The sequence below is a fragment of the Lonchura striata genome, chromosome 1, assembly GCF_050655825.1.
Source record: "Lonchura striata isolate lonStrDom1 chromosome 1, ASM5065582v1, whole genome shotgun sequence".
Classification (NCBI taxonomy): Eukaryota; Metazoa; Chordata; class Aves; order Passeriformes; family Estrildidae; genus Lonchura; species Lonchura striata.
This window is the reverse complement of record NC_140703.1, coordinates 101,639,352-101,700,299: the sequence shown is the minus strand read 5'-3', so window position 1 is coordinate 101,700,299 and position 60,948 is coordinate 101,639,352. Positions and strand designations below refer to the sequence as shown.

General features: G+C 42.4%; 3 protein-coding genes across 6 annotated transcripts in view; all 3 read left to right on the top strand.

The window, feature by feature from the left end:
• Positions 1-1,146: 1,146 nt before the first annotated feature.
• On the top strand, positions 1,147-10,296 carry PIGA (phosphatidylinositol glycan anchor biosynthesis class A). The gene is made up of 6 exons (XM_021532345.3): positions 1,147-1,203; positions 1,440-2,098; positions 2,636-2,768; positions 3,825-3,957; positions 5,128-5,334; positions 6,889-10,296. The coding sequence occupies exons 1-6, from the start codon at positions 1,163-1,165 to the stop codon at positions 7,150-7,152; spliced, it is 1,437 nt and encodes a 478-aa protein (XP_021388020.1). The 5' UTR covers positions 1,147-1,162; the 3' UTR covers positions 7,153-10,296.
• Positions 10,297-13,737: 3,441 nt separating this feature from the next.
• ASB11 (ankyrin repeat and SOCS box containing 11) lies at positions 13,738-26,745 on the top strand. Of its 4 annotated transcripts, none has more exons than XM_085585000.1 (7): positions 13,739-13,986; positions 20,022-20,129; positions 20,452-20,504; positions 21,628-21,778; positions 21,988-22,122; positions 23,029-23,220; positions 26,167-26,745. In XM_085585000.1, the coding sequence occupies exons 1-7, from the start codon at positions 13,809-13,811 to the stop codon at positions 26,289-26,291; spliced, it is 942 nt and encodes a 313-aa protein (XP_085441126.1). In that variant the 5' UTR covers positions 13,739-13,808; the 3' UTR covers positions 26,292-26,745. The 4 variants fall into 4 exon arrangements, with proteins under 4 accessions (XP_085441136.1, XP_085441126.1, XP_021388021.1 ...); XM_021532346.4 differs by lacking the exon at positions 20,452-20,504 and adding an exon at positions 16,962-17,041 and having other exon boundaries at positions 13,742-13,986; XM_021532347.4 differs by lacking the exons at positions 13,739-13,986; positions 20,452-20,504 and adding exons at positions 14,001-15,342; positions 16,962-17,041.
• Positions 26,746-39,958: 13,213 nt separating this feature from the next.
• ASB9 (ankyrin repeat and SOCS box containing 9) overlaps positions 39,959-60,948 on the top strand; it is a 21,716-nt gene continuing 726 nt past the window's right edge. The window contains exons 1-8 of the mRNA XM_077781616.2: positions 39,959-40,276; positions 44,884-44,963; positions 45,941-46,048; positions 46,966-47,116; positions 47,685-47,819; positions 49,176-49,367; positions 52,442-52,608; positions 53,783-60,948. The exon at positions 53,783-60,948 is cut by the window's right edge and continues 726 nt beyond it. Coding sequence (XP_077637742.2) covers positions 40,183-40,276; positions 44,884-44,963; positions 45,941-46,048; positions 46,966-47,116; positions 47,685-47,819; positions 49,176-49,367; positions 52,442-52,566 — 885 coding nt within the window. The 5' untranslated portion in view covers positions 39,959-40,182 and the 3' untranslated portion in view covers positions 52,567-52,608; positions 53,783-60,948. The remainder of the gene's footprint in view (positions 40,277-44,883; positions 44,964-45,940; positions 46,049-46,965; positions 47,117-47,684; positions 47,820-49,175; positions 49,368-52,441; positions 52,609-53,782) is intronic.

Sequence of the window (60,948 nt, the reverse complement as noted above, 5' to 3'; positions counted from 1 at the left end):
TGGCAAGAAGAAGAACTGCCAAACATAATTTTGGGAATATACAGGAAAGGCATGAACACCCTTCTTGGCAGCCAGCAGCAGCCAGGACAGTGTTGGAGCTGCAGAAAAGGCTGATGGTGAGGCTCCTCACGAAGACCAGGAATACATAGCCAAGTGATGCCAACCAGCTCCTTTCCCAGTGTTCAAGCTCCCGGACCATCTATTAAAAACATATTTTTAAAATTAATTTTCATTTAGAGACAGCAAGCTTTCAGCACTTTTGGCAGAAAAGTCTAGAACATTTCGGGAGCTCCAGATGCAACTGAGCCTAACACACCAGAAGAGCTTCTTCACTGGGGGCAGAGCAAAGCCTTTGGAATTTTGAGGCAATCCCATCCCTAATACGACATTTATGTCACATTTTCCGTAGCTCCGTAATACACCTTTTTGACAACAACCCTCCGGAACGAGCATCCCACTACAGCAAGGACCTCGCTGCTGCATTAGCGCCGTGCCCTCGGTGTCCGGCCCCGGGAACGGGCGGGACACCGGGACAGAGGGCTGGGGCGGGATCCCGGGATAGGGAGCTGGGGCGGGCCGGGAGCGGGACGGGATGCCGGGATAGGAAGCGGGACGGGATGCCGGGAGCGGGGCGGGATCCCGGGATAGGAAGCGGGACGGGATGCCGGGAGTCGGGCGGGATCCCGGGATAGGAAGCGGGGCGGGATGCCGGGAGCGGGGCGGGATCGCGGGATAGGAAGCGGGGCGGGATGCCGGGAGCGGGGCGGGATCGCGGGATAGGAAGCGGGGCGGGATGCCGGGAGCGGGGCGGGATCGCGGGATAGGAAGCGGGGCGGGATGCCGGGAGCGGGGCGGGATCCCGGTATAGGAAGCGGGGCGGGATGCCGGGAGCCGGGCGGGATGCCGGGAGCGGGGCGGGATGCCGGGGTAGGAGCTGGGCGGGATGCCGGGAGCCGGGCGGGATGCCGGGAGCGGGGCGGGATCGCGGGATAGGAAGCGGGGCGGGATCGCGGGATAGGAAGCGGGGCGGGATGCCGGGAGCGGGGCGGGATCGCGGGCGCGCCGCAGCCAATCTCCGTCCTGCGCAGCGATTGGCGCTGGTTTTCCCGCGTGACGCCGCGCCGGGCGGCGATTGGCCGCGGCGGAGAGCGGCGATGGGGCCATGGCGCCGGGCAGCACGCAGGGAGCGCCGGCCGCCGGCAGGTGGGTGCGGGCACGGGAGCGGGTCCGGGAGCGGGCACGGATATGGGTCCGGGTACGGGTACGGGTACGGGTACGCGTCCGGGTACGGGTACGTGCGCGGCTCCCCCGGCGCGGCCGCGCGGGCTCTGCGCTCCTCGGGGGCCCGCCCCGCCCTGCGTGCGCTGGAGCCGCGGGCGCTGAGGGGGCCGGGCCGCCGCGGGCGAGTGACGGCGCCTTGTGGCTCCTTCCCCCCGCAGGAGCGGGCCCGGGATGCAGGGCGGAGGCCCGGCGGCGCACAGCGTGTGCATGGTGTCGGACTTCTTCTACCCCAACATGGGGGGCGTGGAGAGCCACGTGTACCAGCTGTCACAGTGCCTCATCGAGCGCGGCCACAAGGTCCTGGTGGTCACCCACGCCTACGGCCACCGCAAGGGCGTCCGCTACCTCACCAGCGGGCTGAAAGTCTACTACCTGCCCCTGAAGGTGATGTACAACCAGTCCACGGCCACGACGCTCTTCCACAGCCTGCCCTTGCTCAGGTACATCTTCGTGCGGGAGCGGGTGACCATCGTGCACGCCCACAGCTCCTTCTCGGCCATGGCCCACGACGCCCTGTTCCACGCCAAGACCATGGGGCTGCGGACCGTCTTCACTGACCACTCCCTCTTTGGCTTCGCGGACGTCAGCTCGGTGCTGACCAACAAGCTGCTGACGGTGTCCCTGTGCGACACCAACCACATCATCTGCGTCTCCTACACCAGCAAGGAGAACACGGTGTTGCGAGCAGCCTTGGACCCTCGGATAGTCTCTGTCATCCCCAACGCTGTCGATCCCACCGACTTCACTCCAGACCCCTCGAGGAGGGATGACAGTACAATAACAATCGTTGTTGTCAGCAGACTTGTTTACAGAAAAGGTAATAGGGGGTCAAATGTAAGCTTAGTTTGGTTTCCTTACTTTGGAGAGGTCTTGGTCAGGTGTCACTTAGGCAGTATCTGTGGTATGGATGGAATTTTCACTGGGAGTGGCGAGGTGGCTGTTGCAAACTTAAGAAGAAGACATGTACATTTGTTTTTGTACGTGTTGGCTTCAGAAATGTGTTTCCTTTGTAATACTGAAGAGACCAAAAACTGCAGTTTGTAAAATGGAAGGTTTGGCTCATATTGGACATAAGATTTAGAGCCTAATCTAAATATTCTGTTAGAAATGTTTTAATTGTTTTTTATTTAATCAAGTGACAGCAGCTTAAGTGATTTTGTTTCCATTTTCTTCTTGTACGAGGTCTCAAGTTGTCGGGTTTTTTTCATATTTCTGTGTACAGCAGTTTAACTGTCTTCAGGAGACTTTTTTTCCACTTCTTCTACTCCTGAATAGAGTTGTAGATGTGGGCTACATCATGAGAAGTTCTGAAATCAAATGCAATAATGGCTTGCCCTAAATTTCCTACTCTTAGGTATTGATCTGCTTAGTGGTATAATTCCTGAGCTCTGTCAGAAATATCCGGAGTTACATTTCTTAGTTGGAGGAGAAGGACCAAAACGAATCATACTGGAAGAAGTCCGGGAAAGATACCAGCTACATGACAGGTTTGTTCTGTGGTTATCCATGACCCTTCAAGGTACTTCAGGGGTGGGGACCTGCCTGCCTCCTTCCCTCAGATAAACCCCAAATCTTGAGACTGGAGGCCTAAAGGCAAGGCAGATAAACCAGACACTGAAGACTTTGAGAGCTGGACTATGATCCAGCAAGTTAATTGATTTTTCTATGAATAAGCCCTGAATGAGCCTTCACTCAGGTCATAGAAAGGTGACTTAGATTTAAGTTGATCATGCCCCTCTGTGCAACCATGATGCTTGGATATCATTTGGCATAGATGTTAACATCTCGTTTGTGCCATTGCATGTGATGATGACTGCTAGTAATTTATTATTTCAGTATGAAGTTCTTCAGTATAGTGCTTGTCTCTTATGTTTTCTTGTGGTACTACAAACTTATTACCTGGTGCTACCATGTTACCAGAATGTTGCCATTTATGTATTTCTCTTGGGTTTTCTTGATCACGAACAGTTTCATATTCTCAATTGTTTGTTTACTTTTCTAGGTTTTTTATTGCCTGTTTTGTGCTTTAGTCAGTGATTTCCCCAATTAAAATTGTCAGTATCATTCTCATTTTACCCTTTATTGTTTTCCAATGTCTCTTAAAGATGATGGGTCCTGATGATTGTATCTTAAAAACTTTTTCCCTTATCAGACTCAGAATGGTCAGACCTCACATAGAAAAGTCAGATAATATATTTGACAAATCTTAGTTATTAACTGAAGGAAGCCATATTTTCTTGCAGAACTAGAAGGCTCAGTATGAGTGTTCTGGAGGCAAATGTCATTAAAACACCAACTTCTCCCACCAACTTTATTTTCAGAAGTTTCTTTCAGTGTGACAATAAAAAAGCAGGGTCTTCTATTTCTCTGTTGCTGGAAAAAATTAGATAACACTAAACTGAGGTGCCCATCTTTGTTCTGTCACTATATAAGTATGAACCATTGATACCTTTTTCAGAGTATGTGGCATTGTTATGGTCCAAATCTAGTGTTTATCTCTGATGGTTTTTTTTGGTTTGTTTTTTTTTTCCTCTTGTTTGCAGGGTGCGTCTTCTAGGAGGCTTGGAACACCAGGAGGTCAGAAATGTCCTGGTCCAGGGGCACATTTTTCTCAACACTTCCCTCACTGAGGCCTTTTGTATGGCTATTGTGGAGGCAGCAAGCTGTGGTTTACAGGTAAAAAAAAAAAAAATGGCAGTATTTAGAAAACATGTATCCATTTTAAACAAATTTCACAATGAAATAATATGGGCTTATCACATTTAATTTCATCTGAGGCTCTGTCTTGGCAGAGGTAAGCAAATGTTATGCCCATTTACAGATCACCTGGAAGCTGAGACAGAAGGGTTAACTCCAAGAAGAATTTTGTGTGGAATTGGGAATAACATGTAGATCTGCTCTCAGTTCTCTGAACTAGCCAGACTGCTTCTCCAAAATACTATTTTGTATGTACTCTTTTAAAGAGTTTTGGGGTAGTTGATGTTCACAAAGTATTTGACAATACTTTGAAAGGAGCTGCAGAAAAATTGCTTTCCTGTGTAGGAATTCAAGATAAGTTGGGAGAGAGAGAGAGCAGTAAAAGCTGTAACTAATTTATAACTCAGATTGACAGCTAAAAAATAAGTTTAGTCAATAGCCATAAAGAGTTAAGAGTTTGACAATAATATAATAAGGAAACCTTATTAAGAAGACAGACTAATAAGAGTACCTTATTTACAGTAAGTATAGAAAATGTGAGCAACTTCAGTATTTTCTTTACTTCAGTATCCTTTGACAACAGTTACTACCTAGTTGTAGTTATTCTCTTGCCATCTCTTCTCTAGAGGTCAGGAAGTTCTGCAGTTTCTTATTGCCCAATGTTTAGAGATGATTGCATAATCTAAGTCTTAGTAATTTCTGATTTTCCTTTAAAACTAATAATTCAAATTAACATGAATAAATTTTTGCATGTTTTCAGTAACCTAGGAAACTGAAATTTTAAGTATGTGGTAAAATTATCCTCTGCAAATAGAGGTAACAGTTTTTTTGAGATACTGTGGAGGAAATGTCCAAAATTACACAAGTTTAGTTGGGTACTGTGGCAAACACCTTCAGGAAAGGTGTCTCATATCCACTCATTAGACCAAGTCTTCTGTTTTACCATGGCACCAAAGGATCATTCTTGACAGTGTTGAAGGTAATCTGCTATGCTTTGTCTTCTCTGGGGTTTACACTTTTAGTTCACATACAGGTCAAGTTCCCAAACCATGGTATTTTCCTATTCTTTTAAACAATGTAATAGCATTGCCATTGCACAGGTTCATTTTTTATGTTGCATTTGTGCTGTTTCTTTTGTTTGTTTCAAAGGTGGTGAGTACAAGAGTTGGTGGGATTCCAGAGGTACTTCCAGAAAATCTCATCATTTTGTGTGAGCCTTCTGTGAAATCTTTGTGTGATGGACTAGAAAAAGCTATTGCCCAGCTCAGATCAGGAACTCTGCCATCTCCAGAAACTGTTCATAAAAAAGTGAAGACATTTTATACATGGAGGAACGTAGCAGAGAGAACTGAGAAAGTATGTATAATCACTTCTTTTAAATTCTCTGATGGTAAATTTCTGAAACAGTTCTTGTTTTGAAATGTTACTATACACATTCACTGTGTAATATTCCAGTGTATTTTTTCAGCATGTTTTCTGTCAAACATGATTTTAAAAGGTTTAGAAAATGCCTTTTTTTCCCCCTAAATACATTCCCGGATAGGTGTTTCTTTTCTATTTGCATTTTCTAACATGCCATAATTGCTGGTAAATATTTTGAAGAAAAGGCTAGATCATTAGCTAGGTTTCTACTCTTTATTTGTTCAAGTCTTCATATGAAGTAACTTTTCTGGCATAACTGGAAAATGTGCTGCATAAGGTGTATGACAAGGTAAGAACAATTCATGACAAAGCTTTGCCATGTGCTAACGAGCAGTTTAAAATTATGAGAGGTGGTTCAATGCTGGAAGGCTGAACACAGCTGAGTTTACATAAACTGGTTGTAATGAAAATTTATTTTCATAGTTCTGAAATTGTATTTCATAATTAGAACTGCACTACAGTAGAAAAACTCTGCCTTTAGTGAAGAATGTTTGCTGCAGTAATGTTTCAAACACCTATGGAGCTGTGTCACTTCTGACTTCACCTTCTGTGTTTTAGGAAGGAGAGAGTAGCTGAACCCCATGCCTCTTACTTAGGTTGTACTGCACTCAACTGTGTATCTCTCACAAGCCTCCTTGAAGTGCCATGTACAACCAATTTATTATTTTCAAGTGGTATTGGTATCATTCATTTTATGATTTTGTAACTGCAAGCAACATCTAAAAAAGCCAACCTCCTTCATCAAGAAAGATGATCATAGAATTGGTAGAAACATGTGTAGATCTTAAATTGTACAGAAGACAGCTGTTGGTTAGCAAACAGAAGACAGCTGTTGGTTAGCAAATAAAGTTACCTATAGAATGGAGTCTGCAACATTCTTAAGGAAAAAACTGTCCTTCAAGCCTTTTTATAGTGGTTTGTAGTTGGCTGTGGTTGACATATAATCACTAGTAACATGTATTTACTTTGTGCAGTAATTGAACTACTCTTTCTTTAAACAAAAATCAGGAGCCTATTAGGATTTGATTCATTGTTCAAATACAGAGATTTGGAATAGTGCCAAACTCACCTATGAGTTCATCCGGTTTTGTGTTTAAAATATAGTAATTGCATGTTCAAGCTTTTCCTGGGACTGATGTGAATATGAGATTAGAACCCATTCAATCAATTAAAACCCCCAACCCTTTCTGTATAATATTACATGAGAAACAAATTATGTAGACTTCCTAGTTAATGAATTACTTTTGAAGAGTGTACAAGAAGAGAATGTTTCATATTTCTGTTTAAATAAATGAATGAATTATCTAGAACAAGACTCATAAATCAACACTTAGTATCTGCAGAGCTTCTTTGGGGGATAATATTTGCCCCATCTGGTAGATAAGAATAGATCATTTATTTTGGGCAGTGATGACAAAGTACAGCCCGATTTTTGAGGTAAAATCAATGTGTTTTTAAGATGTTACTTTCTGTCTCCTCTCCATTTAGGTGTATGACAGAGTTGCTGATGAAGTGGTTTTACCAATGAAGGAGCGACTTGACAGACTAATGACTCACTGTGGTCCAGTGACTGGGTGTATTTTTGCTTTTTTTGCGGTTCTGAACTTCCTTCTCTTGGCGTTCCTGAGGTGGATGACTCCAGATTCCATTATTGATGTTGCAATAGATGCTACAGGACCTAAGGGTGCATGGACTAAACAGTATTTTTTTGGGAAAAAAAGAAGAGTTAAAGAAGAACTTGCAGATTCCTAAATTGCTCAAGGGGAGAGGGAAGAATGTGTCAGTCACGAAAGGTTTTAATGCTTGCTGACAGAGACATTACTCTTAAAACTCTTTAGTTTCTTTCTGAAGTTCTTGGAAAGAAACTTAGTTCAATGTGCTACCTCAGTTTAGGATGATGTTCTTAGTTCAGTTTTGGATTCATGCATATGGGCATCTCTTTTGCACTGAAAGCTGGGAGGAGAACATGTGTTTTTATATACTTCAGAAGCCTTGGAAACAAAAATACATTATTTTTCTTGATAACTTGAACATTGCAGAAAGGGGCTTATTGTGTTTGGGAAAGCAAAACACAATTTTTACCTTACTGTAGTTCCTTCTAATCCCTGATATTTACTGTGATTTTTATTTTAAGACCTCTTTCAAAAATAATTAAAAGCTTGACAAAAATACATCTTCTTTTTCTCCTAAGATGAAAATGGCACTTGAAATTAGTCATAAAGTCCATTACCATGTAAATTTCAGAGATTTAGTTCTAGCAGTTGTCCCAGTGACAGTGTTTTGCCTGGGTAGTAGTATTATTTTGAAGTTGTTCCCTAGTCAGAGTTGCACATCCTGTTGCTAAATCAACATTCCATAACGATTTTCTGATACTTTTGGAGGTGCTAAATTTGTCCTGTTCTCTTAAATGTACGAAAGCGATGTAAAGCTTATAGTGGTTTTGGGTTTTGTTTTTATTTTTTGGTACGTGGGCAAAGAAATAGTATTAATTAGAGATAATACAGCCTTTAGAAACATCTCAGGCCTGAAAACTTCCAGCAGTCTGTGCCAAAGTGAGAAGTAACACACGTGTGAGAGAGCAAAAACTGAAGGGCTTAACAAGCACACTTGTGCTTACTTGCTCTCTCCCACCTGCCCATCCCTTTCCCCCCCACACTTCTTTCTCCTTCCCCTTACTTAAGACCAAAGTGGCATTTCAGTCCATCTCTGGGAGGGACAGTGTTCAGGGTGAGTGATTTCTCATCCACATCAGAGACACTGGCTGGCAGGTGCTGCATGTGAAACCTTGGGAAGGTACTCCTTAAATGGAAATAACAATGGCTGTGCTTTTCATGGAGAGACTGAGAGAAGGAACAGCTGTGAGGAGTCTTGAGTGATGTGTACATGGGGCAGGAGGCAGCTCAGCATTGTGCCAATGTGTGTGAGGAGTTTATTTCATTTGTGTCAACCATCTCTAAAATTGCCACTTGTCTGATGCACTGGCTTAGTTTCTTTTTCAAGCATCACTAATGATGATAAGCTTACTATTTTATGACTCTGTAGTATTGTGTGCTGTTGAACACTATTAATATTAAAACTGTGCAATATGAAAACCTGTTTCCAAACCCTTGAAGGGTAGTATTTAACACACTACTTCTGCCAAATTCATGTTGTTTGGGTAGAGGTGTAATTACACGAGCATTTTATAATTTCATTGAACGTATTTTCATGAAACACAAAGATAATGTAAATAATTGCCATATATAAAGTCTATTTTCTTTTACTAGAATTTTTAGCCTTTGATATATAACACACAGTGTGTAATATTACAATTTGAGTTTTTCAAACTCTTCATTAAAAGTGGAAGTCATCTAAAATGGTGCCACACGGTTTAAGGATAAATGGGAGGAATTAAGCTAATATTCTACTTTTCTAAGTTACTCTTTTTTTATATTGTTCAAGCATTCAAATTTCTAACAGCCTTTTGAAAATACTGATTGCCACTCCAGGGAAATGTTATATGTGTACATACATGTGTGTGTGTCTGTATTTTTAGTAATATTTTGTTTGTTCTCTTTAAGTTTTGTTTGGTTTCCTGCAACATCTGCAAACACAAATCAAAAGGATTGCATGTATCTATTCAAAATAAGTTTTCTTTTGTGGAACATTGTGTACTTGTGAGTAACATAATAAAACCTTCTTAGAGTCTTGTTTACAAGATAAATGTTAAGTTTATCTAGAGGTTTATTTACCTTTCCATATAGAATGGATACATTTCATTAATATGTGGGAGCATATAATTAGAAAATACAAAACTACAAACCATAATGCTGCTTTTCACTACTAATTATTGGAATTCTTATGGGAATGTTTTTTAATAATCATCTATCTGTACAAGCTGCCACAGAAACTTAACCCATAACTGGTTTCTCAGATAACACCACTTGTATTATGCAGAACTCTGTGAGAATTATTTGCTCACTGGCCTTGTGCAGTGGAGTAAAGGGTGATGCCCCAGAAACAGTTACAATTTTACAAAATATCAGTGGGTGACATGAAAAAGGTTAAATAAAATAAGCAGAATACTACAAAAAAAAATTACTGAGTTAATGAGTGTGGTTAGAAACTAATAAAATAACTTGTTAAAAAATTGAAATGTTTCAGTTGTGCTTGCAGGTAACATTTGATTGTTGTGACATACCAGGGAAATGTTAGGAAAGAGGGAGTGACACTAATTAAGCAATGTCTTGCACAGAGCAGAGCCTCTGGTGTGTAGGAGGAGCAGGATGATCTGTATAGAATGTCCCCCTCCCAAACATCAATGAAATTCCATCCTCAGTCACAAGGAGAAATGTTGTTTCCAATGCATTATGTGCAGACACTGTGAATTAAGGTATTGAAAATTGTAGATAAAATCATATGCTACACCATAGAAGCATCAAATAAAGTATGGATATAAGATTAGTCTTTCAGGCTGTGTTTTAGTGTGTGTGGATGTATCTACAAGAAGGTAACTACTGTTATTTACTTGTTTTGTGATCAAGTTTTTCTGCATCTGTTTATATTTTTTCCCTTTTTGATACTTATTTCTCTTTACTAGTCCCTTTTTTCATATATGCTTAGACTTTAAAAAATTAATTGTAAAAGTCTTTCTGGTGTGTTCTGCTTCAGTAAAATACAGACTTTATGTAAACAGATAAAAGAATCAATCTCAAAATGGTTTAATATTTTGATTTTTAAAATTAAAAGTTTCAATATTTTTTGTGTTTAATTGCTATCATTAAACTACTGTCATGGTATTTGCTGTGCATCATGACATTCAGGAGTATGTTGACTTCCAGAGTTTTCTGTAATGCCTTGAACATTGACAGAGATAAAAGGTGGATATTTTTTAAGGGAATAAAACTAAAGACAAGATGTGGTTATATGTCTGAATTTATTATATTACCAGAATTATATATTTTGTAAACCTAGCCGGTAAACTAGGTTGTTTTCAGATCCTGACATGACTGAACACCATCATAACTTTAGAGATGCTACTTGTGCAGGATTCATTGAGCTTTACTGTGCATGGCTGGTTGTGTACCTGCTGGTTCTTCAAGCTGCTTCTTTAAGCAGGAGGGGCTGGTGCATTCCCTGGGAGCACAGGCACTGGCTGCTGCTGGAATTTGCTGCCTTCCTGCCCAGGCAGCAGCAGGAGTTTCAATAACCAGACCCTGCCCAGTGTGATGGGTGGCAGATAGGTGAGAGGAATCCCACATTGGCTTGAGAGCAGCCAGTGAGTCACTCTGCACATCTCCTTTTAAAGAGTGTTGTAAGTGAGCTGACCTAAGGATGCAAATCAGGCAAGGCTTGTGTGGGAAGTAGTGTCATTTATTAGATCAAACTGATAGAAAAGAAGTAGCCAGGCTCTGTATGGATGTCTTTGTTCTCATCTCTTCGGAGTGTTTCTGACTCCTCTAATCCCAACTACATACATTAGAAATACACTGCTGTAATTCACAGAGTGTGTGTAGCAAAAGAATAGACCAATACCTCTTTGAAGTTCTTTGAGATGAGGATTCCTTTTATTTCCTTGCCAAATTCTTCAGGTCACATCTGAGAGTTCTGCCTAGAAGTTAGATAAAGTTAAGGTGAATGTTACTGAAAATGAGATGTTTTTCTAAACTGGTTTGCCCTTTTTTACTGCTTATTTCTTGCATGTGTGTAAACTAGCATATATAAACATAACTTTTTGATTTTTTTGGAGGATCCAGCTAAACTACTTCTGCGTACCTTATGACAATTTTTTTAACGATTAATATATTTTTTGGATATTTTGATTTGACGATTTAATAATTATCCTAGAGTTAAGGAAGAGTGATTCACAGAGTTTGGGCATCTTGCACAAGTTGTCAGTGAGGTCTGTTTTTTTCTACAGGGGGCTGACTTGTTCACTCAAGTCTATCAATGGAGTTACATAATGCACCTCATTCAGCTCACAGCAATGATGCTCAAAAGAGCAAGGGAGGAACGGTGACAGTCCTGTGTCTGCACTGTCACTGCTCTTGTGTCCTGCCTGTTCTCACGCCTACACCTTGTTGCTCATCCCTCTAGTTTCCAAAATACCAGAGATTTCTGAGCAATCACACCCGACTTTGCTGTTGTTTACCTGCCTAGCACCCTCAGCAGTATTCATACTTTCCACCATGCTGTTCAGCTGTCTTCCCAATGATAATTTTCTTTTACGTCCACTGCATTAATTTTCCTAGTGCTTTTGTAAAGTCAGAGCAGATTATGAGATTACACAAGTTCTTCTCAAATGACTCACTGAATAATTTAACTGAAAATCTTTATTTGTCTTGTTCTGAAGCCAGGAGGGTGGTTTTGCTGCTACACAAATAGAGTCAGTCCTTCTGGGAGAGTCATGTTCCAGTGACTGCTCCCAAGCAGTCAAACTTTCTCATGATTTTCTAGAGCAATTGGAAAACTCTTTGATATTATTCCATTAGGGATAAGATAATTTCAGTGGAAATCACATGATTTTCAGTTTCTTCTATTTTTCTGAGTTTTATGAACGTGTACAATTCTACATACCATCTATTAGGCAGATTGGGAAAAAAAATCAGTGAATTTCCTTTGCAACCAAAAGCCCAGTTTTCTGGGTTTTTTTGGTTTGTTTTTTTTTTTTTCTCAAAAGGTGCTCTTCCTTCTTGCTTGTCTCCAGTTGAGAGCCCATTTATGTAAATCCTACACGAGAAAAATTTCTCCATTATTTAGGTGGACTTTACTTTGTAATGGTCTTAATATTTTTTATGTGTTCTTTTTCTCTGCATCCAACATTTTGTTCTTTACAGATTCTACTATTCATCTGGCTCCAGGAGGAATATTTTCTTTTTATCAGATTTTTCTGGCTGACCATTCTGGTTTTTAGTCAACTTTTTTTGCTAATTTCTTCTCTGTTTCTCAGCTGAGCAGAATTAACTGCCAATAAACCAATATGTTTTTCTGTGATTCCTTAACTGAACTTGTCCTGTAATCCATATCTTCACCTTTCTGTGGCAAACTGTATTAAAGTTATTAAAAAGATGAAGTTTTCCTCTTTTGGATTAGTAAGTATTATAGTTTCTGCAGATATTTAAAATAACTGTGTAAGGAAAGGTAATATTTTTGTAAGGAGTTAAGTTATGTAAGAATATAATAACTTTGTTTAGTTCAGAATTTTAGAAAAATTGTTTCACTTGAGAAAATTGCTTGTGGTGTTTTGTCTCTGCACATATTTTATATAGCATTTTAGTGCACCTGGCAGGGCTGAGCACCAAAAACAGCAAGGTACTAAACCAGCTGTATTCCTATAAACCAAAAGAAATTACATCTACAACGCCCAGAGAAATAATTTGCTGTATAATTTCCATGTGCATATCCACCATCTCTTTGGGATCTCTAAGAGAGGAATTATCCTGCTTTTTTCCTCGACAGATGTTGGAATGAAAGGCTAGGAAAACCTGGGCAAAGAGGGGAATCAAGTAAGAATTAAATCCTCCTCCTATGGTATATATAGGAAAACAGGAATAAATAAAAGTTTAAAATAAAATGAGATGGGGTGTTCTACACAGATTCAAATAAATACATGCAGAAAAAGCCCTTTGTTCTCTATGGAAAGCCATGTGCCTTCAAAAAGAAAAAAAGGGCAGTTAAATAAAGGGTGCATCTTGTTCAGTTTCAAATATTACACATTGGAGGATAATGTAAAAATATTTCCGAAACAGACAATGCTGTTTGCAAGAGATATCAATGGACACCATTCTTTATCCTTGAGTAATGGAAAAAAACTATATGAGAAAATGCAAATTGAGGAGCATCCGATATGTTATATGTTTCTTTTTGTGCAATTTCAGTGTATTCTTCTCCTCCTAGAATAACTTTGATTTCTTAGCCCTGGCTTTGGCCACATGGATTTATTTAAAATTCTTTCATGATAATGCTTTTCTTTGACATGTTTGCCTTTGTTCTGTATCTAAGTACCAGCAAGGCCTGTTCTCAAGATGGAAAAAACAGAAAAGTATTCTTTTTGCAGCATCTCTGAACAATTTCTGCAACTTTATCTATGCAGTCTTTGTAAATGGAACTGCTACCTCTAAAAATAAATTTAATGTGGATGTCTAGGCTTTCAGGTGGTATGGACAGCATCTGTCTGAAAATTTATTCTCATTTATGTAGGTTTGGAAAGGATTTTCTCATTTGTTTCCTGTATACAGAGATGTTAAAAATATCTTATCCTTGATATTGTTATTTAGCATCAAACACCTCATACCAAATAAAACCAGGATGTATTTTTGGTAACTGAGGAACAGCAGGTCCTGAAGGGTTTAAAATAAATGACATATGATACCAAGAATAGCCCAGTGCAACTTAGCCAACCTGAGAAACTATTCAAAGAGCAAACCAAAATGGAGGGCACCTCTATACTCCATTCTTTCACTAACATTTATTTTGCCATTTTTGCTTTGTTTTGCTTCAAGCTTTTAATTAAGATTTCCTTGGCTTTGCTGACCCATTTCTATATTGTTAAAGGCAACAGAAAAGAAGCTGCCAGGATAGCAGAAGAGATCTATGGAATAGTCCCAGGTAAAGTAAAAATATGGACTCTAACATTTAAGTGTTGATTTGCCACATTTTTGTAACTTGAGGATTTAAAACAGCGAGTCACCATGAAATGAGGGATTTTTTGCTAAATGCAGGGGTAAATGCTTTAACCTGAAGTGCCTCCCATTTCTGGGGTCTCTGCAGTGTCAGTATGTGTTGGCATGGTTTAGGTGTGCAAAATACGAGACTCCAACAATTACCCAGCTAGAATGAGGACAACAGTTGGTCAATGCATCATGGTAAATAAAAATACTGTTCTCAGATACAAGGTGTTCTTTATCAGTGGTTACAGATGGTTTTGCTAAACATCCAGTTTTACTGCCAGAGAATATTTAGGGAAAAGTTTTAGCACATTGATTTTCTGAAAGGAGATGCTAGGAGGATATAACTGATGACTTTATGAATCCAAGCCAAGAATCCTTGTTTTGTTAAATCAGATTATAAAAATGAAAGCAGTTAAAATTGTTCTGAAAAATACACAGCACAATAATATGTTGTATTTCATAGGTTACTTAGCAGGTCAAGGTTTTGTTTTTATCCTTTTGATTTTAATCCTTCACATCACTGCCATAATAATGAATATGCATGGGTTTGTATTCCTGTTAATTCCACTAATTAAAATGACACAGCATTTTAAATTTACTGCTAATGAGGGCTTATTTTCCTAGCTGAAGATTCTGATCAGCGTTGTGACATCACACATTTCAATGAGATTAATTTGTTGGGCACTTGCTTCATGATTGTGCCATCATGAACAGGCACAGGAATGGCATCACAACACAGATGGTGTGGGATGGCCACCCAAAGCAGGGAGATTCAGATCTGGCCAAGAGAAATACTGCAGCCAAGCATTTTTAACAAAGCCTTTATGAAGCCTGTATATATACAGGCATGTCTTGGTTATTAATTTATTTTTTATTCTCTAGAATGTAATTCCAGTCATTTGTTGCTGTTGTTTTTTTCCAAGCGCCTTTATGCAATCATAGTCTGACATGTGGTGAACAGCAGTTTTTCCTTCAAGCAGGTTCTTATTGAGGTGCCTTGAGATTCAGCAGGCCATAACATATTTTTATCTGCAAGTTGCCATTTGCAGAAAGCCATTAAGGATAATCTTACAAAATGTAAGATCATGTGATGTGGTTGCTGGGGCAGTATATCATATTACAGCCAGAGCTTCACAACCTTTTCTCTTTGCGGTGAAGTAGCACAGCAGCAGCAGCAGGGCTGCATAATTTATTTGTAGGCATTTAAAAAGAGCACTTTCAGGCATGTCACTCCCGGCTGAGCAGGGCAGATGTGCTCCCTATGGGAACTATATTTGCCACACGTTTCAGGGAGGTAGGTTGTGGTGGCTGGCGTGGGAGGGTGCAGCAGTGTGTGCTGTCCTGAGGCTGTGTGTGCATCCACATGCAGTGGAAATGCCCTGGAAATGCATGTGAGAACACGCACTTGCACGAGTTGTACTCTGCATAAAAGGTTGAATAATGCCCTGTAGCTCTGTCATCTAACTCCTGAATCTTCCTGCTGTGTAAGGGCTCTGGGCTTTGTCACTTGCAGCATCTTCTGACTTTCTGAGCCAAGCTTGCCTGTTTCAGTCACCAGCATGATGAGAGGTGTGGGGTATTTGGGAGGTTTTCAGGAAGATGTTTCTTGGTCCCTACACGGTTCCCATTTCCATCATTTTGACTGATGTGTCATTCAAAGCCTTGCCATATATTGTGCCAGCTGGTCTTTCCATGCCAGTTTCCTGCCTTAGGAGCCCAGGAAACGCTTTGTAAATCAATGGAAACAAAAGTAAACACTATGTTTAAAACTGTAACACCAACAGCTGAAGTGCTGGTCCTTGGGTAACAAAAGGAGATTCTTTTGGCCAAGGGTAAAACCTTTACTGTGTCCTTGGCCCCAAGGCCCCATGGATGTGTCCATGCCTCTCATTGACTTCTCCCTGCCTTGGGTAGCATGTGAAATGGAGATAAATCACCCTTTCCATTCTCTCTGGTGTGCAGCATAGCTGAAAAAATTAAACAGGACAAGGGTTTCAAATACAGTGCCCATGGGTTTGCTGTACAGCAGAGCATGAATGCAAACACTGGTATTGCTTCTGTCCTGTGGCACTGGAAATACAGCTGGCCTTTGGAGAAATACTTACTACACACTGTCACAGGATGGTTATAAATTTTAATGTAGGATGAGTAAATTTGCTCTCTATTTGAATGGCAGGGATTTAACCTGAGCTGAATGTCTATGCCTGTAGGTAGTAGCTAGGCTAAAGAATTTTTTTTCTTGGCGTATAAATAGATTAGGATAAGAAAAAGGGCAAGTGAGCCTTTGTGAAGGAGTCTTAACAGTTCAGCATATCAAAATTATTAAAGAAGAAAAGTAAAGCCTTCAGGCAGAATTTGTTTTTCCTTGTATTTTCTAAAATATTTCAGTGAAGAGAATGATTAAATCTGTTACATGGTAGTCTGGGAGGGAGGATGTTATTTATGAAATTGTCAGTGCAGGAAATAAAACTGCCAAGGACATGCCAGAATCCATTTGATGGGCAAGTCAACCCTGCTATGAGGCTCTTAACAAAGTGTCAGAGAAGCTGGGATGCAATTTGTGACAAAAGCTCCTGAGGAAAGGTGGAGGTTGATATGGTTTTGAGTAGGAGAATTGCAGGGTTCTGAAGTCTCCATGTGAGATTCAGCAGCACTAAACTAGTGATCTTTGCTGAAACATGTTTTTAACTGTTCTTTTAAAAGTTCTGCCAAGAAGCTTTTGTTTAGGTCCCTAAGTGAGCCAGGATTTCTTATTCCTCAGCTGCTCTGCTGAAATTAATTAATCAGTTTCACTGCTAAGCCACATTGATTTCAGTCCTGATCTGCATTTACACGTGGCTGTGCTTCTCCTGTCCTCCCAAGATCTGCTCTTGCTGCACCCCTGAATTAGCTTCCATGCATTTGCTGTTTCAGGCAGCTGGGCAGATCGATCCCCTCTCCATGATGCTGCCTTCCAGGGACGCCTTCTCTCTCTGAAAACCTTGATTGCACAGGTAAAAGCCCACAGGGAAAGAAAAGGTTGGGAAGCAAGGGGATTTCACATGAATTGCATTTATGGGCTGGTGAGCTGGTAATAGACTGCAACAGGGCATAAGAAATATGGCTGTATGAATAATATATCAGCACAAACACCTCTGGGCATGTATTAGTTTGCTCAGTTAAGAAGCTAGGGACAAGCCTGGGACAAAGAATATCACACCTTGCAGCTTGCTATATAATAAACAATGATCCTTGTGCTCTTTCTCAATGATGAACCATGCAACTAGGCTTCAGAATAGAGACAATAAATATGTATATGTAGGCTATTAAAAAAAACCCAACAAAACAGTAAAAAGCTGTAAAAGTGCATCTTGCCTTTTATGAAGTCAGCCTGAAATCCTCTGCTCCAAAAGGAACTGAGAGTTCAGGCAAAAGGAAGAGAGGAGGAGAGAATACATGAGAAGGAAAAGAAGCTGGATATGAAAAGAGGTTATGGTTCTTTGTGCTCTGCCAATCATCTTCCTTACCACCTTTGCTTAAACTCAGTGTCCTCATCTAGCATGAATAGGTAACTGTCCCCCTCTCCCTCTTGTCCCCAAAGCAACTGCAAAGAAATTAATTCCTTCACTGTAAAGCTTTTGATTTGGCTATCAGACTTTTTATAGTCAAGGTAAATAAATATTACCAGAGGCCACAGCTCTAATGGACAACATCCTCAAGAAGTGGAGCAGCCAGTGTGAAAGTCTCCTCTCCAGACATCTTTTGAAGCATAGCTGCAGCTAAAAGAGAATATTGTTTACAGACAGTATTTGCCCTTCCATTTTCTGATCCCTCTTTCCTTCACCTGCTGACATAAAGTGATTTTTATGGAAAAGGAAGAGATGGAGGTTAGAGATAAAAAAAAAAAAGAGACTTTATTCATTTAGGGATTTGATGGTTTTCTGACCCCTCTATCTCCATTTATGCTGACCTTACACCACTTTGTGGAGCACCCAGTCTTGTGGTGGTTCACCAGATGCCCTGGTTATGCACTGCTCAGGGCTGTACACTGAGGAAGCACTCAGCAGTGTGGTTATATCATTTAGTTAATCTACCATTTCTCCTTTTCCTGAAGACATTTAATCTTGGGAGTAAAAGATGAAGGTCCTTGCTGATGAAAAGAGATCAGGGCAGCAATGCCTGTAGAGCCTGAATTGGAGCTGAGTCCCCACAGATTGATAAATGCAGGGATGAAATTGTTCATGGAGCAGCATAATCATTGTTCATTGCTTCCAATATAATTATACTACTATTCTGAAATGAATTATGGGACTGTACTTGAGTATCTGTGGGACACTCAGAAGTCTCTACTGCAGCACCACAGCTTTCAAGAAAGCCACTGAGGCTCTGGCTGCACAGGGAATGCCTGGACATAGGGAGGTGATGTAGTGCTGGAGTTTTCAAATGGCTCAAGAATTCACCAATGCCTGTTTCAATGCCTGAAAAAAGAGTTTGATTTTTCACGTACATTGAAAACAAGGTTTATCATGAGTGATGTTTGGCAAACAGCCATTGTAAGATCTACAACTTATTCTTCATTTTGTAATGGAAGGAATTGCTGTTTTTTCCCAAGATAACAGTGCTTATTTTTTTACTTCACATGACTGAGTTTTATTTGTTAAATGTATATCTATACATGTATATATGAATAATGATTGAGAATAGGTCTACTTATTAGGAACATCTAGAAGGAATTAATCTTCAAGGAATATGCTGATCACAAAGTATGAAACAACCATACAATTAGAAAATGGGATAATTCTATTTTTTCAAGCTTTTGTCTATTCTCCTAGCACCATTGTAATGCATGAGAAATTTTACCAACAACTTCTACATTAATAATACTTTCACATGACTGAAAAAGATTGTTTTTCTGTCATGTAATATTTGGCGTGAAGTTTTTATAGTACATTTAATACTCATGGTGTCAGGACTCCTGCCTTTTTCGCCGTGTGAGGTTGCTCCCAGGTACTCCTTTCTGCCCATTGCATTGGGTACTGTATACCAAAAAGTGCATTGCTGCCATCTCGTGAGCTGCCCTGTCTATAGCACGTCAGGCAGACACCAACTGTGCTTCAAAATATGGCATCAAGCAGAAAATGAATCTGCTTCCAGGCCTGTTCTCACACATGGCTGTAAAATTCTACTTACCAGGAGATTTAGCTGCATTCAGAGGAAAACACATATGACAACTGCTTTCCCCTTTGTGAACAGGCCTGGTTTGTCTTTGTACAGGAATAGATATGGCAACTGTATATTAGGGAAAAAGCTGAAATAAGGCATTTGTAAATCACTGTTCTTTCTTCCAGCATAAAACATTTCCTGGATGGTCAGTTAAGAGGAACTCTGGGATTTGTGGGTGGTATTTGATTCATCTCTCTTATAGGTTTACCAGGTACTTATTACCTCTGAGTGAAACACACCTGGGCACCCCATGCAGTGAATGAAAGAACTTTTAGGATAGAATTTGTCTGCCCTACTGGAAATAGTGGCTTTAGCATGGGATGAAGCATATCCTAGGGAATCCTGTTTTTCCCCGCTGAAGGAGATGCCAGCTCCAGCTGAGCTGCATATACCTGCAGATGCCAGAAGCATCCTCATTCAGGGAGGTGAGGTGAATCCCTCCAGCTGTAGCTCCTGGTGCAGGACTTAATAGGGAAGGGAATGTAAACCTTATAAGTTAAAGAAGTGTGATGCCCTTCCTGCAATTAACAATGCATTGTAAAGAGCTAGAAATCCAAGGCATAGCTTGCAATTGCTCCCTCTTTAACTCTAGTTTTATCACCAGTTGTGGCTTGTGGGGACAAGGAGTCTCTGAACAGCACCAATCCGAGCTGAGCCCTTTCCCTGGACACGCAGCTCTGCCATGGCTCCCCCTGCCACGGGCACCCAGCAGCCCTGCAGGAGCTGAGCTCGGGGCAGGGCTTTCCCCTCACGCCCTGCTCCTGGCTGCAGGGTTTCAACGTGAACCTGGTGACCACAGACCGTGTGTCAGCTCTGCACGAGGCCTGCCTGGGTGGCCACGTGGCCTGTGCCAAGGTGCTGCTGGAGAACGGTGCCCAGGTAAGTCCTGGGGATGCCACTGGGGACATGGGCGCCTGGGAACGGATGCTCTCCGCATCCGTGGGGATGTTGGATGTGCTGTCTGTGTGTCAGGGCCAAGATGCAGGTGGACATCTCAGACAGAAATGTGGAAAAACGTAACAATGTTCTGTTTCCCTGGGTGATAGATTTGTCTCCCCCTTGTGTCACCCCTTTATTCTCTTTTGTTTTCCCTTTGTCTGTGAAAACATAGTCATGATTGATGGAAAGCGAATGAAAGATGCTAAGTGAAATAACCTTGAAGAAAATAACTCACACATTTACCCTCCCCCTCCCCCCTCAGCAGTGATCACTGGAATTACATCTGGTTTTCTGTGGGAAGGTTGGGAGTCTCATGTAAGTAAAAATGGGTGCGCTTGAAGCAATGAAACATTTTATCTGCTAATAAAATAGCCCACATAATAAAATAATTCCCACAGCTGGGCCTAAGGCAGAATACATGTTCACAATAAAGATTAAGGAATGGATGAAATATGTAAGAATATTTTTATGTCAGCTGAGTTTTAACGTAAAATTTATATGGCAAGAAATCAAGCAGCACCAAAACAGTCAAGAGACCTCCAGTGCCTCCAGCAGTTCAGCCACACCTGCCTGATGACACTGGGAGGAGGTGGAGGCAGTGGAAATTTTACAAATTGGTATGTGTTTGCATAATCCATTGCTCTTCTCCAGTGTGCCACAGAGCTAAAGACATGCATATTGCTTCATAAATTGGCCTTGAGGGCTTGCTACATAGTTAAACATAGCATAAACAGGGATATGGTGTGATTCTGGGGGTGTCCTGCCCAAGGCCAGGAGCTGGACTCCCTGATCCTGATGGTCCCTTCCAACCCAGCCTGCTCTGTGATTCTGTGATCTACAGCTCTGCTGTCCCAGTGGAGAATGGCAACAGTGGCTCTTGCCAGCTCTTTACATCAGAAGTTGGGGAAGCAAATTTCTGTCTTGCATAGACACACATGCATACTAATTTCTTCAGGCTCCTTTTCTGTTTGGGATTATGTTTCTATGAAAATTTATTTTGCTGGGAATGCATTTTCAGATGAAAGTATTAAACAGAAAGCAAATGTTTTCAATTAAAAAGCAAATCCATTTTCATTTGAGGGTGTTCCACCTTGAGGCTGGCGCAAACTAAACAGTGTTGAAGATACTCAGCTGCTTCACATAAAAAAAAAAACAAACAAAAAAAAAACAGAATAAAAAATTGCATTTCTTAGCAGCTCCAGCAGGAGCATTCAGAGCAGGCAGGGTTTCTGCCTTGTGGAGCTATCTGGGGAAAGAGAGCAGACATCGAAGGAGTATGTTATGTCACAACATATAACTCAGAAAGCTGTAAATAAATTAATTCCTGAAACTAAACAAGGCAAGAGTCTGACTCCGGCGCGCTCCTGGCGTGCCCAGGGGGTGCGTCGCGAGGGCGCTCCCGTCAAACCGGGTTGTCCTGGTGCGTCTCCCACTGCAGGTCAACGCAGCCACCGTGGATGGGGTCACTCCTCTGCTCAACGCCTGCTGCAGCGGCAGTGCCGCCTGTGTCTCCGTGCTGCTGCAGTTCGGGGCCAAGGCGCAGCTGGGGAGCCGCCTGCCCTCGCCCATCCACGAGGCAGTCAAGAGAGGTGACGTTCGGGTGCGAGGGGCGTGAGCGAAGCCAGCAATAAGTGCGTGACAAATGCGTCTCTTGTCATTCACGAAGCATTTCGTGAAAAATTATTTCCGTATCGGTGCAGATAAACAGGCTTGGCTTTTTCACAGCTCTTGTGCCTCACAGTTGTATCTGGGTGTGTTCTGCTCTGCAGCAGTTCAGTGACAGCTCTTCCCTCCACAGGTCACAGGGAGTGCATGGAGACCCTTCTGGCCCATGAGGTTGACATTGACCAAGAAGACCCACAGCACGGGACTCCTCTCTACATGGCCTGCACGTACCAGAGAGCAGAATGTGTCAAGAAGCTTTTGGAGCTAGGTACACCTGGAAAAGGGGCCAGGGGAGAGCCATGGTGGTGTAAGACAATGCCACTGGTCTCTCTGAGCTGCCTCTATGCTTAAAATATCATGGGTTATTTCCACAGGAGCTGTTTAGGAGCCTGACTCTGTCAGACTTATTTGAGGCCATTAAATATTTCCCTTGTGTTGATAAAGAAATTATGATTTCCTAAGTGAAAAGCCTTCTTAATTACAGACACCTCCCTGACACTATCTGAATGTGAAAACAGAATTTTAGTTTTCTAGCATGATAACAGAAAGCACAGAAAATTCTGGCTAATATTACTGACCAAAATCAACTCTTGCTTAACATAGCAATTTATCAGAACCATTAACTTCATCTCCTCCTCAGTGGATGATGAGGACAGCAGTAAAGCTGCTTGGAAGAATAATCACTGTAGGTGCAGATACAGGCTATGAACTATCATAAATTTTTGCTGTCAGTGTGCATTAGCTGACTTATACCTGCTCAAAGTGTGGCCCTGCTGTGCCCAGCCTGCCTGGGGCAAGCATTTTTCTTGCTGTGCTTCCAGAGTCATTACAATGAAATACCTAAAGGTTTCTATTTTATTTTTCCCCTGGTAATTAAATTAACATAATCCATGTTAGATTTTATGCCATTAACAACTTTAAAGAACATATGGTAGGCTTTGAACATGTTTTGGGTTGAAGGTCAGGCTGCTCAGTTCTCAGCAGAGCACTCTGCCAGAGCAGGTGTTTGACCTGATGAGGTTTGCACAGCTGCTCTTGAGAGACGGGGCAGGTCCTGTGTGCCATCCATCCCCTTCATCTATTGAGGCTGCTGGTGGAAACCAGCCTGTGTGATGCAGGTTCAGACAGTCCCTGCTGCCCACCCGCTCTAACCACGAGCCCTTGCTCGCCCCAGGAGCCAATGTGAACGTGGGGAAGGGGCTGGACACTCCCCTGCACGCGGCAGCCAGGAAATCCAGTGTGGAGATCGTTGTCTTGCTGACAGACTATGGTGCTAACCCAAAATGCAGAAATGCTGACCTCAAATGTGCCCTGGATCTTGCCACGCCCCACAGCAAAGTGGAGCAGGCGCTTCTGCTTCGGGAAGGTAATGGTTTCCTTGCTTCTCCTTTTTTAAGTAAAGCAGTATTTGTATCCTTTACCTAAGTGTATTTCTTAACTGCTTTTATAAGTAGTTCTCTACATAAATTCTCTTTTTCTGCTGCCTTCAAACCTCCAACAGATGACACAGAAATGTTTTGTTGCTAGATCTGCCACCTGGTGCTATGGTTTTAGCTGGTAAATCAGCCAGTTATTCGGTGCTTTCTTTTCCTATCTACTGAAGGAAAATCATGCATAGTTACCTAATGGGACTCCTAGTGTTAAAAACTACCATGAAAGTTTATTAATAGATAATATTTGAGTACCATCATCCAGTGTTCAGCCTTGCACCATGGCTCAAGGAGTGAGTGTGTCCTCAGTTGCCAGGAGAATGCAGAGCTCTTTGCCAGCTGACTCTTCAGCTTCACAGTTCTTCCATGTGGTTTATGGGGCTGCAATCCCAGCACAGACCAGCACTTTGCTGTTTACCTCCAGGCTTCCTGCAATTAATTATCTTTCCTGTTTACTGGAAGAAGCCTCTAAGCAGAAATGAATCAGAATCCTCTTGTGCTGTTTTCACCTGCACAACTTCTGTCCAGAACTTGCTGCATCCAAGAGCACTATCCCTGTGCTACGGATTTGCTGAATTAGTTTCTCCTCCTCTGATCTCTGTGTTTCCCAGCTCCCTGGTGCCCTGTTAGTTGGTCTGTTCCCCCTGAGGCTTTTCTGACTCAGAGGGTGAATGGTGCTTCCCACCTTCCTGAGCCTGCTCACAACCCACAGAGGACCAAAGCATGATGTGCACAAAAAGCCACTTCCAAACAACTCTTGCATGGTAAATTAATAAATGTCAGTGTTGCATATAGGCTTTGTTCCAACCCTCTGAACACAGGTGGGCTTTATAGAGGAAATGAAACATTGGCTTAAAATCCTTCTGTTCTGTTCCCTTTCTCCATGACTTTTCATGCAGACCTTTAATTTGTCATGTCTAAAACCTTCCGGGAGAAATTTTGTTTGAATACTTCTCACCTTGTGTGACTTCTGTCCCCATATCTGAGTTGCCCAGAGCTCAGTGGCACACTGTGAGAGCAAAGGCAGTGCTGCAAGTGTCCTGCTACCATTGCCCTGAGTGAATCAGAGTTAGTGTAGATAAAGAAATATTGTAATATTAATAATTTTCTCTTCCTGAACTTTCCTTTTGATTTCCACTCTCAGCTTGTCACCCTCTTCTCCCTTACAGTCAGAAAGGTTCTAAGGGCATTTTAGTTCCTGCTGACTCTTTGTTTTTCAGGCATGAAGTTTCCTCAGTTTCCTCACCTTTGGTCTCACTTTCAGATATTTTGCTGTGCTTAACATGCAACTACTCTTTCCCCTACTTCTGTGTTTTCTGAGGTCCTTCTGTTTGAAATAAGTACCCCAGGCTAAAGAGTTTCTCTACCCCTAACTTCTCCACTGAGTTACTTACATGAGTCCCTTTAATTTCTCCTCTCACTAGCTATTAAGTGATGTGAAATATAAAATGTGTCCCTTTTCCTAAGTGCTTTAGAAGATGGTAATTTCTTTCTTCACTTGCAGTGACAGTAGTACAAATGTTCTTTTTTATATATCCCATACTTTTCTATTAATTCCTTCTCAGAGGGGATAGTATCAGCCTGTTCAAGATCCTAAATTTTCCCATGGTAAAAGCACAGATTATGAATCTTACCTGGAAGATAAAAGGACAGGCCTTTAGTCCACATCTCTACCTATTACTTGTCAAACTCTGCTGTGATTGCTACTGTGTGTACAGAAACTGGAGTGGAAGGGCACGAGAGGGTCCAAAAGCTGAGCACCTCTGGGCAGGTGTAAAGGTTGCACCTGGAGCAGCTCTGGCAAGAGGAAAGTGAAGGGGAGGCAGGGACACATTCACTAGCAGGGTGCATTTGCACATGCACGCTTTTAGCTGCAGAATGGAACCTCATTTCCAGTGGGTTTGTGCCTGGCATGCCCCTCACCTGATCCATGGTTCGGTGTGGTGGGGACAGCTCCCAATCATCCTGCAGGGAAAACTCTGGGCCAGCAGCACTGTGGGCAGTACTGTGCCAGCCACTGCCCAGAATGAGTCCTCTGACAGCTCTCCAACCCCTCTGATATTAAACAAGAGTTCTCACATGCAGCAAGGGAAGGGCAAAAATCTCCCTTCCCTTCCCTTCCCTTCCCTTCCCTTCCCTTCCCTTCCCTTCCCTTCCCTTCCCTTCCCTTCCCTTCCCTTCCCTTCCCTTCCCTTCCCTTCCCTTCCCTTCCCTTCCCTTCCCTTCCCTTCCCTTCCCTTCCCTTCCCTTCCCTTCCCTTCCCTTCCCTTCCCTTCCCTTCCCTCTCAATGTCTTTTTGGAAAAAAAAAAAAAAATTGAAGACTATCTTTGAGACCTTTCTTCAAAAGTTTTCCCTTCAGTCAGACTTAGCTAAACTTAGATGTCGCTGTAAGCAATGCTTTGAGGAGCACTGGTGGACTGACTGATGAACATAAATATTCTGAGACTATGGTCATGTAAAAAGGCTCTATTGCAGTTACTACTGGTGCAGGTACCTGCTGAGACACCAGTAATTGGAAAAGCATGTTCTGTATATATGAACAATTAACTGTACTTATCCTTTATCCTCACCAAGCTGCTGGGGTTATCTTACACCCTGAGCAAGGCTATGCATTCCACAGCTCTCTCTCCAGTGCAGACACTTTATGGTGTTTTAAATGTTTGCTCAAGAAAAGATGGCAAACAGCCTAGCTATGCATAGAGAAAGGTGTTCAGTGCTCACAGCTTTCAAATTGCTGAACCAACTCTGACAACATAACTTTAACACAAACAATAACGTATCTAACTCTCCCTGACCTCAGCAAATCATTATGTAGTGCTTGGCCTGAGCTGCAAATCTTGCTGGTGTTTGTGCTTATTCTTGCCTTTTATCTCTCCCCCAGGTCCTGCCAGCCTCGCCCAGCTGTGCAGGTTGTGCATCAGGAGGCATCTGGGTCGGCCGTGCCTGCACACAGTCCCCAGGCTGCACCTGCCAGAGCTACTGGAGAACTTCCTCCTCTATCGATGAGTCTGTGACTGCCTTGAGACTGGAAAAGAAAGAGGAACAAATGGTTGTTTACTCCAAGATTATTATATCTAAGAAAAAAAAATTCAAAGGCATCATTTACTGTCCTCTTTGGCTACCAAATTTTGGCTGCTATGTGCCAGTGAAAGTTGAAAACACCTTTTCACAGGCAGTGAATGGTATTATGGACACAGCTCCCTCACAATCTATTGCCACATGGATTTAGACCAGCCTGAGAAGTTCCAGTATGTAAACAGCTCACTTGACATGTGCTTGTGTGTGCATATGCACACGTCCACTCACCCACTTAGAGATTTCCCCTGCATTTAGGGCTATATTTATTTGTGCAGTATCTTTGCAGCTTCTTCCCTTTGTCTATCCAATCTCAATGTCAAAATAAAGGCAGTGAATATTTTTCTTCCATTAGTACGTGAAAATGAAAACTTTGAGTGACTAACATCAGATGTATACAATACCTGCACATCTTTTATTAGCTTTGATTTTGCATCTTTTCATCTCCTTCCTATTGTCTACTGGAGCCCGATCAATTTCCAGCAATCTCTGGCTGTCCAGCCACTGTACATCCCTGAACACAGCTATTCCCAATGCTAACACATCTTGTCCTTGGAGGTACAAGAAATGTTATGAAAACAAGTGCAGGGGTTTTGAGTAAACCCATAAAACTGTCTGAAAGTCTTAAGAAACTCTTTCACTTCTTCCAGAAAAAATCCTTCCAAAGTTATGTTACCTGCGATCTGGCTGTATTCATTACATGAACATTTTTTCATAGCTTAATTCCATGACAGAACTGCAAATGTTTTTACATGCATAATAGGTGATATTTCAATGTCCATCCTTTGCAAGGTTTAAAGAAAAGCAAAGAGTGCTGCTTTTTTTTTTTTTTTTTTTTTTTGGCTTTTCATGCTTTGACATTTCTCAAGGTAAGTCCTTGGACTGTGGAGCTGGAGAGAAGCAGAGCCACTAATGATGTTTGTGCATCACCCAAATGTTGTCCTTGTTGAATTTTCCTCACCAGGAATGGTTTGCAGGCTTCTGTGCCCCCTCACCCCCTATTCTAGAGGCTTTAATTACCTCCCCAGAAGAATGGATTTTTTGAGTATTATAATTGTCCATTGTGATATTAGTTTAAGTAATGTGAGGATTTGTAGCTTGGAAACAGCAGGGCAGAAAGCATATACCTCTGAGTTGAGAAATGTGGTGTACAGTGACACTTGCAATGCCTGTTTGACTTTGTAAAGATTTGTTTATTTTTCTGTTCTTCTGGGGAACAAAAAAATTTCTTCAGAGCCAAGTTTTGGTAAACTTCTGCCATGAGACAGGCAGTGGTGTTTCACTAGTTGTAGTAAAATGGAAAGCAGAATTAAAAGGACTCTGTCTCCATTTTGCTCAGCTTCACAGGTCCAAGAGGCTGCTGACACATTTTCAGGCTGTGAAATGTACTGGTTTCTTTATGAGTTAGGCGTACTGGAACCAATTTTCACTGCCCATACATCTTAAGTCAGAGGGAATTGGCCTCCTGGAGTCTGGATATGGGACTGGCTTCCAACAGCATTCAAGCTCCTGTCCCTGCTCCAGCAGCAGCAGTCTCTGGTTCAATGCTAACAATCCCTTAATATCACCCTGACAGTTTCTTTGAGATTAAGGTCCAGTGTTTCCCATACTTCTTTATGATTAATTCAGCACGAGTAAGATAAATTGAGCTCTCAGCAGGTCATGAGACTGGACCTTCAGCATTACAGCCAAAAATGGATGCAGTTTTCAGCCTGTGTTTGCACATATTGAATGTTATCTGATGGCAAGAGCTATTGCCCATGAAGTTTTCAGTGACATAAATGACCTTCTATGGTATAATACATCATGAATCTCAGAGATTTGAACACTAATTTCTCAAGAGCCTTTGAAAATCAAATACTATCAAGTAATAAATGTCTATATTAATCTGATGTCAGCAGATCTCTCTCAGTTCTATCTTTACTGCAAACTCACCTGCTCTGCTAATAAAGTGGCAGTGAGAATACTATCTGCTCTCTAAACAGAGAGAGAGCCTCAGCTGTATGAGTTGTCAGACTTGCACTGCAATCAGGGACTTAGGCAATTTATGGGATCTATTTCAAAATGTGTAATGCTGAATTGATTTCTTTCTGCCATCATCAATGAAAGCAGTATTTCACTTGCACAGGACTTTAAACTGAAAAAAAAAAATGTATCTACATTAAGAAAATGCAAAGTCAACTCAGCCTCTCGGAAAGTTTTAGCTCAAGAAGCAGGAGAAGGTGTCCTATATTTATTCCTGATATGAGCTTCCCATCAAAAAATCATTTTACCTTTCCCTCTTCCTGGAGGTTTACTTCTCTCTGAAATTCTGTATATCAGAGAGTCTGACTGCTTTAATAAATTAGAAGAGAAGTTCAGAAGTCCTGAGATTAAGAAATTTCATTAGTAACTTTACCTAGACTTTCTTGCTCTTAAATTATGAAGTTATCCATTAAATGCTCATTGGCTGTGCATTGGGTCATAACAATGCAAGAAAATACCGAGGAAATAGCTGGAGGAAGTATTTAATTTTTTTTCAAAATGCCATCTCATGTGAGGGTAAGGAATGACAATTTTCTATGAGGCTATTGAGGTCTTGGTGATTTTTCAAAATGAGTTTGGAAAGCATCTGTCAGGTGCTTTACTGAAGGTAGTAGATAGGAAACTAATCTCACAAGATCTCTTTTTTTTAAAAAAAGTGGTGTCTTCTCTTTCATTCTGTGTTGTCTGAAATCAGTTGCTTGGGTAAGGTATGGTTTTCCTGGGGATACAGACATTTTTATGTGCTGGAATTCCACTGCTATACAGTGCTCTCTCAGTCTCTTGCCCAAAACCTGGCTCCACAGGTTTTCCTGTAGCTTGAGATTAATTTTTCCCAGAGATTTCTCTGCAAACATTCTGGCCAGTGGGCCACATCCTCAAGGATATACACAGCCTGTGTGAGTACACATAGGCTGACACATGTTGGGAGGGCTTAATGAACAATATTTCTTAAGGTAGCTAGGAAAAGAAGCTTCATATTGATTTGGCTCTGGAAGGATCTCTGTTTTGATCTCCTGACCAACCTGTTGGGTTCAAGGTGACCTCTGTTCCTACAGAGGAACTCTGCTATTGGCATTTAACCATCTTCATTCCCTCTAGGACTCAATTTTTCACAGCAGATCTATCAGTCCCTGAACTTCTGTCTGTCCAGCTGCATTTGTCATTCAGAGAGTGAAATTAAAAAGTCTAGGGAAATGCTAGACTGTTGAAACTTGTTGTTATACTGTAGGAACTGAAGTTCCTCATCTGCCTTGAGGTGCCAGCACCCCACCTTCCCAGGCAGATGCAGGCTGTGAGGGAGGCTGTCTGTCTGTCTGTCCACCTGTGTGCTCTGCTCCCCTGATGGGACTTGCCTGTGCCACATTGGGCAGTGGGATGGGAGGATCAACTCCTGACTTTGTCTCCCCCCAGGGAATTGAGCCTGGCCAACACCTCCTCAAGGTATTTAGATTTCTTCCCTCCACACGTCAGAATTAAATGTTGTGCTGCCCCTGTGCAAAGCCCTGCAAACAGGGGCAGTGTCCCCTCAGTGCCACTCCCTGCCCTGCCCTTGCTGCCAGCTCTGCAGCACAGGAGACAGGGGGGCTGCCCAGCACCCTTCTGTCCCCAGCCTGACCTGTCCTGCAGCACAACCCTGTTGCTGGCATTCAACACCCCTCCAGTCCTTACTGGATTGAAAATACTGGTGGTGTGTCCCAGCATGGCATTAGGACAAGTCTGATAAGAATCAAAATTAAATACATTCGCTGACTCTTAGCCCAAAAATGCCTGACCTGTATCCTGGAGTGATGGTTCCTGATGCCTTTGTGTAATTTTTTTCAGAAATTACCATTTCCAACATGCCATTTCCTCCTCACTGTGGCTTTTTTTTTTTTTTTTATGTTCTGTATGAGATGTATATTATTGTCAAATACAGATTATTCCACACAGAGCTTCTACCTAATTTGATTTTTATTTCTTGAAAATTCCTTTATTTTAAAATTTTATACTATTTGTAGTATGGGGAATTTCTACTATTCCAGTATTTGCTGGATGGACGAGACAGTGGGGCATAGGCAAACATTAATAATGACTTCCTTCTCCAAGTGACAGAGGTGCCAGTGAGGAGAACTGCTGTGCTGAACTTTGTTCTGCCCAACAAGGAAAAGCCAGTGGGGAATGTGAAGTTCAGGGGAAGCCTTGGTTGAAGGAACCATGGAATGGTGGAGTTCCTTAGGGCGCCTGGAAATGTTCCAGGCTGGCTGGAGCTTTGAGCAACCTGGTCTAATGGAAGATTGGAACTAGATGATCTTTAAGGTCTCTTGCGACCCAAACCATTCTGTGATTCTGCAAATTTTGCAGCAAGCATCCTGCTATATTTTTAGCTGTTTGTTACAAGGAACTTGCTGGCAGTATACTTTTGTGGTGAATGGTTCATTTTTTGCCAGGTTTACCTGCTGGCTATAGAGGTTAACATGCCCTAACAAAAAAGAAATTAAACAGAATGGGAAGGGAAGGAGATGTAGAGATTTCCAGAGAAAACTTGTTCTAACTTTTTTGTCCTAGGAATGTGAGTGAAATGTGGGAGTTTTTGTCTTAGACTTACTCATTTCATGTTGCCCATATAATTCTCCAGCTTCACAAACATGATTCCAAATTTTTTTTTTTTTTTTAGGGTGGTGGTGGAAGGGGTAGTGCTCTCTGCACTTTTCTTGCTCTAGATGCTGACTAAATACCTATTTTACTCAGGTCACAATGAACAAATTGTTATGGACAGTGACAGTAACCCTGAATTTCTTTGAATGTTGGTCTAGAAATTCCCATGAGGGTGATTCTTTTTAGTTTTTTGCATTAAAACTGAAAAAGTGTACTCATCAAACTATCTAGAAACTAGTGATGCCTTTCCATTCTGTCTCTATCATAATGTAAATAAACTGAAATATTTTTAAGGGTATTGGCCAAGAGGGTCATCCTTTGCATCTTATTTGTATCTCATTATCCTACAGGGAGATGTTTGCTCTTAGCTGTTTCAGAGGGTGCGTTCCTGCAGCCTGGAGCCTGATGTGTGTAAAAATACTTTGACTTTCTTCCAGCAGCTTTGTGCCTTTCATTACTGAGTACCTGTTGAAGACCACTTATCCTCAAATATCCCAGAGTAGCTCCTACTTAATGAATGTGGTAATTTTTCTTTGCTACTTGTACATTCAGGGTAACAAGATATTTACAGCAATATATATATTAAACATGGCATCCTGAATAATTACAGTGACTGAGGAAGACATTTTTTTGGGTTGGGAATTTCCAAGACTTCAATGAAAACTTTCCTCTAAATTAATGCCAACAAGTAAAAGTAACTCCAGCTTGTTTCCACAGACAGGTTCCTACAGGCTGTTGGTGTAGAGAGGGCAAGACATTTCCCCCTGAGCTGACACTGTTTTTTACTCAAAGTGCTTTCCAGTTTTACCCCCAGAATGCTCCCTCCCACTCACTGTGGGCAGCCACTGTTGCAGGGCACCACAGCTGCTCTGCTGGGTGTCTGGCAGGATGGAACCTCATTTGGTATTTATGGAAGTCTTTGAACTGAAATGATTTACTGTGCAGAAAATGTCCCTGTCTGCTATTTATCCATTGTAAATGGCTGAGAAATACCTGGGCTTTTCATGCTTGCAGCAGCTTGGGAAAAAATATGGTTTTGTCACTGACCATTAAATCACTCATTAGGGTTTTTTTTTCCTTTCTTTCTATTTTTTTATTAGTATGTCTCAAGAATGTGATTAAAAAGGCTTATCCTTGGTATATTTTAACAGATAATTCTCTTTGCTGGTACAAATCTCTAGCAAACTTTGTCATCAGATGAAATGGTAAGTTGAGTGTGGGGCTTGTTCCAGATTTTCAGATGCCTGTCCCAATGCTGTCACAAGAACGGGTGATAAGAAAATAATAACCACCTTTCCAAGCTGAAGAATGAATTAGAGAGCTCTTGTTTTGTGGTCTACATGTGCAGACAGCTCCCAGGTCTGCTCTGAAGAGGGCAGGTAAGTGAGAACTGGCTCCTCCAAGCAGTCTGAGGGGATGTGTGGGCTCTGAGGGTGCAGGAACATCTGGGTCTGGCCCTCAGTGCCTCCCTGCAGCTCTGAGGGCAGGAGCTGCCTGCAGACTCTTCCCTGCCACCACCCACCAAAGGGCTGTGGGCTCCCAGGGAGGCTCTGTCGCTCCTGGAGTGGGACATGGAGATGATGCTGGGAGCTGGTGTAGAGTGACCCACACCAGTTCAGGTGCAGCCTTGGGGGAGGTTATCTGCAGCCTGCTGTGTACCAGGGATGTCCCACAGCTGGCAGCCCTGCCACACATTTCCATCTTTATGCCTCAGGTAAGCCCTGCACTCTGTGCATCATTTTCCAGAGAAGATTTTCCTTCTGCAGCAACATCAGATATTTAGATGAGTGGCCAAGTTGGATACAGTACTAAGACACAATTTGTGTACTTGTCACTGTGCTCAGCTCACAATCCTTTAGGAAGGGAAATTCTTAATTTCACAACATCAGCACTGTGAATCAGCATCTGTTGGCTGTTTCTGAGGATTTCCAGCCTCATGCAAAACAAAAGCCAAGCTGTGCTTATGGACAGCAAAGGAAACTTCTACCAGGGACACTAATACTGCAGTTGGCTGCTTACTGCAGTTCCAACTTTGCATGTTCAACACAGAAAATTTTGATATCTCCTGGTCTAAGCAGCTAATCTGTCCAACACCAGGCGAGTGGATTTCTTAGACCTGAAGATCATGTTGGGAACAGTTCAGATCCTATTGATCTGGGCTTGACTATTCTACACACCCTCCTCTCCACTGCACCAAATGCCATCTTCCAGGAGCAGGGAAGATGACAAGTACGTTTTTCAGGGCACCTGAGTAATTTCATCCACCGTAGTAATATGCTAACAATCCTTACCAAAAGAAAATGGGAGCACCTGCCATGCCTGGGATGCTGGAGGAACAGACCCAGATGCAGAGTCTGGGGATTTTCTTTGGCTGCCATTACTGCTCAAGCAGTCAAGCTGGCAGTGTTGCTTTCTGAAGCCCATTTGCAGAAGCCAACAGAAGTCCCAGTTCTGCACAAGAGTTTAGGAGATCCTGGGGTAACTTTTGTGTAAGTCCACAAATTGCACTTGTAGAAGTGGTAAGTGGTGGCAGCTTTCCCCCAGAGGAGCTCCTGTTGTGAGAAGAGCTGGAATGTGCTGGCTGTTCCCATCACATGCAGAGGTGTGAAAAGCTGTGTCACATGAGGGAAATTTCTAGAGGTGAGCTCCAAGATCTGGAAAGCAGCCTGTGGGTGTGGGTGGAAGAGCTTATTGAAACGTAATGTGCTGGATAAGCAGTGAACATCAAACCCCAGTGAAACTGGGGAAGAGAAGCACCAGGGCAGAGGAGACACTTCATTAAATACCTCCATCCCACAACCCTTTTTTCACCATTCCATCTGCTTTTCCAATACTCCTTAGCTGTGAGTCCTGGTGCCTCCTGGCACCAATAAGCAGTGGGAAGGGACAGAAACCAGGGAAAAGCATGGAAAGTTGCTTTGTTTGGGAACATCCACCATGCAGGGAAGATGCTCTGTGTGGGACCTGCCATGTGAGTGCTGCTTATCAGGGCCAACCCAGCTGGCCTCTGTGGCTCTGAGCTTGTTTGTGCTACATTTGGGTTTTCTCCATACTGGTCTAACCAGTGGTATTAATGGGAAAATGTAACTATTTTTTTTTTTTTTTTAATGTGAAGTTTCTGACAAAATTAATATCTTTTAGGAAGTAATTTTGGTGTCTTCAGAAATAGCTATTTTACACTGGAAAGTTTGGGAACTAAAATGATTTGTCAGCAAACCAAAGAATTCCCACTGTTTTTCAAAACTAATAACGAACAGTCAAAAAAGGGGAAGAAAGAAATACAAATCTGCTCCATGCCTGTATTTGGGTTTCACTTAAAAGCTGGCATTGGACAAGACTACCTTACAGTTTGCCAGATGCTGGCAGACTGTGCTGAAATACTACCAGTTCTCAAGGACTGGGTTGGCACTTCTGCTGTTGTTACACCTTCTGTCTGCTTGCTGGTGTGTACTTGTCACATGAGATGTTTTACCACACTATTCACCTGGCAGTGTGGGCAAACCATGATTGCAGCCCACAAACAAGGACAAAAAATATCCCAGGAATGATAGAAATCACAATAATTTGGAAAACAAAACAAAGCAAAACAAACAAAAACAACAACAAAAAAGAAAAACCCAAAAAACAACCCCTCAAAACAAAAACCAAACCAAATTTTAATTCACCATCTTTCAGGGTTTGGATTATTTTTGCCTGAGCAGGAGTACAAACATATGTTTTAAATCCAGTTCAGAAAGAAATGTCAATATATATTTTGTAACAAATGAAGATGCTTACACAGATGTTCACTGAGAGACAACTGGCACCAGGTGGTGAAAAATTGATTGTTGTTGCTTTTCTCTCTGTGGGGAAATGCCCCTAATCCCTTTCTTGACACAATACTTGTTTGCAAGCTCTCATGCAATGTTTGTCCTGCTCCTTGGGAAATCTTGGTGCTTCTCCACATCTGCAATGAATAAGAGCACAGATCCAGGTGCTACTGATGTAGCCAGAATGCAACTGAGATGTGTCTGAAGCTTTCTTCAAGGTTTTTTTGTTTCAATTTAGAGTCTCTCTTGCTAAGTCAATTGGCCATCCTGCAGAAGGGAACATTTACTTGCAGAAGTCTGTCTGGTCCCCAGCCAGGCTGACGGGATGTTTGCAAAGGGAAGTTTCTGTGAGGGTGAGAGGAAGGAAAATGAAACATTTCATGTTAGAAAAACTGTAAAAGAAGGAAAGCCTCTGGAGGAGAGACTTGATTTGAGGCAAGGAAATTAGGGATACAAGAATCAGACTGTATGATTAATTTCTCCAAGGGCGAACTTCTCCACTTTGTGTCAGCTCAAGAATTTCGCAGCAGCTTTCCAAAGAAAACCCAGGTACCTCTGGAAATGACACCAGTGCTTTAGTACTCCTGTGGGCAAGCTCTGGCAGATTTAACTGCTGTGATTTAAAACATGGCTGTCCCAGATGTGTGCCTTGCTTGCTGACTGGAAATTGCTGCCTTAGAGGAGGATCTGGCATGTGCTAGTGTCTCAGAGCTCAAGTTTACAGTCTGTAGAAGAAAACAGCTTTTACAGGTTTTTGAGCTGACACGATGGCCCAGTACTGAGACAGCTGTGGCATCACTTTGTGGCCAGTGCTGCCATCCCTGGTACTGGGTAATCTCTGCTGAGAGTTGGGAGCAATAGCTTGGATCAATGCAGATAAATCTGTCAGAATTGTCTGTCAAAACCCTGCTCTGAGATACAGGCACTCCAAAGTTGAGGCTCTGTGGTTCAGGCACTGGGCAATGCTGGCTTTTGTCTGGGCTGAAGATGCTTCACCCTGAGCTGCAGCACCCAGAGGCTGTGCAGGACAAGGCACATGGCAGCACTCAGGGGTGTCAGAGCTGGGACCCCTGGCTGTCAGTTCACCCATATTTCAAAGCGGGTTTCAGCTGTTTACACATACACATCTAATTCCACCTAATTCTCTGCTCATGGTTTAGGGATCCCTTTTACAGTTGGTGAAGACTGACTCTAATATTCAATATGTGCTCCCCCAGAGCAAGCATCTAAAGTAGGTGAGACAAAGCATGGTTTGAAAGTGCCTATGTTTCTTCATTAATGCTAAGGAAAAGCTAGGATTTCTCACCCTGATTCTGAAGTTAAATTGAACTTCAGTTGGACTAAATTTAAGTTAATTGAAGTTAAATTATGTTTTGTGTCCAATTTTCCAAACATTTCCTGTAATTCTGTGATTTGCATCCTCAGAAACCAAGGGTCAATTTTCATACCAAGACAGATTTACCAGTAGTGTATTTTCGTTTTTGAAGCAATATTTGTGCTAATAGTAATAAAATTGGTATAAAAGTTATCTGGACAAGTTAAAAAATTGATTAACAACTGGAAATAAAAAAGAACCAAGACAGTAGAACAGTCCATTGAATTACAAAAAATGTAGATTTTTTTTTGAAGGAGGAAAAAGAAAATATTCCTTTTATAAGACATGATGTAAATAGAAAAAAGTAATATTAACTGTTGTTGATTCCACTTTATTGTGCACTTCTATGCACCAAGGATGGCTGCACTTGAATAAGGATAAAGTAATTTCTGTACTAGGCCTGTTTATGTAGAACTTAGGGATGTATTTGCTACTTAAATGGAAAATAATATTGTAATGCTTAAAAGCTCTGGTGTGTCTCTGTGTTGTGTAAGCTGTTTCTAATCTGTATTTGAAGTTCTGTGTTGTTTATCTTGAGATCCAGGTTGATGTTAAAATGTTCCCTTTTTACTGGAGAATTTTTTGCTTGCTTACATAAAAGATCAGCAACAAAAGAGATTAAATTAATCAAAGCCTTCTTGCATATTCCAGCTCTCAGCAAGGCTGAGAACAACCTATAGGAATCCCCTGGTTTTGGGATGTGTTATTTGGGGAGTTTAATTTAGTTTGATGATTCCATTCACATCAAAATGATGCTTAAGAAGTAGAGTGGCTATAGATGGTTAAATAATATTAAGGTGATCACCAGGCCAAAGCCACACACTGCCTCTGTAGGTATGCCTGAATTGCTAGCTGAAGCAAGAGCTCAGGAGATAATTTATGTCTGTCAAACTCAGGATCTGTGTGTTTTCTAGTTACTCTCTGCTGTAATCTGGCTGCATGTCAGCATAAGGGCATCTGAAATGTAGCTCAGAGGAGCACAGCTGTCACAACAGACTGGATTGGGCTGGAAGGGACCTTAAAGTTCATCTAGTCCCAGGCCCCTGCCATGAGCAGGGCTGCCACTCTAGATCAGGTTGCTCAGAGTACCATCTAATCTGGCCTTGAATGCTTCCAGGGATGAGGCATTCACAGCCTCCCAGGGCAACATTTCCAGCACCTCACAAGTCTGTGAGCAAAGAATTTCTTCCTAGCATCTAATATAAATCTAAATTTTCAATCTAAATCCATTGACATTTGGTCTGGAATGATCTGCTCATGTAAGAAGTCTCTCTCCCTCCTTTTTATAAGCACCCTAAGGTACTGGAAGACTACAGCAAGGCCTCTCTAAAGCCTCCTCTTCTCCAGGCTGATCAAGTCCAGCTCTCTCAGCCTGTCTTCATGGGAGAGGTGCTTCAGCTCTCTGAGCATCTTTGTGCTCCTCCTTTGCACCTGCTCTAACAAATCCATGTTTTTATGGTGCTGGACCCCACAGTAGGATGCAGGACTCCTGGTAGGGTCTCATGAGGGCAAAGTAGAGGGGGAGAATCCCCTTCCCTGGACCTGCTGGCTGGGCTGCTTTGGATGCAGCCCAGGGTGCCTTGGGCCTCCTGGGCTGCAAGCGCACACTGTGGGCTCATGTCCAGCTTTTCATCCACAGGAACCCCCAGGTCCTTCTCTGCAGGGCTGCCCTCAGTGACTTCTCCTCCCTTGTCTTCTGTGCTCATGTCTGGGATCACCCTGACTCAGGTGCAGCACCTTGCACTTGGATTTGTTGAACCTCAGGAGGTGCTCATGGGCCCACTCCTCAAGCTTGTCCAGGTCCCCAGCGGTTGCATCCTGTCCTTAAGGAATATCAACTGCACCATTCAAATTCATTCAAATCTGCAAACTTCCTGAGGCACCAGGTCTCACTGGTCATTACTGCATTTACCTTCTTGGTCATCAGAGAAGATAACACAGCTCTGAGCTTGCACATTTGGTTTCATACACGGATTCCTTTTGGTGGTGGAATTGTTGAAATGGTTGTTAATACTAGATCTGCCAGCAATATGATCAATCATGAAAAGGGGCAACCTAACCTCTAAAATCAAGTAACACTAAAGAGAAAAAAATGGGTTTTTTTCATTCTTTTTACATGTTAATCCTCAGAAACAATACCTACATACACCACGTTCTCTGTTTACACATTTTTCCCACACCAGTTTGGCTAAGACACAAATGTAATTTTCAGGGAGATCAAAGCTTGTATCCAGCATGGGAGGCCATGCTGCATTCAGCAAGAAGTGCCATGGAAAGGGCTGGCCCTGTCCTCATCTGTGCCCAGGCTGCTGTCACAGATTCCCTGTTGGCAAAGTGTGTGGATGATGTTCAGCTGCTGTTTGCATCTTTTAATATAAATTATTATTTTTAAAGATATGGACAAAGAAACCCTAAATATTATTCCAGATTTCTTGCATACATTACAGAAAGAAATAAAATTAAAACCAAGTTTCTTAGGCTCAGCTAAGTTAGGATCAGAATCAAAATACTATAAGCAACTTCAAATCCTCAAATACACAAACACAAATTTTGCTCTAGTAGCCATACAGGACAAAAAAAAAAAAAAAGAAAAAAAAGAAAAACATTACATGGTTTAGAATTTGCATGGAAATTCTACTTGAACATAAGTAGAAGCCTACTTCCACTTGAACACAAATGCGCAAATATTCAGTGACAGAAAAAGGATTTTGTGCTTGTAAATTATACTGTACTGGGAAGGAAAATATTTTAAATAGAGATGACCTGTGAGAACAGAACTTTTGCAAAACAGACACTCTGCCTGCCCTGTTCTCTGCCTGTCCTGTTCTCTGCCTGTCCTGTTCTCTGCCTGTCCTGGCTCTGCCTGTCCCGGCTCTGCCTGTCCTGTTCTCTGCCTGTCCCAGCTCTCCCTGCCCTGTTCTCTGCCTGTCCAGTTCTCTGCCTGTCCTGTTCTCTGCCTGTCCCAGCTCTCCCTGCCCTGTTCTCTGCCTGTCCAGTTCTCTGCCTGTCCTGTTCTCTGCCTGTCCCGGCTCTGCCTGTCCTGTTCTCTGCCTGTCCCAGCTCTCCCTGTCCTGTTCTCTCCCTGTCCTGTTCTCTGCCTGTCCTGTTCTCTGCCTGTCCCGGCTCTGCCTGTCCCGGCTCTGCCTGTCCTGTTCTCTGCCTGTCCTGGCTCTGCCTGTCCTGTTCTCTGCCTGTCCCGGCTCTGCCTGTCCCGGCTCTGCCTGTCCTGTTCTCTGCCTGTCCTGGCTCTGCCTGTCCTGTTCTCTGCCTGTCCTGGCTCTGCCTGTCCCGGCTCTGCCTGTCCTGTTCTCTCCCTGTCCCGGCTCTGCCTGTCCTGTTCTCTCCCTGTCCTGTTCTCTGCCTGTCCTGTTCTCTGCCTGTCCCGGCTCTGCCTGCCCCGGCTCTGCCTGTCCTGTTCTCTCCCTGTCCTGTTCTCTGCCTGTCCCGGCTCTCCCTGTCCCGGCTCTCCCTGCCCTGTTCTCTCCCTGCCCTATTCTCTGCCTGCCCTGGCTCTGCCGGCTCTCCCTGCCCTGTTCTCTCCCTGCCCTATTCTCTGCCTGCCCTAGCTCTGCCGGCTCTCTCTGCGCATCCCCTGAAGGCAGAGTTTGTTCAACTAGTCGAACTGGCTCTTTCTGTCTTGTTTTTTTTTGGCAAACTAAGAATTTCCTTCCTGATAAAAAAGAGCGGCGGGCGCCCCGATTGGGCGTCTCGTTGGAGAGGATGTGACATCAGGCACATCTCTGGCTTGGCTGGGTCTCTGGCTGCCGAGCAGGGCAGCCCGGGAGCAGCTTTGTCAAATCGCAGCCCCGGCGCTCGGCTCTGCGCGCTCCGAGCTGCCGCCGGCGCTGCTCGGCTCATGCGTGCGGGGTCCGCTCCGGAGAGCGCTCCGGCCGCTGCGGGCTCGCCGGGGAACATGGAATTTGAACTCTGGAAACCAGCCACAGAGTGAAAAGACAGCGGCTGGGCAGGCAGGGCTGAGATGGATGATGAGAGAACGAATCAAAATGCCAGCAAACTGCAAGGAGCTGGAGGCCGGGCATCTGCAGCGACTCCGTGGAGCCCGCTGATGAGGGGTGAGTGACGCTCCTGCCCGGCACAAGCCTCAGCCCTGCCGGAGGGCAGCGGGGGCTGCGGTGCTGCTGCTCCCCGGGTCCTGCTTCAGGACAGCTCCTCACCCGGTCCCACAAAACACCCCCACGACTTCGTGGAAAAAAAAGCTATTTCTGTTTGATACTGAAATTTTGGTTGTTTCTTTTTCGTGTCATAGAAGAGAGTGGTTGGTTTTGTACTGCAGTTTGTGCAAGCAGAAATAAATGTAGCAGCACTTGGACTGCAGCACACTGAGAAATAAGTTGAAATGTGGCGTGTTTGACTTAAATTAGTGCCAGCAGGAAGCTCAGCAGTAGCTCAATTCCTTCTTTTTCTTTTTCCTTTTTTTTCTTTTTCTTTTTCTTTTTCTTTTTCTTTTTCTTTTTCTTTTTCTTTTTCTTTTTCTTTTTCTTTTTCTTTTTCTTTTTTTTTTCTTTTTCTCTTTCTTTTTCTTTATTTTATTTTTTTGTTTTTTTTTCTTTCTTTTTTTCTTTCTTTTTTCATTTCCTTCCTCCTTACTTTCCTTCTTTTTCTCCTTCCTTTTAATTACTTTAATTTTTGCTTTTCATTTCTGTTTTATCTTTCTTCTTCTTTTTCCTTTTTTTCTTTATCTTTTATCCTTTCCCCTTGTCTTTCAGATGAGCAGACCTAAGTGTTGTTTAGGCTGAGCCTACTGGGTTCTTCTTCAGTGGCATTGCTGTGACCAGTGCTGTTCTGGGCACGTAATAGTGAGCAGTTACTCAGACAAATGGCCTCACTCTGGTCATTGCTCTGTGTCTGGCCCAGAGCCATTGAAAATATGACATGGTAAAAAAAAGACAAGTAATTAAACTTTGTATCCTGAGCTGGATGTGTTCGCTGTAGCTCTGTTTCTGTTAAGTTACTCCTTCCTCTAATGGCGAGTGCAGATGGAATGAGGTAAATTCAGAAAATGTGACTATGCTATCCTTGCTCTTTTTCTGGGCTGTTCAGGATGCTTCCATTAACACTAAGTTGAAAATTAAGACCATAAAGCCAAAATGCAGGGCTGACCAGTCTATCTGCAGTGTAGTCTGCCTGCCCCCGTGTGTGCCACGTATGTACAGCCTGAGGCTGGGCTGAGCAGGAAGGCACAGTGATACCATTAACTGTGTGAAATAGAACCAGTCCACACTGGAGATGAGCTCCAGCAAAATGGAGGGTGGAAGGACGGAATCCCACATGGCACAATGCTGCACACAGATCATTTGGTCCTTTGAAAATCAAAGTTTAGTCCATTCCTTTTGTGTCTACCTGTTCCTTAGCAGAGTCAATAAGCTCTGCTCGCAATTTCCAGCAGGAATGTATTTAGCTCAAGCTATGTAGATCACAAACTTTAAGGGACAGCCTTTGAGTATGGAAAATACAATTTGTAATACTGTTCTATATAATGCCATAGGATTTTGTATCTGAAAATATGAATGCAAGAGCACACCTTCACTAGGAGGACTTAAGAGCCCCTTTCAAGTTGTGCTGTATGTGAGAGGCATGGGAAGAAACCAGCCTGGGGACAGGCACAGGCACCATGTGCAATGCCCTCACATGGTCAGAGGCTGCAAAAAGTTGCTTCAGCCATCACAACAAAAACCAGTGCTCTAGAAAGGTCCTGTGAGAGCTCTGTTGTGCACAGGGAGCAGTCAGATTTTGCATGTGTACATGGTTATTGCTATAAGACTCCCTCTGTATACACCACCCTGCCAGTGTCACATGCCTGAGTGATGGCAGTGCAATCAAATATGACCAGGGGTTTAATGTAATCTCTGGGCTGGCTGGAGTTTTCTGCAGTGGAAGGGGAGGTGACCCAAAGCCACTGAAAGCCAGTGGGATTTAGATGTCTAGCTAAACTACTGGGGTCTGACTCAGACTCCCTGTGGACTAAGGTGTGGGTAAATTTCAAATTTGGACAAATTATCTTGTTTCTTTGTGAAAGAGCAGCTGTACTATTTTTGACAATCAGGAATCCTTGTTTTGGTGGTGGTACATACAATGAACAACTGTGTCCCCCACATACACTGGCCTTTCTAGTCCATATGCAGAGTGCTCTGGGCACATTCACGAAAATCACTAGTTCGGGATTTTGAAAGCCCATAATCAACTAGAATTGACATTTGCTTAGGCCTTAATCAAATACAATACACATCTTTTATATTCTGATAGTGTGCCTCCTGTGAAGTATAAAAGAGGGCAGTGAGACATGGAAATCACTGCAGCCTTTCTCCTCTTCCAGGCAAGGAACTTGAGTTCCAGCCTGGAGCAGGCAGAAAAAAGAAATATGGTTATTTGCAAGAAGGTGATGCCTGGGGTTAAGAAACTGAAGAAATTTGCCATCTTTTCCAAGGGCCTCCATTCCAATGCCTTCCTGGTACTGCTTCAGGTTAGAAGTGCTTGCTGCAGATGGAGGTAGGGCAGGAGAAACATCAGCCTGAGGCTGTGCAGTTCATGGCAGCAGATCTGGAATTATGTCATCCCAATTAGTCATCAGTCAGGCCTTTAATCCTGCTCCTCCCAAGGTGTCCAAGGCTGGTGTGACAGACTCCCTAGGGCTCCATAGGGCTCCACTTCCACCTAGGATAAAACTCTAGGTTTCTCTCAGTTACGGAACTCCCAGATAGATTACGTGTCAGCACATATCTCTTTTATTTTTTACTGACATTTATTTTTAATGCCTATATGGTCAATCTTTTAATTCATTGTTAAAACTTGGAAACTTGCAAGCCAATGTCCAGTCTACAGATGGCTGGTCTGGCTCTTTTTAGAGTTTCAGTGGAAACCTGTCTTTTCTTAAGCAAGGACTGAATGGATAAAATCCACACATGGATATGTCCCTCTTATATCATCATGACATGATGATATAATACTTTGGTATAATGCACAGGTTGGTACAGGCACAAGTGCCTGCCAATATTTGTGTAGCCAAAAAAAGTTCAAGTTGCAGCTCAAAAAACTTGGTACTTAAATCTAGATTTTTAGAATATCTATAAACATACTTCCCTTACAACTCATGCAATTTAGGCAATGGCATTAGTTTCTAAACGTAAAAACCCTGGAAACACAAGTGACTGTAACACAGGCAGGACCAACAAGAGCAACAGCACAGTCAGATAAACATCAATTTAACACACATCACTTAGAGCAAAGATGTTTTAGTCAGTTAATCAGTCTGTGGTTTAATAATTGTTGTCCAGGTTTGCCATCCTCATGAACTAGAACCACAGCTTCCAGAATTGCCTGTCTGTTTGCTAAAGCTGAAGATATTTGGGAACCTAATGAAACTGTGTAACTGTTGTGGGAAGCAGCCCATGGAGCATAGGAGGCAGGCAGAGCTCAAATAATGCTAATAACAAAGAATACAGATTTCTTTAAAAGCTAATTCATAGACTCATAGCCAGGTGTAGATTGGAAGAGACCTTTAAAAGTTGTCTAGTCCAACACCCCTGCAATGAGCAGGAACACCTTCCACTAGACCAGGTTTCTCAGAGCCCCACCCACCTTGACCTGAATCTTTCCACAAAAGGGACATCTACTACCTCTCTAGGCAACCTGTTCCATTATTCCACCACCACATTTTAATGTCTGGCCTAAATATATCTTCTTTTTATTTAAAACCGTTATGATCATCAGCTTATGTGTAAACATTCTTTCAAAGAATTATAGGCTTATTAGGGGTTTTTGCTGAAGGCAGACTTCCTGCTGTTAAGGATTCCATTCCATGCATGTGCTTTATTATAGTTCCTGAGAACCTCAGCAACTCAGCCAGCAACTTGGTCACTGGAGTATTCTCTGTAGTTAGTGGAGGAGAGTGGGACATCTCCAGAGAACATCAAAATGTCTTTTAACAGGAAGCTGTGTGAAATGCCCTCTGTAAAGGCTTCCCTTCCTTCCCAGGGGGAACCTAGCACATTGACATAGAGCAGACACTGGGTTTTGAGTGCTGGGACATAAATATCTCCCAGAGGGATTATTGCTGTCAGTTGACTCTGAGCCATAAAATCTGTAATACTGAAGATCTCTCTCTATTAATATTTGCACAGTATGTATGTGCTGTACCTCACTTTGTAGTTTCAACAATGCAGACAGCACAGCTATTACTTAAAATGCACCACTCATAACAGAATCAACAGGTAGTATATTTTGCCTCCTTGTACTTTGGTCCCTTCTCTTGCCAAGTGTTGTTGACTCTAGTACAGCTCTGAGCCGGGGTAAATGACTGATCAGCCAAACTCTCTTCAAACATATTCCTTTTGAGATAATTGGTAAAATGTAATAAGTTCATGTAAAAAAATAAAGGGCCCTGGAAATAATTCGGAGAGAGGGATAAGCTCAGCCAGAGCCAGGTGATGTTCTGCAAATCCCTCCTGTCTTCTGAAGGGGAGCACAGCTGTGCAGTGCAAACATGGGATGAGTTAAAAATGCACCCAGAGGGAAACCATCTTCTTGTCTGTCTCCCTCACACCATCTGCTCCAAAGAAATCTTGGCAGCTCAAATAAAGTAGAAGGGAGGTCACACAGTTGAAGTAAAATATGTTAGTGAAATAGAAGTTTTAGCCTTTTTCCTGTCTTTGTTTTTATACAGATTTTGTTTCAGACTGGTCTCCTCTACATGAGGCCTCTATCCATGGGCGTCTGCTTTCCCTGAAGAAGCTCATTGAACAGGTACCTCTCCGCTGGGTTCATGTGGTGTCTGCAGGGTTTGTTCAGTGGATGAATGCAGTCTGTGCTTCACTGTGAAACTTCAGGGTGAGAAAATCCTGTTAACCAGGCCACAGCAAAATCTGCATGCAACGGGCTTTTCTTCGCTACAGTCAGTTCCTTGCCCAGTACAAGCTTTGTGCACTAATCTGAAGATGTACTGAACTATCCAGGGTGATATGTTAACTGTGGCAGAGGAAATGGGATCAGTGGGATCTATGGATGGCCAAGGGCAGCTCCTCTGCAGCTCCTGTGCATGCCAGTGAGGAGTTTTTGGTGCCCCCGCTGAAGGCCAGCTCTGGACCCAGTCATGGGTCTGGTTGAGCTTCAATGCAGTCACCCAGACACTTGTTTCTGAAGTGCCTGAGCATATCCTAGTCCCTCCAGAAGGTCAGGGATAGGTAGAAATGACTTCTGAACTTCACCACTTTGTTTCTTCAAAATCCCTGGGTTTAACCTGTGAAGGAGATAATGGAAAGGGAAGGGGCATTGGAGACTCTTCCAGCTTAGTCTTCTTGAGCACCAAGATTGATAGAAACAAAAGAACCTGGAGAATCCAACCAATGTTTCTGATGCCTTTCTTTCCTTCAGTGGTTGCCTTGAGGCAAAGAGCAGAAAATACTTCAAGAGCATTTCAGGGTTCCAGCCAGTCAAACAGCCACAATATATTGTCCCACTGGACAGTCCACTAAGCTTTCTGTGCTGGTTTTCAGTGTGTACAAGGCATGGCCTCGGGTATGCTGTGCCAGTATCCACTCCACCCAAATCATTACCACCTCTTCATCCCCTTCATCTGCTTACTTCTGAGATGAATAGCTCCAGGCAGTTGAGGAAGGTCTAGTTACATAAAGCTTTTAAAGCAGGTTTTTTTTTTTTATTGTGGATTTTGGTATGGGGGTTTTAGTAGTTGTTTGTAATGATATTTTCCATTATCTTATCAGGGGAATGATGTCAATCTTGTTACAGCAGACCAGGTGTCTCCTCTCCATGAAGCCTGCCTAGGGGGTCATGCTGCCTGTGCCAGTGTCCTGTTAAAACATGGTGCTCAGGTGAGTAGGTGATGGACAGACCTCTGTCTCTAGTGTTAGTATGCTGTACTACCACACTGTAATGCTACCTGGTGTCATGGCAGAGTATCTCTGTGGTTTGCACTCTGTACATAGCTCTGCTTAAGGTAGTTATGAAATGCACTTCCTAATAAAAAAAAAAAAGTACAGATATAAGCAACAGTTATTATTGTTCTTTAGATGAGGATGAAATGTTCTCATCTGTAACAAGAACAAGGGGAAGTTAATCTTGCAAAGTGTTTATAATCCTGCAGCAGTTAAGGGTGTGTTTTATTTTATGCATGCATTAATCTTATTGGTATCAATATGCAATCTAAAGTAGAATCATAGGATTGTGACAACCAACTGACAAAAAATGGGAAGAAAATGGAAACAAGATGCAAGTAAAATGGTGAAATCGTGTCTCATGGCCACTACTTTTCAAGCTAATATCAAAATTGTAGTGAATAAGGACATTCATTCATACATCCATTACCTTACAGATATTACCTTTCAGTTTAAAATTAAAAAAAAAATAATAATGAAGGGTTGCACACTTTCAACCAAAAATGGACTGTTTCAGGAGAAGGCTATGGGTAGGTGTGTTTCAGCTAAAATAACTGAGAAATGGTCATACATTTAGCTTGGTAACTCCTGAGAGACCCTAGAGTGGCCCTGATGGTTTTTTGGTTTTTTTCTTTTTTTGCAGTAGGAGAGACTTGGGGGAAATTTTAAAAAATACTTTTTAAATTATCATTTTAATGAAAACTTGTAGTCTTTGGAAGCACTGGGGAGTTTTGGCATAGAATTAAATAAAAAATATTGAAACCCCTATTTCCTGCTGAGAAACTGGTAGTTGCCATCAATTCTGACATATCAAGAAGACAAAGGTTTTGCCAGATTGTGTTATTTTCTCCCAGGTGGATGGAGTGACTGTGGACTGGCACACACCACTGTTCAACACTTGTGTCAGTGGCAGTGTGGCTTGCTTGAATTTATTGCTGGAGCATGGAGCCAGCCTACACCCACCCTGTGACCTGGCATCCCCCATCCACGAAGCTGCTAAGAGAGGTAACCCCACAGGCATCAGCTCTCCTGTCCATGCTGCTAGCAGCGTGTTGAAGTGGTGGATAGAGATAAAGAAGATAATTTTCTTGGTTTGGGTCATGTAAAATGCCTTGCTAATTGGTCTCATCATGAGGGGTGCCGTTCTTCCCAGCCTGTTGCTCCTCAGGGGCAGGTCAGCTCAGCTGTCAGATCCTCTGAGTTCACGTCGTGCCACCTGGAAGGGAATGCATTGTCCAAGTCAGCTGCATACAATGTGGACATTTGAGGGAGACATCTGGCTGTCTTCAAAAGGAGTGGAGAGAAACATGGAGTGATTAATCTCATCTTCAGTAGACATCTGAAATGAGTCAGATGAAATGTGAGGGTTTTAGCCTGTGAGCCTGTTTTGCTGAATGTGGCTTTTCAGCTCCTGGTTTGCTGGCTGGATCCATTGGAGTGGATTAAAGTCATTACATTACCACCTCTTGACAAAACATTGAATCTTTGCCAAACTACACTGCTGTAACAGAGAATTTGCTGAAAAAAAAGGGCCTGATCTCTGTGAGTTGACTCTTCCTTTATCCCTTTTAAGGTCATGTGCAATGTGTCGAACTCCTTGCATCCCGTGGGGTAAATATAGATCACAACATCAAGCACCTGGGTACTCCACTTTATGTAGCATGTGAGAACCAGCAAGTGAACTGTGCCAGGAAGCTGCTGGAGTCAGGTAAAAACAAAAATAAAGAATGGTGTACTTTTGTTTCCTGCAACATCTGTCTTTGGATTATCTTTGCATCAAAAATTTAGAGGAACTCTTGCTTTGGGACCAGGAGATGTTTCACTCCTAATAGCAGCCCTGGTTAAATGTGGTAGCAGGGTGATCATGGTTTTCTTGACCCAGGAATTCAGCTGGATAGCTCTCAACAAAATGATGGGTGATCTTGGATTTCACATGGCTGATTGTGTCTGGAACAAGCTATACTTTCCAGTGTCTGTGCATGTAATGCTGCAGTTATTTGAAGTCAACAGGAAGAAATTTAATTTTAATTTTTTTTTTACTTCCTCTTTACCCAAAACAATTGACTCAGCCACCTTTACATAGTATTTCTGCAAACATGTTTTGATTTCCAATGAGTTCATAAAAAGTTGGAGACATTTCCAATGCAGGAGGTTCAGTACTATGTCCTTTGCATCACACAAAGCTGTAAGTCTAAATGCTTGGGTAATTACATAAAACCATTTCTTGTTATCTAGAGTAGTACAGGTCTTCTAGCCAAAGGGGGGCCATATGTGGCCTAAAGTGGCCACATAGCTGGTACAAAAATGATGGACCAACAAAACTACTTTAGAAAAAAACAAGCAAAAATAATATATATCACTTGTTAAGTACGTCACTGTTTAGTAGAAGTCAACTTACTGGGAAGAAGTCAAATCCAAATTAATCTGAATTAAATGTTGGCAACTATTTTATTTTTTCTCCTAATTTTTTTTTTCTGCTGCCTCCTATATATGGGAATGTGTACTATAAAAACATTATAGTCTTGAATTAATTCTGCAGCTCACCTTTCTTAGCATATTTTAGAAGCCATTAATCCAGAGTAATGAATGGGGGAACTCTCACCAGGGGTGTTTATGCCCTCATCTACCAAGGACCTCTAGAATTTTCTATTCTTGCATTTTTCCCCAACAGATATTTTGGCATTTGGAAATCCCACCATCTTAAGTCTCCAGTAGAGAGCATATTGAAATCCTGAGTTTATTTTAAGGAATGGGGAGCAGAGGTGGGCCACAAGTGGAGCTACACCTTTGTCTTGCTTCAAGATACCCTTGGGCTGGGCTGTGGGTGAAGGATTTCCTTGTGCACCATTCCAGGATCATTTTGTTAGTCACAGCCCCAGTCCTCAGCCAGTGAGAGCTGTGCTTGTCCAAATTGTAGCATCAAGCCCAGCGCAAGGAGTCCAGCTCTGGGTGCAGCTACAGCACCTGTGTGTCATTCAGAGCCAGCAGCTCGTGCAGTGAATGACGGTGGGCTGCTGTGTAGTCCTGGCTCCTCTCATTGTTCTTTGCCCCTCCTGTTGTTCAGGAGCGAGTGTGAACAGCGGCAAGGGCCTGGAGTCCCCTCTGCACACAGCTGCCAGGAACTGCAGCGTGGAGCTGGTGAAGCTGCTGATGGACTTCGGAGCAGATGTTTGGGTGAAGAATGCTGAAAACAAGAGGCCAGTGGAGCTGGTCCCACCTGGCTGCCCTGTGGGCCAGCTGTTCCTGCAGAGAGAAGGTGCCCCTTAGAACTTGTTTTTGGGAAAACCGACACAGGCTATTGCAGAAGGCTATGCTATTCCAGGCTGCTAGCACTAGAAAATTGGGAATAACTGAGCTTGCCTCCATTTGCTGACACAGGGACACTGTTCAAGTGCCAGAATATAGTGGTAAACTAACAGTGATAATGATAAGAAAAATAACCCATCCTAAACCCCCAGATTTTTAATCTACTGCATCAGGAAGCAATCATCTTGAGCTTGAGCAAAATAGAGTTTAGGGTAAATAACCAAGCAAAAAATGCCATAGAAATTAATGCTAGCTTTTTTCATTACCTAAAGCTTTGCATTCAGTGAGAATCTGCCAGTTCCCTTGTGTCAGACAGTAGACTCAGGCGTGTTCCATGGAGCGTGCTGACAAATGCAGGCAACAAGTTGCCTCTGATGGGAATTGAGTCTAGGTAGTGAGGATGAGGTTTGGAATCTCTAGTTATACAGTAGATGGTCAGGTTTGTCTCAACACAAATGCATAAATGCAGATTTGCAACCTCAAAAAAATTAGTGCATATAATACTAAAAAAAGATATATTGAAGAACTTGGATTTTAATTCCTTGTCCTTTACTTTTATTCTTGGGCCAATCTTTTACATAGATGCAAAAGTATCTTTAAAATGAAAGACTACATTTTTTTTTTTTTTTTTGATATTAAGGAAAATTGCACAGGAATGATATAAGGAATTATATATTTATAGTAATTTATACACTAGACTTTCTCTAAAGACAAACCTTATGTGCCAAATAATAACAGCAGTATCAAATCATAAGCTTAAACTTTAGGAAGAGTCTATTTCACACGTTTAAATTAAATATTTTCAGGTAATTTTATTTTATTTTATTTTATTTTATTGATTATGAAATCTTTAATGAATTAATGAGAGAAATATTACTTATTATTGAGAGAAAATAGAATAAGATCTGTAGTGTCAACTTATTTTTATGCTTGTGTTCTTCCTTAGATTTTCTCATTCAGTCAGCAAGCTTTATATATTAGTAAATAATCTGGATTTTCATTGTTTTAAACAAATTGGTGATGGTGTGGTCCATGCCAGTTACACATTGATGAGATTGTTGACGTAGAAAATTAAACTTGGAATACCAAAGTGATGAATCAGGCCCTGCTTGAAAAAGTAACATGAAAGTAGCATGGAAACAACTGTGCTGTGCATGTTATGCATGAACAACGGATACTTAGTTTCCCAACCTAATCTACTGCACACAGAGCAATGATCTTTTTGAGTCCTAGTCCCTGCTGCACTCGGTTCCTGACTCCTGTGGCACTGCATGTGTCCTGTTATTTGAGATAGAAAAACATTTCAGACACACCCTGTGGTGCTGGCCTGGAAACACTGCTCAGGCTCAGCTGACAGCACGGGCAGCGAGGAACCTTTCTAAGCGAAATCCAGCAATCAAAATCAGAAACAATAAATGCCTGAAGGGAATATTCCTGTGGAATAGCGTTTTTTCTGATGTTCTCCAACATCCTCTGAGTGGGCCCATGCCTGTGGACAGCTGATGTCTGCCTTCCTTGGGTGGCTGAGCAGTCGTGGTCTGGGAGTGGTGCAAGAGCTGCTCTCCTGCTCTGCAAGGCTCCTCTCCCCCGGACCCAGCTGCTGGAGCCTTGCAGCCCATGGCCAGGCAGGCTGCAGGGAGCGTGTGTGGCCAGCAGAGATGAGCTGGTGAGCACGCTGACCCAGGCACCCTGCAGGACTAGCCCAGGGCAGGTGTAGCTGCCACCTGTGGTGGTTCCCTTCCTGGCGGTTCACTGTGCTGCTCGACCATCATACCTGCTTACATCTCAGGGACAGTCCTGTGTGTGGGTGGGAGAATTAGTGAGTGCTCCAAAAACGTACTGTGTGCTTGTGTTTGCAAAATATTTTCCAGTGTAGTGTCACTGCTTGTGTTTTGATAAGTCTTCATGTTTTGGGTTTGGTTGTTTTTTCTTGTAATGGAAGCTTTTGTTTTTTTAATGAGATGTTTGCAAGCAGAGCATTTATCTGTGGGATCAGAGTCAAGCACAAAGTGCAGTGTGATACTGCAGTAGTTTAACTAGCTTGCCTTGTTTTGTACCCAAGAACGGGATAACAACTTGTAAGCTTGCTCCTAGCAGAAGAGTGCAGCCCTTTGCACGGCCCTTGTGATAGCACAGCAGCTTTCAGCCTTGCAGAACTGCTGGGAATGTGGTGTTCTGCACAAAGGAAGTCTCAAAAGCTGACCAAAGCTGCCACCTCACTGCATTTTTGTTGTGGGCTCCCTTCCTTCCCTCTGCTCTGCAGGAGGAGGGCACCTAAACTGACCCTTCCCAGCTCTCTCACCTTCCTCTGGCATTCTGCAGTGTCCCTTCTCATCCAACCCTGCATCCAACCCTCTCATTGGTGCCCATCTTCTTACCTGACCTGCCAGCCTACACACTCATCATCCTTGTGCAAACAGTGCTCTGGAGTGTTGAACTCTGGTGGGTGCTGCAGGTAAAACTTCACATAGGATCTTCCTCTTCCTGAAAAGGATAAGTGACCTAAACAAGTGTATAATGCTATTATACTTGGATTTTTTTGTAAAGTGACAAAGATTCTTCAGCAGGCCTCCCATCTATCAATATGGGACCGGTTCACCTGGAAGGTTTAAATAAAGAACTATAAAGTGCTTTTTTTGCTTTGTGGTCATCACTGTTACAAAATCTGCCTCAAGAAAGCAGTGGACTGAAAACTTGGATCTCACTGAGGGAGTAAGAGGAGGCAGAGGCTTTTAAAGTATCATCAATCATCTTTTCTCAGACAGTACAAACATTTGTACAGCTTAAAAGGGAAAGGCTGATGCTGCTGATGCCAGTTGAGTAGTGACAGAGTGACTAGACAATGACTGGGATTGCGGGTGGGCAGGTGTCCTTTGGGGGATGCAGGTTTGACTTCTCACTGCTGAGTGGGAAAACCTGGCGAGAGGTGGGTTGCAGGAGGTGGGTGGCACAGCTGCTGTTTCAAGTTTATAGTCTTGGTATTATAAAGCCATGTGTGTAACCTGTTCCCTGGATCTTTCTCAGGGCCACTGTCCTTGATGCAGCTGTGCCGCCTGTGCATCAGGAGGTGCTTTGGATACAAGCAGCATCAAAAAATAACTGGACTGCTCCTCCCAGATGAGCTGAAACATTTCCTTCTCCACATTTGAGCCTTTTCATGTTCAAAATGGTGCCTTTAATAACACAGCAAGGTTTGTTGACTTTTCTCATCAGTAGTGTTGCCAGTGTTTGCAATGATAATTTGTGGCAATTTTTGGTCTCCAGTAAAGCCCGGGTCAAAGAAGCACAGGACTGACCAACTCACTCAGTCCTCAATGCCATCAGCCCCACCAAATCCTTTGGGAAAGAAGCAATCCTGCATGGTTGCATTGTGAAGCTTGGAAATGTGATGCGAGAGCTCCCTTGAAAGCACAGAAAATCAGCGTAACATTTTTAAATAGATCTCCTGATTCTCTGGCACAATTTCAGAGGTCTTGTGGTTGACAACCCCTTACAAAGAAAACACACATCCCAGCCCAGCAGTAACAGCATCCCATGCAAACATTAGGCACACCAGGAGAGCTGCAGAGCTTTCTCTAAGCAGTGCTCACATGCTGTCATCTGGGAGGGCAGTGCCCACGCCACCACGAGGAAGGGGAGGGAACCCAAGTGAACCCACTTGCCAAGTAAGGAAGGCCCTCTGGTAGAAGTTATTTATTTTCTAAGGGTATCACACTGCAGACAAGATAAGCACCAACCAACAATCATTTGCACTTAGGCCAGCATCTGAAACAAGTGTTTCTGCCATGACAGCACATAGGTCACTGTTTGTGGCAGCTCCATACAGTGCAATAATAGTGGGGCAAAAGTTTTTAATCATCCATTATAGGCAATTACTCCTGATACTTTGCGACATAGAAGAGCTACACTTCAGAATTGTGCATTTTCTCCTTGTAGCATGATAATTTTCAAGGACACAGGCTAACAGGCTATCAGTAGCAGGCATTGAGTGCTTCTCTTTTTCTGAAAATGAGGTGATATTTCATAAGCATTTTTCAGCATGCATCAGAAAAACAACAGCTTCTACAGCCCTTCTCCATCCAAGAAAATATTAAGAGTGAGATAATATTTTTTTCTGAGAGAGTGGCTACCTCATTCATAGCATTTTCCATGAGAGTGGTAATAATAATGCCTCTAATGTGTGGTCATAAAAAAACCACAATGAAGTCCATTCCAAATTTAAAAACAGTGGGCAATTACTGCCCCCTGCTCAGTTGTGAGCAGTGGACTCAACGTATGACGTATGTAGTTCTTATTCCACTGAAGTCATAAGAACAATTATTTCCAGCTAAACATTAACACTGGGCATTTTTCTTTCCCTTTCAGAAATGGGTCCTGCTGCCACAAACCGAAATGCAGTTGTGACCACTCTCTGCTCACTTGGGTGCTCCCCTGGGGATATCAGCTGCCTGATAGATGTGGGAGCAAGAATGCTGAGACTCCAGCTCTTCTTCCCTTGCCCTGTTTCCTTTTGAGTTCTAAACCAAAGTGCATCTGCCTCACCTGGGAGCAGCAGCATGCCCAGCACCCTGAGGGGCTTCCATGGCACCCCTGAGCTGAAGGGGCAGCCACAAACTTTGGTGCTTCTGGAGATCCTTTTTCACTGCACTGTGGAGACTCTGTAAGAGTGGACTGGGAGTGCAAAAACTGCTGACATCACTAACACCAGCAATGAGTGATGCAGAGTCTTCAGGAGTGGAGAGACTGGCAGCCTTCTAATACATGAAAGCTGATTTTGGTGCTCACCAGTGTGCCAGTGTGAGCAGTGACAGCTGCCTTCTGCAGGTGGAAGGTTAGAGAGGAGAGGTCAAATGCTACCTGGTTGCTGGTATTTGCTGTAAATCACAATTCAGATCCTTGTCTGCACAACATGACTGCTGGCTATAGATATCCAGTGTGATGGTTTGATTCTTTGTGCTGACCAAACACAGAACAGTTCTGTTGAGTTTGTGGAACACTAGATTGTACCACAAATGGGTACAAAATGACAAACACAGTTAGGTCTCTAACTCCTCTGGTGATAGAGACACTTGAAAATGTGTCACTTATCTTACCCAATTCATCACACATATTTGAGCCATGTAAAAATCAACTGGCTGATTTAAGATGGCCTTCTATATATGATCTTCCTCATGCCCAGGAAGAAAAATAGACGTCTGTCTTCACAGAGTTTAAATAAAAGCAGGTATCTGGGATGGGAAAGGTATATTCTTCTAAAATCACTGTCTTAGTTAAGCTCAATCTGCATTGAACAGGCAGGGCATGAACAAGGAACCTAGTGCTTAATTTTTGGACACTAAAGTGTGCTTTGGTGACACAGTGGAACACTGGAGATCCATCTCGTTATATTCTAGATGATGAAGAAACATTTTTGTAGGTACTAGTTTTACTTTCATCTTTAGGCATCTTATTTTGTAACTTCAGCCAATGGATTTATAGAAGTAATTATAATACCAGGCAAAAATTGCTCTGAGAACTAGGTGAGGGTGTTGCTTCTAATTTGCTTTTCTTATGAAAATTTAATGGTATGACTCTGTTTACTTGAATTTCTCTGCCCAAGTGGAATTAGGATGAATTCTGTATGCTCAGCTTGTATCATCTCAGTGTGTTTACTTATTTATTTTCATAAAATGTGTGGTAAACACTGGTGATTTACAGCTTTATGCATCAACACATATACAGTTATAAACTGTAAAAGTACAAGATGCAAACTGAACAAGCTCATTATAGGTGAGGTTTAGATTTTTTCTATATTGAAGCCATACAAAATGTAATGCAGGACTTAAATGATTATAATGAATATATTTAATCACATTCTTTCCTATTTTTGTGTTAATGGTTTAATGGTAGTTAAGCCACACAATTTTGTAGGATATTTTCTCAGAAATAAATAGTTCATACTCTTTTGCTTAATAATTTGTTTTCATTCAGTTTTTAAATCAGAGCCCTAATTTTGTGGATTGACTGATACTATGGAGTTTTGAATTCTAATTTCTTGCAATCCCACCTGAAGGCAGGTAGTGAACAGAATATAGTAAAGATGAGACTAAAATGCAAATACTGTGCAAATCTTGCCTTTTGTTGATGCTTTAATGTAGAGCTCTATTCCTGAAATTCCTTCTTTGCTCACTTGAGGGTTAATGAAAAGGAGATAGAGAATCCACAAAGCAGGAAAAGATGTAATTTTAGATGGTCACTGTCTTCAGCTTGGGTTTGGGTTTTTGTATTTGTTTTTGTTTTCTTTTTGTTTATTTTTAATTGTTTTGGTTTTTTAACTGATTTGCATAAGTTTTTTTCTCCTGCCAGCTAAGCAAAAGACACGTGCAATGTTGTGGTGCTCTTGTGTGTTGTGGTGCTCTTGTGTGTTTGTACACAGCAGGAACCCTTTACTGGAAGTGAGAGGGTGCAGGTCCCTGTGTGGTCAGAAGTCCAGCAGGTGTCTGTCAGTGCCCTTGGGTACGTGGTTGGGCTGGGGAGGTGTGGAAGGAAAGTCATTCCCTCTCCATTGGATACATCTCTGGGAATCCCTGCCCACAAAGACCCACTCAAAGAGTGCGGGCAGTGCCAGCAAATTGCTTTACAAGATGTTTTTTCTGATGAATAGAGAGCTGCCTTTGGAAACTGTGGAACTCAAAACACCTCAACAAAAGAAAACAATGAATTTAAGCAAGACAACAATCTTTTGTTTTATTAAAATATGTCTGGTGCAATATATTTTTGCAGTTGCTAGGTGGGATCAGCCATGTCCCAGGACACAGCTCTTCTTTCTGCAGTTTTGTGCAAAGGTCCACAGCTGTTCTGTAGATTTCTTGTTGTTTTCTCTTAACTGGAAATAAGAGACATGCAAATCTAGTAAACGTAACATGCAGCATATTCAGAGAATGTCCTCTTGCCTGTCCATTGACATGAATTCTTTTCAAGATGACTAAGAAAGAAATAAGTTTTACTTTACTAGCTTAACCAAACGGGACAGACTGGCTGAAAAATAGTAGGTTAGTGGTGAAAAAGAGAGTACTTTTATGCCTAATATGGGATATGCTAATTTCCATCATACTGCTGTTCTTGAGAATCATGGGTCTGAGACTTGATGCTCCTGAATCCACTTTTTCTTGCTTAAAAAATGCACTGTATTTGTTAAAATGGACTCTGCCTTGCTCTGCACTTCCAGCCTGAATCCCGCTGGCTTTGGATAAAAATTCTCAGGAGTTATTTCCATGTATATTGAGCAATTATTTGTCCTTCCTTGACACATTGCTCAGCTCACTGCTCCAAGGGATACTCACTTTCATGCACCAGGCAATATTTGATGCAGAACTGCTCTCTAAGATACCTTGGGGAGTCCACTTTTCTTTAAAATGACAGCAGTGAACTATTGCAGGGAAGAGAAATGTTTCAAATTCTTATATCATTCAACACAGTAACCCTTACTCTATTCCTACCTCAGTGCTGGAGAATACCTGGCTCATGTCACCGTGCAACAAGGTCTTGTCTCTTCTGTGCCAGGTGAAGCCTTTCCTTTCTGAACTACTTCTCTTTGCACTTTTAAAGGTCTTGAAACTCATTAATCTTCACTGATTCTAGTGACACAGCACTAGATTCATGGCTTTAGTGACTGTGAAGTAAAATTGAGTTTGTAATCTGTCAGCTGTCTCACTTCACAAATTAAACTGTGGAGTCTGCCGAGTCTATGGCTTTTGAAATCCCTGGAGCTTTTCTTTCTGTGGTTTGTAAAATGCAGCAGTAGCAGCTCTTTGTCTCATGAAAGCACTGAGTCTGAATCACAGAGGTTCATACAGACCATGGAAAGATATCATGAATAGTACAAGTATAGGGTTGTCTCATTGTCATCGAGACTGCACTTTTTATTACCTTATTTTGAGGAAAGGAAGTTGCATTTTTTCCCTCTCTGATTAAATAATACCAAAACAGGAAGAGTTGGTGTTTCTGGTAATTTCTGAATGGGACAAAGCTCCTGGCAGCTGCCTTGCTCTCCCCAGGACTCTCTGAAGGAGCATCACCCCTGCACTTTATTCAGCTTTTTCACCCTCTGGCTGAGCATGGTAACTGAGACCAACAAAGTCTTTGTTCCTTCCAACTCTTTATATATAATTTTTCCTACAGGTTGGTTGGCAGAACCTCTGCTTCTCAAAGTCTCTTCAATGAGGACTATGGACATCCCTTTCTGAAATAACTCCACTGATACCTGTCAGTTCAGAATAGGTGACCAGTGCATTTCTGCTCCTCAGATAATCGTAATGGTGAGCACAAGGTATGAGCATGTCCCAGCTTCACTGCAATTATTTCCATTCTCTTGTCCCGTAGAAAAGATGGGGCACTGCTTAGGTTCTGGAAGTACCAACTCAGTCTCTTTGTTCACTGACCACTAGAAAGGGGTGGTTTTGTCTACAGCTCCCAGTCATTTTTTCAGTCAGCCAAACAACCCTAAACAAAACGTTTCCCTCACAGAGCAAAAGTTAAGAGGTAGCTTTTTCTCTTTTTCAAACTATAATTGCATTTATTATTTCTCAGACTAGAAAACAAACAAATCCAACCCCAAACAATTCAATCCAATTCAGGGAAATTGCTCATTTTTCTTGCAGGAACAGAAGAAAACACATGAAAAATATTATCTATCGGTAGGGTACTGGGACATATTCATTAGAGATGATCGAAGCAAGTTCAGATTCCCTCCTAGAATGAAATAAATTATTTCTCTATATTTGCTCTTCCTGGTGCTTTGCAGATATATCCTCCTTTTTTTAAGCGATTTAAGCCTTCCTCTCCCAATTTATCCAGCAAGACTGTATGACTTTAGTTCACTAAGATTTTCTCACTGTGCCTCGGTATGTAAGAGCCTAAAACCAAGCTAGGATTAGAGATCCCTGAGCAGGGGCTGGAGCCATGGGTGACTGAAATGGGGTCATGGGACAGGGGCAGGGGGAGCCCCAGGGGACTGCCATGGGGCAGTGAGTGCTGGTGGTGCCCTCAGGGCCTGGACATCTGGGTAGCCATGCAAATTCTCAGCACCCATAACATCCATGAGCATGGCAAGAGATCTGTTCACCCACCACATATCGTTTGTATGCCTAATTCCCTCCCTTTTTGTTCTACCAGAGTCTCCAGTTAATTTTACCAAGAAAATGAAGAATTGTTTCCTAATCTCTCCTCATAGTAATCCCTTGATAGTTGCCTCTCTCATCCCTCCCTCTTTGCTTCTCTTTCTCCCAGACCAGACTCCGAGCCTCTTTAACCATTCCATGGACAGAGATCTGGGTGACCAAAACACTGTGAATTTGTCTGTAAAAGACACATCGCCTTAAAAAAAAAACCAAACAAAAAGAACAACAACAAAAAAAAAAAAAAAAAAACAAACAACAAAAAAACAGCCAGACAAAACCAAAAATAAACCAACCCAAAAACCCCTAGTAAAACCCCAAAAACAAGAAGCCCAGAGCTACCTAATGTTTCTGGCTTCTTTCCCTGAATGTTCTTTACTATTTTTAAGATACTTGTCAGTTCTTGACTCTTGTAGTCAGATATCTTAGTCCAAAAGAAATACCTAGTGAAAACACCCTGAGCTCAATTCCTGAGGGCATTTTGCATATGCTCTCTACTTTTAGTTATCTCATTCCATAAAATTTATTGTAGTTGTTTTGAATGCCTATCCTGTATTAAAGGGGGACTGCTACGTGCAAAACTCCAACAAAGGACATAGCACAGAGAGCTCTTCTTTTTCTGAGATATGAAAAAAGGGCTGTGCCCAATCCCTGTGCATAATGTGAACTTTTTGTCTGTTATTGCGTGTGCCTGGACAGCTGAGAAATGAACAGACAAACCATTTCTTTTAAGCATGACAAAGAAAAAGCCCCCAAACCCAACAAACCAGGACTGAAAGACGAACATTGAGAGACATATGGGATAGGAGTAACTGGACACATTTCTGGCTCGGAAGACTGAGATTGGGCTCTGCTGCTCGCCCTGCCACAGCAGCTCCTTCCCCAAATGCTGCCCCAGGCTCAGGATCCCTCCTGGGGGAGGAAGGCGAGGGGCAGGGACGTGGCTGCTGCCCTGGGCACTGCCAGCCCCGCTGCCTTTGCCAGGCTTAGCCAGCAGATGGTATCGCTGGCACACATCTGCAGAAAAGTTGAGCCAGAGAATAATCACTGAAAAAATCGAGCTAGAAATGACGTGGTGCTGGGAGTGAATGCAACATCAGGCTCACAGGGACCACGGAATCTCCCATCATTGCCATTTCCATCTGCCAGTTGTGCAACTTGTCTTTTTTACTGTCCTACTTACTGCCCAATTTTTCTACATCTATTTTCTGAAAGTGACAGGATGCATACAAGGCTCAAAGTTTGTCTTAACAGATAGGTTAACTGCACTTAATGCTTGTCATCCTTTTTTTCTCCCCCAAAATCTAATGTTTTTTACCATTTATATATCCTCCTAAGAAAGCACTAGAAAATCTGAAAAACATGAATGTAAGCACTCTCAGTCACTGGTTGTCAGTGACCTGTAATTAGAGGTATGCTGCAGCACTCCCAGTCATTGAACAGTCTTCTTAGTTTTTTACATAGCAGCTTGCTTAATATATTTCTCTTCTAACCTCCATTAGCACTTGACAGAAAAAAGATCGGTTCCAGAAAATGGAACATCCGTACCTACTGAAATTACATATAATTAACCAATTAGAAACAGAAATCTGTCTCAGTTTTCAGAATGAGTGCTTTGTGGTATATAATACATTTCAAAACTCCTTCTCTCTTCCAGGGAAATAATTACTGCTACTGGCTTCCTAATTTTACAGGCTGGCTGTTCTCACTTTCTAGACAGCAGCTCTAAGCAAGAGTCCTTCCCATAATTTATTTTGGGTGAGTGATCCTTGGAGTCTTCTCCTAAAAATCATGTAGTAGCACAGAACTTTACAAAGCCATTTGGTGTCACAGCCAGGACTTGCCATGTTTGTGCTTCATGCTGTGCAGTGACTTGGATTTCAGGGAAATGTCTTATTTCCACGTCCTCTCTAAAATGTTTTGTTTATCCCATTTGCCACTGTCTACAGCCCAGGAGACGTATGCATTGCACATGACAATGTAATTCAGCTCCATGTCCTAGAAATAAATGCCTTCACATACTGCCTGCACATAGGCAAGGCCTCTTAAGAGTAATGCATGCTGTGAGTTATTGTGGCAGACTTTCACACGTCCTTGAAGATAAGGTAATTTAGTGAGACATCCAAGTGACTGCCTGCAGATGTGCACTTGCCTTTGCACAAATGGAGGCAGCTACTTTGACAGTGCTCTCATTTCTTTGAATCTTCTACAAGAACTGCCTAGAAAATTGCAACTATTAGTGAGTAAAACATTAGGGGGTAGGAATGGCATCACAAACTTGATGTGTTTGTGCTACTTCTGTTCAGCAAATTGCAGCCAGGAGGTGTAAATATATAGGGTGCATACCTTCTTCACTCACCTTTTCTGGCTCCACAA

Excerpts from the sequence above, each read along its gene's own strand:
- PIGA (XM_021532345.3), top strand. The coding sequence starts at position 1,163 with ATGGCGCCGGGCAGCACGCAGGGAGCGCCGGCCGCCGGCAG. Across the intron at positions 2,099-2,635 it reads CAGACTTGTTTACAGAAAAG|GTATTGATCTGCTTAGTGGT; the intron begins GTAATAGGGGGT and ends TCCTACTCTTAG. Across the intron at positions 3,958-5,127 it reads CAGCAAGCTGTGGTTTACAG|GTGGTGAGTACAAGAGTTGG; the intron begins GTAAAAAAAAAA and ends TTTGTTTCAAAG.
- ASB11 (XM_021532346.4), top strand. The coding sequence starts at position 13,809 with ATGGAGGGCACCTCTATACTCCATTCTTTCACTAACATTTATTTTGCC. Across the intron at positions 13,987-16,961 it reads GATCTATGGAATAGTCCCAG|GCAGCTGGGCAGATCGATCC; the intron begins GTAAAGTAAAAA and ends TTGCTGTTTCAG. Across the intron at positions 23,221-26,166 it reads GGCGCTTCTGCTTCGGGAAG|GTCCTGCCAGCCTCGCCCAG; the intron begins GTAATGGTTTCC and ends TCTCTCCCCCAG.